Here is a 69025-nt window from a genome sequence, read left to right as displayed (position 1 = left end):
GTGCGACAAGTCCTCTTGATATAACCTACCCGAGTGTACGTGTGCGTGTGTGTGTGTGTGTGTGTGTGTGTGCGCGCGCGTGTGTGTGCGTGCCTACATAAGTGCATATGCAGTTTGCTCTCAGCTCGCGTGCATACATTGTCGTGGAAATCGATTGTAAAGCCAGCTCGGAGTGAGCGAGCGAAGCCGCTTGCACGTTTCCGTCTCGGTTCCCGTACGTCCCTCTGCCTCCATATACTTCGAAACCGGTCCATTGCAGCGACTCGGCATTTTTTGCCACGCGCGGATCTGTTAATTGCCGCGCGCATCTCGCCACAGAGATATCGATGCTGGGAATATTTATAGTCTCGCCGCGATCGGCCGACCAATAGCGCGACCGTCGGTATGTCTCATCCTGACTACACCCATGAGCGAGGCAAAAAACGTAGATAGTCGATCAAGGCGAGAGAGAACAATCGATGCAGTAGAGAACGAACGGATAGAGGCTGGTCGCGGCATCCAAGGAAATATAGAGTATCATCTTTGGCACGCAGCTCGCTCACATGCATAGCAGAGTAATCGTGGGCATGGTTGTGCAACGCGCTCTCCCTCCCTCTCTCTCGCTCTCGCGACTGGAATTATGCAGATATCGTGTGTCGCTGTGGCGCGGCGTGTTTTGCCGTTAACCGCCGCGACAATGCAGCACACGAGCTGCGACACGACGTGGAAGAGGAGCGCATCGCTCCGCGGCGACTGCACAACGTGACCGGAGCGCTCCTTGTTGCATATGCGCCTGTGCCGATTTCGGTTTCGCTCGCGCTCTCTCGACTCGTACATTGACGGAGCAGTGGGACGCCCACGCGGCCGCCGATTGATAATTGGCGCGAGCCCCGCGCTCATCGATTCTCGGCGCGCGTCACTCCGCCGCGCAACAGCGAAACTAAAAGTGGTGGAGTCGGAGAGCAACTTTTAGCCCCTTTTTCCAGGGCATACGCCAAGTAGAGTCGAGCTCGAGAGCAAGTGATAATGGATGTGAACGCTAACGCCCTGGAACAATTACCCGTACAAAGCGCATTATACGAAAAGCACATAATTCAGTTAGCCGTCGAAAACTAGATTTCCTCACGTATAAGCGCAAAACAATACGTTTACATCTCGCGTCGGATCTCTCTCGCGCGGGCTTGCTCAAGATTACAATTGAAGTCGCTCGCTCGATCTCGAGGACGAGGACCGTGGCCTACTGCTCTCCATTCCTATTCATCCTCGACGCAAAAATCTAGAGAAATATTAGTTTCAGACAATGGGACTCGCGCCTGGCCAAAACAATGCCACTGTACGCATCCAATGTTAATCCAGCTCGAATGACTGGCGCTTTCCGCGGCCGGCGCCAGTGAAAGGACTCGGTGCGCGCGAGCGATCGCACAAAAGGAGTTAATTAGAAGGAAAAAGTACGAAATCGAAGTCCGTTATCGTTCGGCATTTTTCTTTTTTTCTTTTTCTATTTTTTTTTTCTTTCAATTTTTTTTCTTTTCGTTATTTTGCTTGTTGCGCCGGCTTTTGTTAAGTATCAGCGAGAAAGCGGCTTCGGGCCAATAAACATATAGCCAATCGATCTCTCCTGAACTTGCGTGTCTCAGGCGAGTCGAGCGTATTGTGCGCTGCCAGCAAGAGCAGTCAGCGTACGTACATCCCGACGGAATAACGACCGAGGGTTATCGGGATAGACTGCGACTAGTGGCTGCGAAAGAGCACACGCGCGCGAACAGCGTGTATCGCGATAGTTGCTAACGGATGGAAATACTCTACACATGTGGCAATAGAGAGAAACGGAGTCACGTTGCAGTCGGACACGCCCCGCGCCCTGATAACACCCACACTAGCGCAGCCCATGCCAAGGATTTCACAATCCGGGGCACGAGCGTGTGTGTACGCTCGCGCGCGCCCGAGAGAGAGAGAGAGTCAAGTCTGGTCCTGAGCGACCGGTATGAGCACCTATGGGCACCTTTCTTTTCCATTCTCATTCTGCGCTAATCAATTCTACGGTCTCTCTCCCTTGCTCTACCTCGGACTGCTCGCGTATCTTTGGCTTCAATTGCTTCATTTGCACGCCGCCGCGGCGCGGCTGGAAAAATTGACTGACCGCCCGATCGAGCGCTGATAACGCGAGAGCGCTCCGTAGCTGCCTCGCCTTTCCATGTAGGTCGCGCGCGAGTTCGCGGCTCGCAACTCTTTTCTTTCCGTTCGCCACCACCGCCGCCACTGAAACAATCGCCGTCGAGCAACAAAAGCACGTTAACAAATTCGTACATCATTTTCCAAGCCTGCCTATGCACGGACGCTGTGCCGCGGTTGTCTGCGCAACGCTCGATTCAATTCGATCCATTACCGGCGATATCATTAGCGCGTAAATAATTGACCGGGAGACAGAGGGAGGGAAAAAACCTCGGTGGACATAGTGCGCAGTGCACGTAACAGTTATGCCGGCGCGAGATAAGAGACATACGCGCACGCGCACACACGGCGCGCGGAGCTTGCAGCGCCCTTATCGGTCAGAGCATGCATGCACGCGCTCGCGCGCGAGGATGTTGCGCTCGCGCTTATAACGGCACGTCCTCGTCGCTCTGACCGCTGCACTGCTCCTGCTGCTGCGCGCCGTACCGATTAAAAGGAATCGAGCGGCCGGCGCCGTATCTGCTTCGAATCGCCGGCGAAAGAAATGGAAAAATAGAGAGGACCTGGCGCTGCTGTAAGTAAGACCTATCGCTAGCTGATAATCTCAGGTCGATAAAGCTCTTAAGACCCGCAGATAAATTATGAATTATATCGTTGCGCGCTTGTGCCAATGCGAGAGGCTCGCCGCGCGGCTCGCTCTCTTGTTCACGAGCTCACAGCTCGCAACTTATTGTCCGTATTGTGCGTTATAGTGTGATCGCTGCGGCATCTCGATTCGCCAGTTGTGAAATGCGCGATCGATCGATTGCCGCGGGCTGGACAGTTTTCGTCGGAGAGCAGCCAAAATGCGTGCACTCGATGCCAGCCGATAGTACACCGAAAGAATTGGAGCTACGTATCGTCGAGCCATCGCACGCTTGGCTCGCGAGGCGCGCGAGGCAGAGCAGGTGCACCAGCGCGCGCAATTAGCGCCGAATGCACCTGAACTTGGAGGATTCCACGCGAGGTTATAAACGCACGCTCGGCGCGTCGTAACTTAGCCTCGCTCGGCGCGGAGATGGCTGGAGAGCAGAGGCAGCGACAGCGGCGCTGGATTAACCGCGGCTATGATTTATCGGGCGGTTATTTCGTGTCGGCAGCGGCGGCAGGAACCGTATATGAAGATATCACTGCGCGCGCCAGTGTCGATGCCTCTTATAAATGCGGCGCTGTCGCGCAGTTTATCTTGGCGCACGCGAGCCGCTGAATTCCTGCCGGCGCGCGGAGAGCAAGATATTGCCGCCGCCGCCACCGTCGACGCCCGGACATTCGCTAATCTGCGAATTAATATCTGCATAGAGCGCAAGTTTGTTGAGCTAACGTACCGCGCTTCGGTAATAGCCTCCTTTGCGGACGCCTCCAACGATGCTTCCACGGCTATTCGTTCGGCCTCATCCAACGCGTTCAGCAACTTTTCCCGTGATACAAATGATAGATAATGAGCCTGCGCGAACAATGTTTAGTGCTCAATTTATCAGAAAAACAACTCGCGATAATGCTCGGCGGCGCACTTTCTGAATTATCGGCTGTGAGTGCGAACTCGACAACACTCCGCGCCACTAGTAAAAATAAAGTCCAGTATTAATATGGGAATTATTAATTTTATAATTACAAGATTCAATAAACTCCGCGATGGATGATGAAAGCGGTGAGTGGTAAACGTAACTGTAAATCTGAAAAGTAAAAAAGCAGCGGGAGTGCACGCCTGCCGCCGTCTATTGGCATTCGGTGAAAAGCAGAATCATTGAGTAACAATGTCTTGGACGCATTGTGCATGCCCTAAAAAGAAACCTACTACCGATGCACGCTATCCGACCTTGCCGACACAACTGCACTGAGTCAGCATCGCGTTATTTCGAGCTTTGTCTAGACTCGCTGATTAGCCTCGTAAAGCGTCCGCAGGTAACAGCGTCACCGGGAATTTTTCTTTCTCCTTCGGACACACACGCGACTCTTTATTCGAAAGACGACGATCGTCGGAATGGATATGGACCTGTAGCGCGCTGTGTACGCGGATCCTAATTGACGCATCGATTAATCACTGCGCGCGCGCGAATCCCGTGAAATGAACATTTATAAGGCGAGAAGAGAAAAAACAGACGCACGGCAGGTATAGCGGACAGCTGACTAATTGTCCAATCAATAAACGCTCAAAGCTCGGCATCGCTGACACTCTTGTCAGTTTTCTATTTAACTATCGAATGAGCACTCGACGACAGAGAGTTTTGAAGCTAAGCAACAACGGCAAAGTACGTCATATTACGATGCCACTTCGCAGGGGAGTTTATTGTACTGGAGCGGTAATGAAGTATCTTTTACGAGATTGGCATACTTGCGGGCAACTTTCTCGCGCGAAGCACACGTTAATGAGCGATTAACGAGCGATTATCACACGTCCGCGCGCGCCGGATAATTTTTGTAGACAAGCGCGAGGCCCGGCACATCGTGCCAACGCGCTTTATTTCTGGCTTTTTTCTTCTTATTTCCTTTTTCTTTTTCCGTCGTCCGGTGCGCTATATACGTACGCTACACAAGCCCGGCAATTTGTTGTCACACTGTTCTCGCATGCGCATAACTGCGCACCTCGGCTGCTTTATGAAGCCAGCCTCGTAAAGACTAACGGTTGGTCACGCTCGTTAGCCCTCACTGTTTTTCAAGATCTTCTTGAACGGATCACCTCTCGCCGGCAACAGCAGCGGCACTTTTATTCAATGACACCCCGACATGGAAATGGTTTTATTCTTTACCACCGAGCTTTTTCTCCCTTCGACCAATTGAAACAAAGTTTGCTTAATTGCTCGAGCTCGCGCCGATTGCAAAGGGAATAATAAGATTAAAGCCAACGCTCGGATGGCAAAAACTCGTAGAGAAGTGGACACAACTGCCGAACGGCTTTTTTCAGATCCCCGTGCGCCGCCGCGGCCAGCTAACGACACTTGAAAACGCAAGTAAAATAGGCTCGTTAGGCGCGTCCTACGGGGAAAAAGGCGACACGCGGAAAACTCGCACGTTTTAACGAGGCGTCAATCGGAAAAAATAGGCTAAACACGGCTTTTCTCGATGCTAATCAAATTACTTAGCTTCCACATGTTCAACAACTTGATTGATTTCTTTATTTTTGCTATTTGCACGCTGCTTTTACTTCGCTCGATACGATTTCGTTCCGCAAATATTTTCCTTCTCTTTTTCCATTATTTTTTACAACTGAAATTTAGAAATAACCAAGTTATAAACCTGATGAATTGCAATTAGTTGAATGTTCGATACCGACGTTGAAAAAAAAATTACATCCAGATAAGTTTCTTCTGATTTACTATACGTGTTGGTATTTAAAAAATTCTGATCATAGAGCTCAATTAAAAAGTAATAAAGTTAGATGTGAACATGCTATCGTGGATGCTTATCGAAGGAAAGCTGCTCCAGGATCTATTGCGAATATATCGGCAATGGCTGTCGTAAAAATGAAATTGACGACTGGAAGACTAAGCATTGACGTGTATACGATAAAGTTTCATCAGAAAGCTCTTGGCGAGGCTATAACTTATACACGACGAACGCAAAAATATGGTCCGCTCGAGAGATGAAGCGTTTTGCATGGTTGGTACAGGATCATCCTATGGGCATGAGCAGGCGGCGCGAGGGTGCAAAGACGCCGCGCGCGCCATAATTCAAACGATCGCGGCACGTAGGAGGATAATGGGAGATCGTTGCCGCGATAGAAAATGATATGGCAAGTGTCAGCTGAAAGGGGCGTCAGGTGGTGCGTCGTCGACGTTGTGTGCGTCACAGCGCTGCCTTAAAAAGCCTTAAAAAGCGGTTGCGTCGAGCCGTTTTGCGCCTGGTCATCGCGAATCGCGCGCGCTTTGTCACTGCCACGCGCCTCTGTGAACTGCAGCCGCGACATTATAGCGCTGGTATTTCGCGGTGCGACGCGCTTCGTTAAGCGAATGAATCGTCCCCCGCGAATAAAGTTTTCACTCGCATTTATCGACTTTCTCCTCGCGAGCGAGGAGTGCTCGCGTATACTTAGTTGTCCCCTCGGCGAGTTATCGTCCTAAACTCACCGGCCGCTCTTTCACCATCTAGCAGGCGGTCTCGACGCGCGTTCCCCAAGAAAATGGCTCGATTCGCTGAAACGGCGCAGAGAAGGATTCGCCTAGTTCTCAGCAATGCAGGAAACACAAATTAAGCGCGACGCGTGGAAGGTAAAATGGAGCTGACGGGCACGCGCGAGGGCGTTACGTAACGCCGCAACGCCGCGTACAGCGGGTTCAGCGTCGACTCGCCGCCGCCGCCGCCGCCGCCGCCGCCACGATGCACGACAAATATTCTATTGCACAAGAACGCGTCTCGCCCGATCGAGTATCCCCGCTCGTGCGAGCTCACACTTGATTGACGTCCGCGATCCTCGAGATCATCTCGCCCAGCGCTCGCGCGAGCAGCGACCAACGAGGTTGCGTGGAACGATCGACGTGGCGGCCGATGTAGCTTCGGCGACGTGCACGCGCTAGACTTGCAGATTCACCAAAAAATCTCGAGGAAGAGACAGATGGGTGGCGTCGAAGCGCCGAGAATCCCACGTGTCGTCGTAAATTTGGGCCTGGAAGGAGGAGGCCACGTAATATTCTTGATTTAGTTCCGTTCTTCCAAATCCATCAAAACTGCGTGAAAAAGCCATTTGAATACAATCGACGCGTTTCATGAAGCCGCGCCGATGACTCGCGGGCATTATTCACGAGGTTTACGCGAGAGGAGCGAGGGCTTTCAGACACGGCGAGAAAATCAAAGCGCAAAGTAGACGCAATTAATTATCGCGGAGTCGTGAGCGCGCTCGATTAAAAGATACACGGACTTATCGTCTAGCACCCGCGGAATAACGAACTTGGCTGCCGAATTGGGCGTCGACTCGAGTCTGGATCGTGAGCGAATCGAACGCGCCTCGCCGATGGGAAGTGCATCGTTGAGAATTAAGCGGTCTCGCCATCAACGTCGGAGAGGACGGTCTTTCAAAAGTAGCTTTCGCCCGCGCGGGTGTGGGCAGACCTTGCGACAGAGCGGCGCAATAACCGCAGAGCCGAGCTCTGCATTTGTCATATTTAATTAGACGTCGCGATTGCGCGATACTCGTCGATAGATCGATATAGATATCCGTCAAAGTTGTCTCGCTGCGGCGCGCCGCCGACGGGGGCGCTTGCGAAATATTTCGGCGAAATCGGCATCCCATAAAAGTCAAGATTCCGCCTGGTGGAGCGCATTCCTCGGTAATAAGCGATCCATACGATAAAAAGGCGATCTCGCGCGGTTGCAGCATCCCCGTCCAGCGCCGCGTGTCCTGCACGCGGCGAAAATAAAAAGTAGTTTTCCTTAATAACGCGGCCGGCTTTGCATCGGAGGCTGTATACGGTGCGTGGCAAGAAGAGGACGTTAGTCGAGCGCGACGGCGCCGGCATAGCTCGATCGTGACTTTCTCGGATTGAGTAAAGAAAGGAAAAAGAGCTGCCGGCAAGCTGGCAAAATAAATAACGAAATCGATATTGTCAATAGCCGCGCGAAGAAAGTCCGCTAGCATTCCTGCTGGCCGCGCGCGAGATGCTCTTTCTCTCTCTCTCTCTCTCTCTCTCTCTCTCTCTCTCTCTCTCTCTCTCTCTCTCTCTCGGCGCGCAACAAGAGGCCAATTACCGACCACCTCGCTTGTGTACTCTCTTCCGTCGATGGCGATTTCATGTAAACTACGCCCTATAAAGCCGCCGGAGAATCGACCAAGAGATTTCTCGCAAAAACGCACCGTGAGCCTCGCCATCTTTATCCTCGCAATTAACTTTTATACGCTTTTCTACGGCCGATCGCCATCAATTCTCGCCCGGGTGGCCGACTTCGTCGGCGCGCCGCCCGAATTTCACGCGGGCGACGCTCGCTCTCGGGCGCTCGTCGTTTATGCCGTGGCGAGCGATGGATGGCGTGCCGCGTGCACGCGGATCCCGAGGAAGGCGAATAATCAGAAGAAAGGCGCCGAAAGAAACGAAAATACGTGCGTGCCTGGGCCGTGTGTAGAGGCGCACTTTTTTCTTTTTTCTTTTTTCTTTTTTTGTTCACTGCGCGATTTATAGCTTTTGAAAGTGTTTTATTTCTTCATGCGAGCGCGCAGTCCGCGACAATGCTCGCGATGTTACGTCTTGCCTCTGTCTCACTCTCTCTCTCTCTCTCTCCCTCTCGATTTTTCGATCGCTCGAGAGATGCTTTTTTGTCGGCTGCGCGCGGCTACATTTATATTGCGTGTGCGCCTCGTAACAAAATTTTGAGACTCGAACACCAAGCGATTTCAAAGTGACGATCGATCGAAGGTATAAATCGCTTCGGAGTGCGTGCTTTGCGGTGGATTTTCGGCAATTTTCACGCGCTGATAAATGACCATTGTCGTCTTCGATAATGGTATTGCCGAAATTTCTCCTGGAGTGATGCTAATGCCTAAAGACAAATGGAAATTTCACGTCTGATTTTCATTTTATTGCGCTTGCAGGCCTTACAAGCGGCGTGCCTCAATCATAAATCACGGTGCAGAAGACTGAGCCTTTTTCGTCAGGATTGGAGCCTCAAAAACAAACGTTTTTCCAAGTTATGGAAAACGGAGTAACTCGGAAAAAAAAAGTGAAAGGACGAAGAACAGTTACGAAAATAAAAACAAATAAGAAAAATGACGAACGCGAAGAAGAAGAGAACGAAGAAGAGGAGGAAGAAGAATCGGACGGCCGAGACATAACGGACTCGGTCGCTCGCTCGCAAGTGAGTAGAGCGAGGATAGCGGGTCTGGAGCGAGCGCGCGCGCGCGCAGGGCGGACGATATCGCTGGGTCGCTTCAGCTCGTCCGCGAGCGCGCGAGCTGCGGAGTATAGCTGACACGGGTGTGGTGGGACGCGAAGGAGCGAGCGAGCGAGCGAGAGAGAGAGAGAGAGAGAGAGAGAGAGAGAGAGAGAAGTAGCGAGCGCGTTTAGAAAGTGAAACCGAACGAGCGCGAGAGCAGCCAGCTCTCGGATGCGAGCCCCGCCCTGCAGTGAGTTCTCCGGCACTGTATATACACGCGCGCAACACAACTGGCCGAGCGAGCGTGCATTGATCTATCGCTTGCTCCGTTTTTCCCGCTCGATCCGCGAGCTTTTTCTTTTGCCTCGCGTCTGTGTACACCAAGATCTGCTCGCCGCCGCGCCGCGCTCGGCGTAGAAAGTAAAACCGAGCCGGATCAGCCGGCGTGCACATCGAAGCGCGCAAGTTTTCCATTCCGTGGGAAAAGGACGACGAATCAATCACGCCGCACTGCGCATCCATTAGTCCAATCCTATAAGGTGTACGCCGAGGCACCAACCCGCGGCTCCCCATACCTACTGCAGCATCTGCATCAGTTGCACCGGCTGCGAATACAGGTCACTCCTTTCCCAAGAGTAGTTTGTTGTTATTGTTGTTATTCCTTGACTGGTTACATTTCGACACCTCCTGCACCTGATGCCCCTGCTGTGCATCCTCACCGACCTCTGGCACTTTCCGTTTTCATCTCGTCGACATCTCCTTTTCAGCTTCGCTCTAATTTATTCTTCCTCGATACTTCAGTTCAAGCTAATATTTTTATCGTACCATCGTTGCAAGACGATATTATTTAAATTGAGAACGCGACAATAGTTCCAATATTAATTTATCACCGTGCTGTCGTCGGCTTGAAAACGATGCGTAATGAAAAAATAAGCTAACGTAGTTTACCGCCCGAGAAACATTCTGAATTAACTGTGCTTACTTTTCACTCGACGATTGTACGGATGATAATATTAAAATATTTAAAAGAAACCTAACTCGATTGCATTTAGCAGTCAGCCGCAGCAATAACATAAATTTGATTGCAAGATCTGATAATGAAGTAGTTATTCTATAGGTACCGAGATTGTCGAGGTTATTTTCAGAATTTGAAATATATTACATCATTTGAAAACATACTCAGCGTTAACCTTACAAAAATCATTTTCAGTGATATCGTTGGTGCATTAGTGCAATTTGAAAAGTACAATATGCAAAAAACGTGAAAAAGAAAATAAGAATCCAGCGATAAATCATAAAAATTGTTGAAATTGATTTCTGGAGTCGGATCGATAATGAAAGAAGCGCGGCGTAAGAGATTGGAAGTGAAGATATTGGTGAAGGTTATCGATGCGTCGGGCAAGGCGAGGACGAAAAGAAGAGCGACGGAATGCAAAGCACGCGGCGCGGATATAAGGAGGCCAGGAAGCGTCGTAGCGGCGAGTAAAATGCGAGACTGCCGTGGCACGTTCGTGGCAGAAGCGGCAGTAAGAGCAGCAGATGGGGAGGCATTATCAGAGGCAGGTATCTAGCACACGGGATGCACACACGCGTCGCCGGGAAGAAGCACCCGTGTCTCTCGGCTGCAGTAGCGAGCGCTGCTCGGTAGCTGCACGTGGGAATCGCCAGCCACGTGTGGGCCGCGAGTCTTCATCACAATTAACCGCGCGGCAAAACGGCCTCAATCGCCTCGATCTTCCGGCGATGCATCATGCATGCACGTGTGTGCGCTTACTTTCCATTTCTCGGGCGCGCGCCAGCTAAGCTCACAACTACCTAGGAAGTAGCTGTTTACTCTGATTTTTCTGCTCGCTGCCACATCCACGTGTATATTGGCGGCCGTCGCTCTTTGTCTAATTGTTCGCCGCCGCCGCCGCCGCCGCCGCCGCCGCCGCAACTTTCTCCGCACGTCGACGAGCTGCTTCTCTCTCTCTCTTTCTCACTCCGATTTACGCCTCTCAATTCGACAAGCTGGCTGCAGTGCGTTCTCGACGCGAAAAATGACGAGTTTTTGCCTAATTAGTCGAGACCAATCTTCTCAGCCGTTAGAACTGCCTAATAGGCAAATCGTGCGTAGCGCAGCCAGTGGAAGCGTTGCGAACAAAACGGACGAGCTGCCGAGAGTTTCCGCCGTTTGCCAATCCGTCGCCCGCTACAGCTGATTGCCTTGTTCCTGCACGAGTTGCCGCTGCTTGCAGCTTTTCGTCACTCCAATTTGTTAATCTATCTTGCGCCGTATCTCTCTCTCTCTCTCTCTCTCTCTCTCTCTCTCTCTCTCTCTCTCCGTCTCTCCGGATCTTATCGAGTTAATGATACGCGTTCAGCGGCTTTCGTTTCTTTTCTTTTTTCGTCTCGCTTCTTTCTTGGGAGCTGCGCACAAAAACAATGGACAGCTCGCTCGCGTTGCGTCGGACACGATAGAAAGTGAAAAATCGAGCGTTTCGATATATATTGATCATCGACGGGACAACGTTGCAAAAGCATCATCCGCACTTGTCACTTTCCCTCGGCGATCGGAACGCTAAAAGAGAAAGAGACAGAGGGGGAGAGAGATTAGAGCGAGCAGTGAGTGAGCGGCCGCGGCCCAGTTAGCCGATAATTACCGAACGATCGTCGAAGATTGGGACAAAGCGGAGCGGAGCACTGGTTGTGCGGTGGGTGGTACTGCGAGTCATCGTTGCGACACACCGGCGTACCAGCGGCAGCAAGCAGCAACGGCAGCTCTTGCCTGCCCCCGGCGGCTCCGATATTAATCGCTACCGCGCACAATTGCGACGATCGTTAAAAAGCTCCGAGAGGCCTCTGTGTGTGTGTGTGTGTGTGTGTGTGTGTGTGTGTGTGTGTGTGTGTGTGGGGGTGTGCGTGTGTGTGTGTATGGACGCTCTATGCTGCAGCCACCGCCGTCAAAGGATCTCCTTTCGCTTTCGTTAAACCCATTGTGTTGCGCGCCTTTTTTTGCTCTTTTACGAGCCTTTCGACGCCCGAGCTCTTGATTTTTTTCGTTATCAACGTTTTTCGAAGTGGCGAGCGCCTACAAGTCCATTAGAGCAATTCTGTCTGCTAGAGCAATTTTCCCGCTCCATCGTCGAATCGAAAAATCCCGAAATAGAGACATTGAAGAATGGAGCAACGGAAGGAAAACTCGTTACGCGCACTCGAGACGATTGATGACAATGAGTCGCGGGTGCCAGCCAACCGACCTGGAATCCCTGGCGTGCGAGCATGGAATTCGAGCGATGGCAGCTCGTAAACCGTATTAGCATTCTCGCCTCTCTCGACGATGCGCACTGGTAATCACTCGTGTGAATGAGCTTTGCTTTTTTTTAACTTTCGATTATCGACGGGGCTGCTTTCTTCTTAGTCAACCGCTTTTTTTATCGGCTTTTTCGTGCTTCATTTTATAAGATGATTGAGAGGAGCACGGTTAATTTCTTGAGAAGATTTCACCGGTTCTCGCTCCGTTCGATTTCTAGGCTTTCATGGCGCGTACTCCCGTTTTTAGCATGTTGGTAATCGCTTGACAGTGGCATTTTCTGCAAAGTCCGAGGATGTCTGACCAAACTCACCTACTTCTACTGGCTTCGCTGCTGACAGCGCGCGAACAGAGTGAAGCCTTCAAGTGGAATACAAGCCGGATCAGATACGAAAATAGAATAATAGAATGCCAGGGAATACATTAAAGAAACAGCGAATCAAGCAAATAGTGACAGATGAACACGCGTTTGCTCGAGGCGCGACAATCATTTATTGCGCCGCCGCCGCCGCCGCCGTCAACATTCACCTCGGCGAGCAGCGGCAATAGCGATTCTCGCTGCGCAGCTTCGCCATGCAAAACACATACCAGCAAACGAGCATCATCGCGCACCGCGACGGCCTGGGATTATTCATCTTCGGAAAATCAGTGGCTCGCGTCTTCCTTGCACGGTAGCGCGCGGAGGCGCGCCGCAGACAATGCGTGCGCGCGTACGCGCACGCCAGTGCAGCCAAGCAGAGACGCAGGGAGAATAACGAGGAGCAGTAGCACTGCTCCTCCCACTGACCAATCGACGCCGACACGTGCGCGCGTACGTATGCGTGCTGTGCCCCCGGCGAGCTGCTCTTCTCTCTAGGATCGTCCGTTCCGTCTCGTTCCGTACGACGAGCCACGCGCGTGCCGATTATTCCCGGCGTAAAATGGCGTCCGGCGCATTTCTTTCCGCGCGACTTTCGGCCGCGCAGCAGAGCTTGCGCAAGCGTTTTCACCAGCCGCAGAGACGCAAAATCCGGCGCGGTCCCCGTTAAATTTGACGCTGATTTAAGAGCCGCGCGCGGCCGCGAGAAACACGAGGTTGGCCCACCGAGAGGTGAACGATCGTCGGTGCTTGAGAGAGAGAGAGAGAGAGAGAGAGAGAGAGAGAGAGAGAGAGAGAGAGCTTGTAGTGAAAGAATCGCTAAAGTTACGACTTGACGAAATCTCGAGCGAACCAAGGGGGATCCTATTGACACATCCTCCCAATCGTTGGTTAATCGCCCGCTTTCGAGCGATTTTACACAAGTCGAGCGTGCAAAAACTACCTATCCGCTGCCACAAAATTTTACGATCCAACAACAATCCTCCGAAATATAATCTGGCGCCAGGTGGAATAAAGTGTTTAGCAACGGCGCACGGAGCCAGTGCATTCCCGGGATTTTTTGAGGTAGACAATCGACGAGCGAAAACGCGATGAAATTATACGATGGGACACATTGCGCAAGCCAGACGACAACGACGACGACTACGACGAGAACGACGACGACGACGAAGACGACGACGACGACGACGGCAACGACGGCGACAAAGTGAAAGAGAATCCGACTGAGAATAGTGTCATAATGGGTGCTCAGGGTCGATACATTGTCAACCGCCTTTTGAATCAAAGGCGGGACCCGTGCGAGCGAGTCGCGGGCGCATTCTATTCTCTACGCTCGCCTCGCTCATCGTATCATTAGCTCGTCGCCTACGCGCGCGAATAATCGTCGCGGAGGATGCGATATATGTATGTGTCGCGCGTGTGTCAACAACTCGGCTAGCTGCGCACGCGTGACAAGGACCCGTCGCCAGTGAGCGTCACGCAGCTCTGCGAGCGTACGTCGGCGTTGATCGATCGACATCGAAACGTTCCAGGATCGCCCGAGCGCCGACTAACGAACGTCGGGCTATAACGCAGAGGCGCGCCGAACGAGCGGAGCGAGAAAGCAGTCGAAGAACGACGCGCCAGGGCGAGAGCGTACGGATGTCGAGCGAGCGCCTTCGCGCTAATTTCACGCCGGCAGAGCCCTCGGGATGCCCCGATAAAGCCTTGGCTCGAGCGATCGACGAGCGTGGCCCGACTGCAGCGCCAGCGCAACCGGCCGAGGAAGAAATCCTGCGCGCGGCTCGCGTTTCAGCCGGCGCACTGCAGCCACAGCCGCTTCAGAACGGCCCCGCCAAGCGCGCCGCCGTGGCGGCTGCTCGATTTACTCGACCGTCCGCTTTGTCTCGCTCGCCGATCGGATCCGCACGCCCGCCCGACGCTTCGTGTAAGTGTCTAGGCAGCGTCCGCGGTATCGCGATCGACGCTTCTTGGTCCTCCAGCTCCTGGAACACAACGAGGTTGCATAAAAAAAATCCTCGCGAGAACGAGCAGTCGAGGCTGATTTTATTCCTATTTTATTTTTGCTCCGACTTATCTTGTCGGAAATTAAATTTGAAAACGTGCATTGTGCTAGAAAACAATATAAGATGACTGAAAAAGGGAAGAGGTTTTTCACGATGCATTCAGATGTCGATAAACCACCTTATGTACCACGCGTCGTCATCAATTATATACACGAATGCGGAGTTCGTCGGAATAACATTTCCTAATTACAATATTTTATCTGTAAAATACTTAGTTCGATTCGAGGATGACGGAGCCAATCGAGTAAAAAACGAGATGAAAGCAACAGGTGTTTATCGCACAGCTCGTGGTGGCGCGGCCGCTTCTAGCGAACTCGAAAAAAAGCCGAAATCAAGCGAATCCGCCCGCTTGCCCATCCACTTTCCGCAGCAAAAAGGCAATCGGGGCGAGCGTCGGCAGGCGAAGATTTTGCGAAAATGGCCGGAAAGCGCCGAAAAGAAGCAGCGAGGCCCTCTAATTAGAGAGCGGAGCGACAGGAAGCGGCGGAGCGCGCGAGGGACGGGGGTCCGCGGGGCAGCGGTGATGAAAGGGAGCGCGCAGGGCGAAACCGTAATAGCGGGTCCGCGGCCGGTCGGCGCGCCGGGACAACGGTGAAGCCCGGCAGGCCGCGCATAGCGGTCCGAGGTGTCGAGCGCCGTCGGTAGGGCGTGGGGCGCGCTGGTGGGGGCCGCGCCGCTGTCGGTCGCGCTCCCGTGGACCGCGCTCGGCTGCGCCCGAGCGAGGTGGGAGTGGAGAGCGCGCGCGCGCACGCTCCACGTGACTCCCTGCCGCGCGCGGACGGCGCGGCTTCCTCGGCGCCGCTGCGGCGCTCCTCGAGGCACGCGAGCCGAGCGGCCGCGGAAGCTCGCAGCTTGCGACGCGGCCGAGGATCGCGGAGCGCCAGAAAGCGGCGGCGGCGGCGGCGGCGGCGGCGGGGGAGGGGCGCAGGGAGGCGGCGGAGGAGGCGGAGGAGGCGGAGGAGGCGGAGGAGGGCTCGAGCACGCGTGTGCAGCGGCGCTGGAGGCGAGAGCGCTCGGGAGAGCCGCCGAGCGCGAGCGGGGGGCGGCTGGTCGCGTGCCGGCGTGCAGCGAGCGCTCCGTGGCGATACAAAGCGAGCGAGCGAGCGCCGGCACACACGCGGACACGCGGCAGGGATCGCCGCCGAAGTCTCGTCGAGCGCTCCCCGCCCATCGCTCTGGCTCTTTCTCGCTCGTTGGCGGTACCCCTCCGTCGCGCGCGCGCGCGCCGCCGCCGCACCAGTCTACCACTACGCTGCTTCTCGAGGAGCGCGCTGCTCTCCGACTCCGCGGATACTCGCTCGCGCCGCTGATTGCTCACTCACTCTTACTCGGGCTCCGCGCCGGCACGTTGCTGCTGCCGACGCCGCTCAGCTGCGCCATCCGCCATGCCGCCTCCGTCAGCACCGCCGCGCGCTCGTTGTGTTCAGTGATCCTCGCCGTGGTCGTCGTCGCGGCCCCGCGCCCGTCCAGCCAGCGGTTGTGCTACTCTCCGTCTCCGGCTCAGTGCTCGCGACCTTAGAGACTGTTAAGGCTGTGACAGAAGAGGATAGCGACGAATAAAGTGTGTCTCGGCGAGCGGCCGAGGGCAGGCAGGCCAGCAGGGAGGAGCCGCCGAAGGCGCGACGCGCCAGCGCTCCTTCTCGGTGCAGCTGGGCGCCGGTTCCCACGAGCGATCTTCACCTTCGCTCCGCCAGCAGTCGTGGAATGACAGAGAAGGTAAATGCAGGCAACGATCCCGCGCGGTACTTTCCCCGCGAGCGTTCCCGCGCGCCTTCGCCGCCGATTTCGTTTCGTGCCTCGTAAACAGCGCTACTTTATTATGGGCTTTTACCTCGTGGCCCGATAACACATCGGCCCGTCTTATCTGCGCTCTCGCGGCTAAATCATTGGCACGCGCGCCCACGCGAGCTGCGCCACGTAGGAGTGCGCGAGCCCCTCGTCGGCGCGAGCAAAAGAGCGCGAAGCGTCGTTCGAAGGCAGAGCTGGATGCCGCGCGTCGCCACTGCGAGTGGAGCGCGTGCACGCGCGCACCCACGCTCCCCCGTCGAGGGATCGCCGCTGCTCGTTCGGGCCTCGTTTCCTCCTTCGTAAATTTCACTTGCCTCCCGCCGGAGCAGCAGCACGCGAGAGTCGCGAGCCGTCCGCGACGACACAGGATAGCGCCTGCCACCCACGCCTATTACGGGCTCCTCGTGTCTATACACCGCTGAATTACACCGCGTATCATTTCAACAGGCTATTTTCGCACCCCGAGCTATTTTCCGCTCCGGCGGTGCGATCTGAGCCTTGCGATTTGCTTATCAATCGCAAACAGCCGGAAAAGAGAGACCACTGAGAAATCGTTGGCCGAAAGCTCTGATGAAAGATCCACCGCGAGACGAGCTCGTTTACGCTTGGGACCAAGTGGCGCGTGAAAAGCGGCAACGACCACGGCGACGACAAAGGTGTTTCGCGCCAGAGAGAGCGTCGGCAATTCGCGCAATCGTCGCAGCCTCAAAACCTGATGAAGCCCGTGTGGCTTCTCTCTCTCTCCCTCCCTCTCTCTTTCGGTTGTTGTGTTCTTTTCCTTCCTTTCGTTTATGCGCGTGCGGTTGCCCAACGACTACTGCACACTCTTGGAGGTATATTTGAATACGGCCGGACAATCGTGAGAGACTCCCGCGCTCGCAACAATGTCGCGAACTCGGCGACCCTCTCGAAAAACGACGGTGGCTGTGTTGGCTGCTCGCCGCAAAACGGTAATGAAACGCGTGTAACACCGCGAAACCAACTTTCCGGAGATGATACGTCTATGCGCCGCGCGTTTCTCAACGGCGAAACGTCATTTTGTCGGCGCTTCTCATGTGGTCGGCTTTCATGCACCTTGCCGTGGTTAGCACTTGTCGTACTTGGAACTTCTGAACTTGGGCGCCTCGGCCCGATGCTTCGTTTGCTACTGTTACGCCGCAATCAAGTGATCGCTAGCGGGGTGGCCCAAAATACGATTATCAGATGAAAAGCACGTCAGTGGCGCTCGGCTGGCCACTTATCGCGAACGGCGCTCGGAGCGTACTACACGACGCACGCGAAATCGTTCACCTTGCATATTGACCAGGAGCGCTGATTTATCGCGGCTCTCGATCCAATTACCGGCTAAAGAGCACGATTCAGGCTCGCCTACGACCGCGCTCGGCCGCGGCAGCTGCGCCGCCGCGATCGCGCCGCCAGATAAGCCAGCGCCAACTGGAAAAAGCGAGCAACAAAAGCCGTGCGCGATTTACATGCGGGCGAAACAATCGCGGCGATAACGCGCAATAAAAATCGCGATCGACGGCTCGGCCGATCGATGTAGCGGCCGAAAGAAGATTTTTCAGGTCGTAGCCCACATTCGTGATGTAAGAATCGCCGATTGACCGGTCGTGCGCGCGCGCGCGCGCCTCCAGCTGCACCGCTGTTTTTCAGCGCGGCACTCTTGTTTTTCGCCTTGCCCGCTTTCTTTCGGCGCTGCATACGCCGCCTCGGGTAACGAGATCGGCCGGCTAATTAATTGATCAACAAACTATCACTTTCATCGGTAGTTTCACTACGTTCGATCGCCGACTAGTCCAGTTTCGCAAAGAGCGTCTAATTTCAATTGAGACATTTGGAAAAGCACGCGAGGCGACAGCAGAGTCACCGGGCGCTCGCTCGCCGACTCGCGATAAATTTCCACGGGCGAGAGAGTGGGCGCAGCTGCATCCGTGTGCGCTCGCTCGCACAGCCGCAATTGCGCTGATGATCGATCGGCTATAGCCCGAGAGAGAAAGTCTCGCGCGCGTGCGGACATTCGCACTGCTTCGGTTTTTTTATCCCTGCTCCCCCTCCCTCCCTCTCGCCCTCTCGTCCTCTCCCACCGCCGAATTCTCTCTTTCTCTCTCTCTCCCTGCGCTTTTATTTAATAAAGACATCGATCGACTTACTTATAACGCGTGTTTCGGCGCCTCCCAGCGGTAGAAAAAGGAGCTGACGTAACTGTTGCCCCGAACGAACCAACTGCAAGGAGATCGGTTCGTGCTAGCCTCTTTTTTCCTCAAATAAATTGCCTTTCTCGCGGCTCGACAGGAATGTAAATTGGAGGACGTGTCGTGTGAAGGCTCTTTCACCAATTACTCTCTGCTTTGCCCACTGCAGATGTGCATCAAGGCTATCTTCTCGCGACATTCAATATGATGCGCGAAGGGCACGCGGCGCTCGCATTGGGGTTACATATAATGCCAGAAGGACACGAGGTGCTGCGTGTGTTGCATCGGACGTGAATTAATGACGAGTGCCCCATCTCTGATATATAGCAACACGGCTCAGCTGCATTTCCATAAGTACATATTTTGGAGAGTTCCACTTAATGGATAATCAGGGGTATGCCGCCAGTCAATTGGCCACGTAGGATCGTTAATAAAAAGAAATCACCCGTAAATGTTTTGCCCGACACTCTTACGCTCAAATTGAAGTTGATTGATTTCATACGAAAGAACTGTTACTCGCGGAGAAGAAAAAAAGACAATGTGATTTTTGAGGCCAAACCAGAAGATTCGAAGAAAAAAAAGTCCGTCGTCGAGTGCGTGACGGCCACGCAGCTCCAAGTCCCCGATGACAACGAGAGAAGAAGCAAAAAAAAAAAACAAAACGTTTCGTTCCCTGTACGTTTCCTTGCGTTCTCGCACCAGTGATTTCGCTGGCCGAAATATCTGCCTCGCGTCTTACCGATCAACAACGAAGACGATCTCCGGGACGACCTTATACTTTCGTAATGACTCGACGATTTTTTGCCGCCCGCGCGTCGAGTTTAAAAAAATCAAGACAATCGTAGTTTTTGCCATCCTTTGAGTGCGTAATCTTGAAATGCTTTTTTCGACAAACCAAGGAAGAAAAGCCTCGACCAATCTCCCGAATGGATGTGTATGTGTGGAGCGTAAAGTTTTTACGCTGGTCGTTCTGGTTTATCGAAGCGCCGCGCGCGTCCTTCGAAATATTCAACTGGATCAGCGCGCGCGTTAACGTCGCCTTCGCTCGAATTATAAAATTTAAATGGGTCAGAGACGCATGCGCTCGCGAAGCAGCAGGCAGAGGTGGCTGTTATGGAATGGAAGAGAATTCTTTTATATTCGCTTTAAATAATGGATTTGTGCGGGACGTTTAAAAGCTCAATTCTGCGCAGCAGACCGAGCGAGCGATGGACAATCGGCCGATTTCACGAGACTCGACTCGAGCGACAGTCATTCTTCCCAGAAAAAAGAGAATTGATCGCGAGGCGTGTACTTTCGCGGAGTGGCGAGATGAAGAAAGATCGGCCGATTGCTTCTCTCTCTCTCTCTCTCTCTCTCTCTCGAAAATGAGCGACAGCGATCCCTCGCGGCTTAGTAGCGCGTGAATATTTCATGAGTTGGCGTTGTCGGGATTCTAGTCAAATCGGGGCGGATCCTTTGGCGGTGGACAGAGAATTTCTTGAAAATCGGTGGCGGTAATGCACACGCTCGGCCGACTGGCTCAAGCGTTCCGCCTCGTGGATCGCCACACATGCATAATGCCATCTCGCGCGGGCAGCTTCGATTTCACTTGCGCGCCGGACGGACCCCCACGCGACCGACAAGTTGACTCTCCTCTCGCGCCGCAGCTGCTGCGTTCCACGAGGACGAGGCTCGATTTCCGCTCTCCGTTATTATGCCGCCTGAAAATGGAGCTGTTTCCCGGCTTCCCCTCCGGTTGCGACGCACGCTTGCCGAGCCGATCTGCACCGGCAGAGCGATTGATATGTTTCGGTGTAGAAATAACGCGTTAAACTGTATTGCCTTGTTTAATGCGATGTGTCACATTTGTCAAAAATCCGATCTGATGCGCGACGGTGGAATCGATTCGTTTCCATCGGTATTCCGACCATTCCGATCATTCCCGTCGCGGCGAGAGCGCGCGCTTGTCACCTTTGTGATCTTCTCATAGCGACAGTTATAATCCCTTGAAAGACGCTTCAACGCAAAACTGGGTTAAATCAAGAGCTAACGCTTGGTTTGGGCTCGAGAGTCGAATACCGACCGGATAGGTGTGAGAGCATCAAAGCATTGCAGCTTCGTGGCGGTGTTTTACATAACAACTGTGCTACCTACCAAAATCTTTATTTCTATCAATCATTTTTCAAAGAACGATCGTTTGAATTTCAAATGATCCGCGCTGCAACCTTCGCTTCTGCGCTGGATTCGATTCGATAAATAAGTATTTTTACAATTGTACATCCTGTGACGATGAGCGCTTGCAAAACTAACAAGTCGAGGCACGCACGACACTCAGAAATGAGTTTTTCCGCGTTGAGTCTCCGTCTGCACGCGCGATGATAACGTTCTTAATATCGTCGCAGCAGCAGCTACTGCAGATTCACCTGCTGATGGCCACGACCGCAAAACAGAGAGCTGAAATACCGTGAGCGCTTAGGTGTAGATTCACTTGGCGACCCCGCGACGACGAGTCATTTGCAGCTGCACGAATGAAATCTCGTCGACGTTTATGTCTGTTTTTCTTTTCTTTCATCCAGAATCTCGCGAGTGGGAAGCCTTAGCGACGCGTCTTTTTCCGTGATTGAAAGAGCCAGCGTCTCGTTTCCAATCGCACTCTACAGACCACATTTGTTATTCCGATCGGCTCGTTTCTTCGTTGCGTCAATTTTTAAAAAGTCAAATTTGTTCGGCTTATAAACTGTATGACGAACTTCCATAGAACGAAAACTGACGGGTCGCTAATCCTGGCTCATCGCCGAGATAATCGTCGTGAAGTGTGACCGTAACAAGAAAAATAAAAAATAAAATGAAAAATTAACATACGTCGACTCGGCAAGCAAAGCTAGAGATATGTGTCGTACGCATCTGGTTATCAGAACTATTGCTTCTGCTGTAGTGAAACTGAACTATCGTTGAATTAATCAATTGATAAACGGTAGGCATCCGGGACAAGGGAGACGGAGGAGCAGCGAGTGTGCAGCGAAGGATCGGGTCAACAGGACTGGCTTTTTAGCTTGTCAGTCTGAAGAGTCAAATGACCGGGTTGCCCAATAGCTCTGCGGGCGCGCGGGTCGGCAGCAGCTCTTTCAGTAGTCGACAGTCTCATCGGCATTACCGAGGCAATTACGCAAGCTCTCTTTGCGAGAGAGCGCGGCGCGGCGGCGCGGCGGTGCGGCGGCGCGGCAGCGTCTCGTCGCGGACCAATTCTGATCGTTTCCTCACGGGCGGGAAACTGTATCGCGAAACTTTCTCGCAGCGACGCGGCTGTTTATCGAAGATTTCACAAGTCAATTACAAATATTGCCATTAGGACTTTCGTTTCGTTCCGTTCTCCTCGGCATTGGTTCTGATACGCGCGCTGGACTAACAAAAACAGCAGCGAGGTGAGGATGGGAGCAGCAAAAGCAAACACAGCCGAAAACACATCATCATCGTCGCGAGCTTATAGTACGTTGTCTAAAACGCGCGCGGCAGTGCTCGACCGCCACTGAAAAAACACGTGAGCGGCTTAATCATCACCATCATCATCTTCGTCGCGGATGATGCTTTCCGTGAGGTAATCCATCACTTTGCCTTTCGGAGATTCCACTCCTCGCGCTCCACTCGTGTAACTTTCAAACGTTACCCTGAGTCAGATGTTCAGCTGAGGTATCCGGCCGAACAATGACGCGTCGAGGTAGTCTCGTGCGCGCAAATGCCATTACATTGTTTCCGTGCTTCTTAGGGCCAGCCAGCGTCAGCTGTACACAGAGCGCCTCTCGCTAATTAGAAATATTGGCTGCGCGACCTTTGCCCGCGACGACAAGCCGAACGGGCGTATCGTCGCGATTTCGCATGTCTTCTCTCCCGATCTCTTATTTCGGGGCGACAAGCGTGGTTAACGGTCCGTGCGACGAATGCGTTCGCGCGACCCAGTGTGCGGCCGGACAGGAGAAACGAAGTCGGCTGCAACGGCCACGAGAGCGCATTAGATAAGTCACGTGGTGAAGGATGTGTCTCGCGAGATAGCGAGCTTTTGCGCTTGGCTATCTTATCTCACCTAGCCTCGATCTTTGTATTTAAATTGCATTCTGCCGCATGTCTCGCGCCAGTTCGCGGCATTGTCTACGTGTATAAAGTGTCTATCTCGCGCGCTGCTATAGTCGTTCGCCGAGTGTCGTTGGCGTGATTCACGCGTTCGCGCGCCAGCCCAGGATCGTTTTCCTCTTTCCGATCGCGCTCTCGCCTGCAAGCTCGTCAATGCGCATCGACGCTTTCTCTCTCTCTCTCTCTCTCTCTCTCTCTCTCTCTTCCTCGATTGATTTTATTTTATCTGTCGTCGCGAAACAACGCTATTATTCCAACATGGCAACACGCCGACTAAGTCTCCTTTACCGCTCGAATCGCGCGTGACAAAGTGCCAAGAGAGATAAATGAAAATCCAAACGGGGATCGTATTTCTCGGATTAACGCCAGGGAATATCGCAAACACTTGTAATTCAGCTTGACACTAATGAACGATCGTCCCTCGACGCTTTGCGCGCTAGGAAAATTAAAGAAGCATCGTGCGCATCTATATAAAACCAATTGATACGTCTTCGGCGCGCAACGGCGAGGGAAAACGAGTCGCAAAGGAGGGATCCCGCATGAGAGAGAGTAAGAGAGAGAGAGAGAGAGAGGAGAAAACGCTCGGCGGCTCTATTATCGCTCGGCTTGCCGCAACGAAATAGATATTTAACGTCCCTGCTTGCATTAGCGAGGCGAACGGCGGCTCTCGCATTGGCGCGTGTGGGCCGAGAGAGAGAGAGAGCGGATACTGACAGGAGGACCTGTAGCCTTATACGTGTGAGAGATGGGCTAGATTGAAGGGGGAGCGCGTCATAAGTAATAATCTCGCGGAGATGCGGAATCTCGTTCGAGAATAATGCACACGCGCGCTCTCATCGTCGCTCTTGTCCGTTTTCTTTTTTTCGTTTTTTTTTTTCTTCTTTTCTGTGTCGATGCGTCACGACGCATATTCACGCGCGAGCTGCACCTGATCTACAAAAGCGGACGATAATTTTTTTCTCTTCTTCTGCGCCATTAGCAGCAGACAATGAGAAAAGTACAGCTCAACGAAAAAGGATGTGCGCGAGGATGGACTGATCGCTGAGAATGGCGCGAGCGACGGAGATCGAGTTTGATGCGTCAGAGTGCCGATATGACGATGAGTCGCGAGAGAGCCTACTCTCGGAAGGATCTCCAGCTAGTTGTCGAAGCGTCGCGACGAACAGCATTACGACTCGGCGCTCGTCAACGACCTTGTTGCATGCGAGATTTAGCTGGGGCTACGCGCGCGACCGAAACAAACCGGTCGGCTGCCGTTGAGTCAACGCGTCCGCGCAAGGAATAGCGCTCGGTGCCACAATCTCGGGCGCGCGGTTCCGGAAGAGCCGCGAGAAGAAAAGCCGGCGAAAGAAATCGAGAGCCGTTGGCTGCCGGACGATCGGACGCGCGGTGAGCGGCAAAGAGAAGGGCGAGGCTGCCGCCTCACCGCCGCTGCACAAGGACGCGCGCGCGATGCAGCGGCTTTCTAGAGCTCCGAAAACTGGATTTCTCGGCGACTCATCACGTAACCCTCAAGTGCGCACAGAGATGCTCGCTCGCTCGCGCAAATTGGCGAGTGCGCATCAAAGCCACTTTCGGATTTCTCGCAGCTTGGAACCAGTAAAGTACTGGTTTGCGACGCGTGGAAGCTTCGCGAGCAGCTCGCGCAACGACGCGCGGGGACTACAGCGGCTCCATTCGCGATCGAGCTTTCAAAATGGACAAGTGCGCTTTCGCGCCGACTGCGATCGCGAGACCTTCGAACTCTTCGAGTCCAACGCGGCCCGCGCACAGACGTATCGACGCAGTTCTCCCACGCTTGGCAGCTATCCGCGCTGCTCCAGCGACTGTTATTTGGCGTGTGAGCGAGAGATCTGCGTAAATTTGTCGGAGAGTCGCACGGGGTCGATTGCAACTCGATCCTAGCTGTCTGCATAAGCCAGCACCACCGTGGGAGATCCGACTCGCGACTGAAAATCTCCGATGCGGGTTGCCAGCGGTATGATTGCACGCCTCGCGTTCCGCCAGACAGAGGCAGTCGGGCAGGCGTAATTAAAAGCCCGCGAATCAAAAGAATCCAGTCAGAAATCGTAAATCCACGGCAAACCGCCGCGCCGTCGCACCGCGAGAACGGGCTGGCTCGCAATCGGACGCGCTGATTTGCGACCGAGTGCAGCCGATGCGCGCGCGAGCAACGCACGGTGTCGAGGGAGCAGAAGCAGAAGAAGCCTAGACCGAGAGAGAGAGAGAGAGAGAGAGAGAGAGAGAGACGCGCGTGCAGGAGTGGCCGCTGGAAGAGAGTACCGTTGCTCTGCTCCAGTTAGGCGAGGCGTCTCTCCTCTCGGACGCGACCAGTCGCAGATGAAAGAGAAATTTATGCTCGGCCGTAACAGCGCCTTCCAGCCTCGGCCACTCGACTCCGACGAATAACGATGTCGCGCACGAGCATCCTCGTGCTTACGCGAGCCGCGGTTCGCGCGAGCTTTGATGCGGAGCGCGTCGATCGACGCGCGAAGAAAACACCGGGGCTACGTCGCGGCCGATCGATCAGCGCTAGTGGGCACGTCTTGTACGCGGAGCCTGAGCAAACGAGAAGTGCTCCAACCGCGTGTCGAACGAGCCGTTGCCCGAGTCGAGCGACACCTTGACCATTGTTTCGTTGGCGAAACGCCACTGCGCGACGCGCGCGTAACGTCCGATGGTCGACGAGCCGGGGGTCTGAAAAAAATGGAACGATTCACGTCGGACGAACGATCGCGGCTCGCCGACGAGAAACGATCACCGAGGCACGTGGGCAATTAGAAAGGACGCACACGAGCGCGCCCTTCGCCGACCCACAATTTCTAGCCTGTGCGTAATGTCGTACTGCGGCTCGCGGGAAGGAGCGCTCGATTAAATTTAACCGTCGTCAAGCATCGATCGGCGATACTTCGCGGAACTCGCCTCGCAATCGCGCGTCCTTGCCCGGCCTCCGGCAAGCTCAGTCCCGAGCGGCGCTCGTCTCGCTCGCGCGCGTATGGAGACATCAATGCGCAAAGCTGCACAGGCCGCCTACTTACTGCCGCGCGCAGCGACTCGGATGCGCTTCGTAACGCGCGCTCGTGCCCGTCGCGGCCGTCTTGGCTGTGTCCAATTTTAATTTTGTTCGCGTGCGAGCGCTTCTCACGCGACACTTCCGCGAAAGATTACACTCCAAGCGGAGAAGAGCGCGCCTTACGTTTATTTATGCGCTATGTGCCTGTGTTTTTGCATTTATACGTCTGCTTTACCGTGCTCATACATTTGCATAAAATAAATATAAAGTCATATGGAAATAAATCTACCGTATGTCATAAATGCAATTAATTAAGAAGTATATTTTTTGATTGATCGTATACGTGCTTCATTATTTACAAATAAGCTGCTAATTATTAAGCATGTTTTATGAATGGCCATCTCTCGCCTCTCATCCGCTCTATTGAAACATCATTCAAGAGAGAGAGAGAGAGAGAGAGAGAGAGAGAGAGAGAGAGTGAGACAGACGGAAGAGAGGCGAGAGCCTTATTAGCGTGTGTCACTTAAATAATTGATATTCAACTCTTGCTGAACAAAAAGAAGAAAAAACGAGCTTCGACGATACGCGTGCGTAGGACGACGTTTCCGTAATAACGATTGGCCCGATTCAACAGGTGTTTACGTATATGCGTGTTCCTTCGCTCCAAATTTGTCTAGGCGAGCTCATATATACACGTCATCATCGAGAATGATGTATCGCTTGTTTCACTCACCGAACACCGAATTACGGAAGTTCGACAACTCTATATTTTTAGATGTCGCTTGTCTTTGCACAAAAAGAAAGTGTTGAAACAAATTGAACAAGCGGCTTTACGGAGATTTAACGCTTCGAACGTACTCGGTCATTGCATCCCGCCGAATTGCTGGTAACGTCAGTGACACAATTTTCAAAGAATCGTCATGGATTCAGCGACGAGCGATCGATCGCACTTGAGCTGTGCGATCGGAGACAATCGATAATTTTTAAATATAAAGTATGATAAATGCGAAAGTAGATTTGGCGATCTATAAGCGCTAACGAAAGATTTTTCTCATTGGGTTATCGTCGTTTGTTGTAGGTCACGAGGCCACCGAAGAAAAGGCAAGAAGTAGCAGCAGCAGCCAAGGAGCCTTGGAGGCTAAGCGAGCGAGCGAGCGAGCAGCCGGTACTGAAAAACCGGCGGCCAGTGTGATGAACGAGTACCTCGGCGTGAGGAGTCTGTCCCCAGCAGCGAAGTACCCGCCAGCCATGCGAGAGAAGGACTCGAGCCCGCGCAAGATGCCCGGCCACATAAGCCCTAAGCAGGCGAGCATCTACCCGGTGAGCGTGCGCTCGAGCTTGGCCGCGCAGGCTGCCAGCTCGTCGACGAGCGGCGGCCCTGGCGCCGCGGAGCCCGAGGCCGAGCTGCCCTACGACCTGACGCGCCACACGGGCAGCCCCTGCTCCAGCTCGATGAGCCCGGCCGCGCGCACCCGCGGCCCCGGCAGCCGGCCGCTCGACGACGCCAGCTGCGAGCCGCTGGACCTGCGCCTCGACCACAAGAAGGAGAGCCTGCGCGACGAGAACCAGAACGAGATCGAGGCGCTCAACCAGAACAGCGCGGCTCCGCAGCCGGGCGGCGAGCGCGGCGCCGCCGGCCTGCCCTACCACACGGTGCTCTTCCCCCAGCACCACGCGGTGCACCCGCTGGTCCTCGAGGCTATGTACCGCTCGTCCCAGCAGCAGCAGCAGCAACAACAGCAGCAGCAGCAACAGCAGCAGCAGCAGCAGCAGCAGCAGCAGCAGCAGCAGCAGCAGCAGCAGCAGCAGCAGCAGCAGCAGCTCGCGCAGCCGGCCGAGCTGCCCAAGATCCAGGTGCGCGCGCTGCCGACGATGGTGCCGCTGCCCGGCGGCCGGTTCTCCGCGACGGCCGCGTCCGCCGGCAGCGCGGCCGCGAGCTGCGCGCTGAGGCCGCCCAGCCCGGGTGGCCAGCTGGGCCAGCTGGGCCAGCAGCCGCAGGCCGGCGCGTCCGAGGCGGGCGCGCAGGCCCAGTCGGCGCCGCGGCAGCGGCCGGCGGCGGCGAGCGCGGGCCCGCAGCCGGCGACCGGCCCGGGCCTGCCGGCCTACTCGATAGCCGTGGGCGCGGGCCTGAAGCCCAAGGACCGCTACTCGTGCAAGTTCTGCGGCAAGGTGTTCCCGCGCTCGGCCAACCTGACGCGCCACCTGCGCACCCACACCGGCGAGCAGCCCTACAAGTGCAAGTACTGCGAGCGCAGCTTCAGCATCTCGAGCAACCTGCAGCGCCACGTGCGCAACATCCACAACAAGGAGAAGCCGTTCAAGTGCCCGCTGTGCGAGCGCTGCTTCGGGCAGCAGACCAACCTGGACAGGCACCTGAAGAAGCACGACGCCGACGGGCCGACGATACTGGACGAGGTGCGCTCCAGGTACCACGGCCAGCTGCCGCGCGCCGACGAGTCCTACTTCGAGGAGATCCGCAGCTTCATGGGCAAGATCACGTCGCGCGGCGGCCAGGCCTCGCTGCCCTACTTCCCCGGGCTGCTGGGCGCGGCCAGTCCCGAGGAGCGCGCCGCCTGGAGCGAGAAGCACCAGCTGAGGCTCGAGGACAAGCGCCAGAGCGCGGCCGGCCAGGCCCACGGCGACTCGTCCTACTTCAGCGACCGCGACAACCTGAGCTCGAGGTCGAGCAGCAGCGCGCCCGAGAGCCTGCACGAGGAGCAGCAGTCGCCGCCGCTGTCGCCGGCGGCCAACAATACCTGAGCCCGCTCACCTGCTCCTCCTTGCGACTGGCCTGCTCGCTGCTTCCTCTCTCCGCCCGACCGACGACCTACATCGAGGGTTGACAAGATCAATTACCGGTAATCCCAGCGAGAGACGAGAGAAAGACAAGGGCTCGCTGCTGCGGCCGAGCCGACGCCGAACCGACGCCGTCCTTTGTCCGGACGGCCGCGCCGATTCAATGCAAATCGTTCGCCGAAAAGTCTGCAGGACAAATTGCCCCGTCCGAGTCCCCGACTCGGCTGGCCTAGTAGTGCCGTCCCTTGGCGAGCGCGCGATAGAAAGCAGCGGCGGCTCTCTCGTCGCGATAAACGAGAGCAGGCTCAAAAGTCCGTTCGTCACGGGCGGCAAGCAGCCGCTGCGCCGGACTTTACGACCTAGAAAGCGAATTCGACGACATTACGCGGGCCGGTGGTCATGGTCGCGCTCCGTCCGGCGACAACGGGCATCATTAGAAATCGCGAGGAAAGCTCGGCGTCGGGCGAGGGCGACGGTCGCGCGCTTCGATGTGTCGGAATCAATCTTACTTTCTAACTGGCCTAGTGGAAAGTCCGGTCGGAGCAGCGGCGGCGACGACGGCGGCGGCGTTGGCGGCGGCGGCGGCGGCGGCAGCAACAGCAGCAGCAGCAGCAGCAGCAGCAGCAGCCAGGTGAAAATGAAGCTAATCCCAGTTCTGCGTGGCGAGTGACCTCGGCGTGGAGTTGCGTTACACTTTTGCCCGCTCGCCACGCCCCGAGCAAGCTCGATCGGGCGCATCGCGCGCGCGAAAGTGAAACGCAATAAAGAAACCGAGTGCGCCGCGCGATCGATCGCTCCTCGCGCGTGCACACGGCTCTGTGCAGCCTTCCTCCTTCAATTATCCGCCTTTCTCCCTCTCCCCCCACCCCCCGCTCTCGCGCTCCTTTTATTCTTTTATTAGAGCTGCTCTTTTTGCCGCAGCGCCCGCTCGCTCGCTCGTCCTTTCTCGTCGACACCCGCCGGTCGGCCTTTCGAAAGTGCCGAATTTCCGCCGAGCTCATTAACGGATGTACCCGCGCACAATTCGCTCGTCATCTTCCTCGCGCCCGCGCCCGCGCCCGCGCCCGTTCTCCTCCTTTCTTTCCAAGTTACACTTGCGAGCGCGCGCCGATTTGGCGATGGTTCGTCGGCAGCTGTTCATCGGAGCCGCTTGCTTAGCCCTCGCGGTGTGTTGCGTGTACGTGCAGCCCAAGCTCGCCCCTTTTTCCGAGCCCGAGATTCGGTCCGATAATTCGCCCGGCCTGTAATTTACGGGCGTGTGTCGTATATTGTTTTATAAAAGCGCGCACAGTTGAAAACGGGCGAGCACACGGAAATTTTGCAACGCCAGCCGATACACCGTTGTGTCCCATTATGCCCGTAACCGTAAATATCGACGACTTTTTCTTTTCTTTTATTCATTCGCGATCGCGGCCTCCCGGCAGTATTTCATTTCCAAAATTATGCAAGCCCGCCGGGGTAGCGAGAGCTTTCATCACGTCACATTTAAATGTTCGTTATTTGTGGGGCGCGCACGAGAAGTGACGCGGCAGTGGCGGCAAAAGCGCTGTCGCTGCACGGTTACCACTACCGTGAGAGATCGCGGTACAGAGCTCGCGTGTGTAGGTGCGTTGTACGTGAGAAGAAGCCAGTTGCTACGCCCCGATCGCACTTACACACACACACACACACACGCACACACAGAGCCGAAGTGGTTCCCTTCTCTGGGCGCCCGTTCGCGAAAGTGGAACGCCATAAAGGAGCTGCTGCTGCTGCTGCTGCTGCTGCCGCTGCTGCTGCTGCCGCCGCTGCGCCAGATGAGCCGAGAGCGAGAGAGAGAGAGAGAGAGATCTCTTGCCGATTGCTCCAACTTGAGCTCACGTGAGCCGCTCGGCTAGTCGTTTCTTTTTCTCCCACGCGTCCACGCCCGGGTGGATCGTCGCTACTGCTACCGTCCTTTCGAAAGTAACGACGGATTACGCGACGTCCGACCGAGCGATAGCATCGTCAAGCCACAGCCAAGTCACACAGGCTAATTGCGCTCTTCTCTTCTGTACACGCCGTACCGATAGACGCCAGCGACCGATTGCCGAGTCTCCCGAGCAAGCTCCTGTCTTTTTCGGCGTGAGAGACGCATTGCTTTGTTGTAGCGCGAATGACGCGACACGCGCGCACGCACACGCGCGCCGGGGCCGCGCGTGAGAGCCTCGCGTTTCGACTTAAGGACCTCGCTCGTAGCGGCTAATTGTGCGTTTTGTTTTCATTTGAGCCACATCCTTGGAGCTCAATTAGCATCCGCATCCTCAAAATCAGCTTTCCTTTTTCGTTCTTTCTCGGTAATTCAGATGGCTCCGGAGAAGTACACCTCATTAGAATGAAACGTACCAACGTTAATGGCTTCTCTGATTAAATAAACGTCTCTCCCCCTCTCTCTCTCTCTCTCTCTCCCGCCATGAAAGTCTACGTGGTCGGTGTACGCGATCAGGGCTAGCGATCGATCATAATTGACTGTTTGTGCGTCACATGTACGTCACGAGATACGGCGGCTCCGCGCAAGAGGACGAGAGAAAAAGAAAGAAGCATTTATATAGCGAACTTGCAAAATAGACGATCTCAAAAAGTCGTTGCGACATGCAGAATGATGTATAGTTTGGTGAAGCGCTCTGTGTGGACTTGAATCGCGATAGCAACAAGGGAGCCTTATCGCGATCGGAGAGGAGAAATTCACCCGGAGAAAAAGAAAGAAAGAAAAAAAATCAAGTCGGGTTTCTGAATTGTTTGTTTCTCAAATAAATGTACATAACTATCGGATAAAAATAGGCGAACAGAGAGATTATCGTCTTTATAAGACTCGGAAATCGGTTAATTGGAGGCTGGCTGCAAAATTTTTCCTCTCCGATTCGATCGCTTAATCATTGATCTGCGTATGTTGGAACAATGCACTCGAATGGAAAACAAATATGAATGAAAACTATTGTACAGGCGTCTTTTAATATACGAGTCTATGTAAATACAAAATATATGACTATGTCATGTTCATAATAATATAATATATAAAAAAACATATAAATACATACATCTACATATATACATACACAGCGAAGAGAAGTATCATGTATTCATTAATTTAATAAGCAGAGGCGATTTAGAGAGTCGTATACAAGAATTGATAAATATATATATACGCATACCCGAAGCATAAAAAAAGCGTGTGTTGACGCACAAAATGTCTAATATATAGACGTGTAAAGCGCAGCGAAAGTGTCATTTATCAAAGGGCCTTCGATCGAACGACTTTTCGTATATACCCAAAGAAGACCCCCTAGCGAGACACGCGAGGTCCATATAGGCAAATCATTCTCAAGAAAATCTCTTAGTTAGTTTCGTTCGCGTTCTACCTTCTGTTCTCTGCTCTATCCACGAGTAAAGTTTGAAAGAGCAGTACGCGACGACGTCTCGCGCACTCGACAATGTACGAAATGGCATTGTGCCCGCGTTTATCTGCACGCGCGCACGCCTCTTTCTCTCGGTATACTTTATATACACGTATATGACTGCACAGTCGCGCTCTCTTTTCTCTCTACGTGTATCGATAGACTGCACGCAATTGAATTGTAACGGGCGCCAGCAGGTGCAATCAATCACTCGAAGAGTAAGGAGAAGAAGGAAAAATGACGAAAATAGGTTCCTTACGTTTTTCAACAACACTATCACAACGTCTCCCATCCAGTCCAGCTTCCTATGCGCTGTATATCTATTCCTTTAATTTTTAGTCTTGCTCCTTTTTCCTACAAACTAACAGTCATACCGGTGCACGCAAACAGACACACGCACACGCACACACACACACACGCGCAAACATGCTTATTCAATATTTACGTCAGATCATGCACGCCCGAGAGTTATGCGCGCGAACGAATAATTGGAATAAAAAAGAGAAAATTTAGTAATGTAATAAGGAATGATTAGCAATTGCGTTATGTTCTCGCAAAGTTACCTATATACAAACTCTCAACGTTTCTTTCTCCTTCTCTTTCGCTTTATTGCCAAATTATTCGCACAAGATTCAGTTGTCGTAGTTGTTAATTTTTTTTCTCTCTTTCCACTTTCTCTGTCTCCCTTTATCTCGTTTGAATTTAAGCGTAAAATCTAGTGCGAATGTGATTTCATCGAGGTTACCGATATATACGTACCTAATTGTGTTACTCGAACGGCGCAAACGCGAGAGCTAATTGCGATGAAGCCGAGCGCTCGTTACCTATAGTTTGTATGTACAATTTTGTCGAGCTCTATCGTTTAAGCTCCAAAAGTGTTTAAAAGCTCGCATCTCGCGCTCGATCGTCGATTTCCAGCTGTTGTACAGAAAGAAAGTGTCATACGTATTATACATAGTAAAGCATAATATATGTAGAAATATATTTTGTGCGCGCGCGCGCGAACGACGGCAAACGGGCCTTTACACACTGTACACTGATTAACGAGTGGACCGCTCGCAGGACATCTACAAATTATTTTAAGACGATATTCGAGGCATCACGATCGTAGAAAACGACCAAATTCCATGTGACTTTGTGATCCGTCCGATTATTAATCAGTACCATTTGTCTTTATGTTTTATCATATAGTTTATAGTCGCGTGTTGTGTAGCAAATACGTATAGCGGTGACTGTATATATGTCGATATGTAATATTCTATGAATTCTTGAAAATACACTAAAAAACGATATGTTTGGAAAAACAAAGCAATACCAATTGTTGGACCTTCCTTTGTAGAACCCACCAGCTCCCGCCCACCTGTGTAACTACGACCACTCCGTTCGGTCGCTCCACATTTCGCAAAACCAACAGTACAAGCGTGGAATTAAGTCGGCTAATAAGTAGCCTACATTGTTTTCCAAAAGAAAAAAAGAGAACGGGGATGCGAGAATCACGGACTCGAACGAAATCGGAGAAACAAGTGCCGAAAAGGTCGCGTACAAGCAGGACGCGATCGTCCGGTTTTCTTCGCCAAGTACAGAAAGTAGGAGCGTGGCGCGCGAGCCCGTCCAGAAAGAAAAGCACGCGAGTCGAGGACCCGAGATAGAGAAAGGACCGGCGGCCGCGAGCGCGCGGCGGAGACATTTCCTCAAAATTAAGCCTCGCGCGACAATTAATGTGGGAAAGAGCGACTCGTTCAGGCGTGTAGGGTCATAGAGGCGCCTGAGAACCGGAACGCTCGCGAGAAAAGGAGGAGCCCGAGCGGAGACGTGACCGAGCGGACAAATCGCGCGCTCAACTTTTATGTAGCGAGCCGTATTTCCACGAGCTCGTCGCTCCTGCGAATTGCCGAATTATGGAGAGGAGCGCTGTCGCTCTGTCTGTTGCGTCGCGTCGCGCCGCGCCGCGCCGCCGAGAGACGTGTACGTATATGACGCGCGAATCGTCACGTAACTCGCGGCGAGCGGCCGAAATTCGCGGACGGACAGCGCCTGCACTTGGTTGCGACACGATGAGATTGCCGCGGCAAGCACGAGACAATCGGTCGTCCCTTTCTCCACCCTCTGTCATTTGGCGTGTGTCTATACGAACGTGCGCGCTGCTGCGCCTCGCACACTACAGCCGGTGCGTGCTCTCGCACCTTCGAATGGCGACGCGCATTCGGATGACGATACAGATCCATAAATAAATAGGCGCGCGCGCCTTGCTCATCTCGGTCGCGGCCCGACTCTCGCGAGAGAGGATAGGCCGTTGTTGAAGCGCGCCTTCCTTCTTGGCCTTTCGGAGGACACGACTTTGACCCAGATTTCCAAGCGCACTCGGCCAGCGAGAGATGCAGCGAGCGATCCTTTGCCTGCCACTCGATGCGCTCGCGCGCTCCGAAACTCGATCGATTTCCTCCCATTGTCGTTCCATGCGGCCGAACTCAGCGACCAACGACGATCTGTAGAGACACTTTTGCCAAGAAAACGAGACGCACGAGACGCCTGTGGCCTTCACCGCGAACGCATATTTAACCGTCGCGAATGATGCCTGGGGTGAAAAAAGAGCTGTGGACCTTGATCGAGATCAGCCTGTAATTAACTTGCCATCGCATTGTCGTGCAGTCGTGCGCGTGTCGACTCATCATCGGTTGCGCTCAATTAATTGGAAAAAAAAAAAAAAAAAAAAAAAAAAAACACTGCATTAGAGAACGTCGCTTGTCTTTGTGAAAAATAACGCGAGTTAGCTCGTTCATCCAGAGTGAGATAAAAAGAATTGTCTCTACTTTTAATTTGACACCGCATTACTAAATGTTTTTGAAGAATTCAGGATGTACAAGGCGAAGACAGGTGTTTCCAAGCGTGAAAAAACATTTTAGTTGATAGCCAATTGGTACACGCACTTGGAAGCGTCCTTGTATCTCTTCTCGTGATGATCGCAAAACCTGGTTCAATACTTCAATTACAATGTGAGCGGCTGAGGTTGGAGTTTATCGTTTAAAAAAAGAAAAGAATTTCATGTTTTCAATAAATATAATATGTATGTATATTTGCAATAATTTCCATTACATTTTTATACACTATTCGCTAAACAACAAAATGCTTTCATGAGTAACTAGTGGAGTACATCTGGAATAAATTAAACTAATGTCTGTACATTGTATCTTATACTAGTATCGCAAAGGAAATTTGTACTCGGCGTTCATATAGTGCATTTATTGATGTAACAGATGAATGAGTTAAAGTACATATCATGAATAGAATTTTTTGATCATAACGTTTTGTTTATTTTCTTTGGTATGTAATTATTCGGTATTTATCGTTACTTATTACTCCTTTGCTGAAACTACGGCTATGTAATAAAAGAACTGTCGACGGTCAAACATAACAACAGCAAGGCTGTATATATATTATATTATTTTACAGTATATTATGTGTTTTTACAACAGTTTCACAACTTGTCAGGTATAAGAGTCCCAAAATAATCTCATTTGTTATGAAAATCTCAGTTACTAATCATCTATAGCTTTGACATTTACTCACAAGGTACTCGTTTTAGACCACATACCACAACATCAAAGTGGTAAAAATGAGTCAGTAATTACTTAATTGACAAACTCTAGCAATATACTTTTAAAATTCTTATGACTAATAGTACCGATTTTCAGACATTGGTGCTTAGTTTTTTTTACAGAAATATAGATTTTACACACAATATTAAAAATATCATTAGTGTTACATTATTTGTTTTATACAATAATTACGCAAACAATAAAGACTACACTTTCAAGCATTTAGCTTTATAAATTAAATTACTCAGTTAAATTTTTTTAGATAGTAAAACACTGGATGCCAGTAGAGTACAACGTTTTAATCAATCAATTACTATCATCTTGATCGAAAGATAGTTATTTTAATGTTCAAATTTTTATTTTTTTACATTAGGCGTAATTATCACGTGCTTACATAGTGAATATTTATGAATTGGCAAAAAATACTATCACAGTTTAATTTGACTAGCTTTCATTCACTGTGTCTATGTAAATTTCCGCCACTATTTGTAACTTCGTAATTATTTATACTTTTTTGTTTAACAGTGTAATTTATCAGCATATAATCAAGAGTTGGTTTTACTCTTGTTAATGGACATTTGATCAGGAAAAAATACGCACTTACACAAAACAATTTGTAAAGAAGAGGAATAAGTAATAACTGATGACAGGTTGCCCAAATTCTATAATTTTGACCATCAAATGGATCCAGAATAGCAGGACATAACATGTGACTCAAGTTGACTTGGACAAGCTAAAATATATTATAAGTTTAATTTGTCTCAATCTTGAAAGTAAAAAAAAATACTTGTATCAATTTCATGTAATTATTTTTTTACCATTCCTACAATTTGTAGAATCCAAAAATGATAAGCTAAACTCACAGCATATCCGAAAATTGACCAACTCATGTCAGTCAATGGTTCAACATTATAAGCACCTTGAAAAGTAATTGTTTAATTAAGTATGGTTACACTTACACAGCAGATTAATTAATTGAATATTCAATTAATTAATTGAAATTGAATTTAAAAAAATTTTATATCATGTTAGAGCGAAATGCCCACCTCCAAGTCGTATTAAATAATAAGGAACTATAGCCATCAAGCCATGCTGAATATAATAGACTGCTTTATCTGCAAACATCTGGAAAATATTTTGCAATTTATGAAAAAATAATACATCATCTGCAATAACAACATTGTTACGTACTGGTCTACAATCAGTCTCAGGAAACACATAGGCTAAAACTGGCCCATTCAATCCTGAAACTACTATTCTAAAAATTGCTGTGACAGTAGGACTATTCGGTTCAACAGCTAACAGATATATCTGAAAAAATATATAAATTCAATATGTTACTAAAGTTATCAATCATTTCTAATAATATTCTAATTACCTCAATGATAGTAATTACATGGCAAGGATTCAAAATATATACAAATGTTTTCATAGAGAGTTTGAAACCAATTTCAACTCCAAATACTAAACACATTGTTGTAAGTAAAAATACTTTGCCTTTTCTTATTTGTTGTACATATGGTACTGATTTCGGTAAAGTCATTCTTTTTAAGCTCCATATTAATAAAAAAATTATGTATATTGAAACCAAAAAAGTTTCTATTATTCTTCTTTTTTTAGAAAGATAAGCAGCACATTCTGGTCCTACGTTTCTTGGAATTGAAGCATTTACTCCACTGTAGGCCCACTCAAACATTATTATAAGAGATGTAACTTTTTTTATTAACTGTAAAATACAAATATCAATTGTTTTTTCAACTTATTTCTGGTCTAATCTTCAAATTTTAGTTAAACGTTTACATTTTGATAAGAAAAGAATATTTTTACATAATGAAAAGGTTTTACAAATTAAATAAAAATAAATATTTATTCCGTTCAACAGTATGACATTCAACATTCAATCGATTACACTAATTAATTTATACAATTATTTACCAGTTAAAGGTTATGTTAAGGTTCTTCACTATCTAGTAATATCTAACAATTTGAAGAAGTACTACTACATTCATAAAGCGATTAAAAAATTGCACGATACGCTGTATTAATTATAATGACATGTTACCTTAATTTTTTTTAAAACTTAAATTTTTTCAAAAACAACGAGTTTTGTATTCTGCTACGCCATATTGATACAAGAGCTGATTGATGTCAGATGTACGCTGTGGTTATACATAGTATGTATACTTGTATAATTGCATGTAGGGTATAGTACAGATTATCGAACCAAAACAGTTTGATGTTTTCAGAAATGGTCTAACCTGGCAATTGAGAGGACAGTTTCTCAATAGAGTTTAAATGTAATATAAATATTCCATTATTGCCCAAACCTTTAGTTATAAATACTTAATGAACAAATTATTATATTGACAAGATAAGTCGATTTCAAATTAATTAATTTTATGAATTAAAATTGAAAGACAAAAAAAAACTAAATTTAATAATAACAAATTAATTAACCAGGAATATTTTTTAACTAATAAAACATTTACTTATTTATTCTTATTTTTTATTGAAAATCATCGAGGACAAAACTTTATATCCATAACATTTTTCTTAGTAATTTACAATTTCACTATTGTTTTAAGTTATTTAATTCCAGATACTTTCATAAGTTTAAAAATTATACATTTTATAAAAATCATGAAACTGACAAAAAATATTTCATTGGCATTAGATAACAAAGATAACTAATGAAAACACAAATACATAAGAATTATTTTCATGTAATTAACGTTTTTTAATTTGTTTTTAACAAATTGGAGCACCAAAATACAAAGATAGAACAAGAAAACAGTAATTGTGTTGATTTTTTTCAAGTAAATAATTTTCTTTTCATTTTTAAAAGAATTTTACATTATTATGTTTTCGTCGACATCAGTTTCAGTCTTAAGACAATAATTCGTGAAGCAGCACGAAGCATATCACAATTTTATTCATAAGGATGATGAATGTCTTCACTTAATTAAAACAAAATATATTTCAATAACAGAATATAATTATAAATCTATGGTGTTGATACAAAAAAAGAAAGTGCAAAAACATTTAAATATAATATTTTAAAGGTTTTAGAATAGTTTTTGCAGAAAAATTGATTGAATCAAGAAAAAAAGCCTTAATTTTTTGGAATGCCACATATTGACATTCGTGCTCCTTCACTATAGAAATATTAAAGCAGGTCTCTTAAACCACACTAGAGATGATTTTTGAAATGCATCCTTACAAATAGGAAAAAATTTTACCAGTATTGAATTTGATTGAAGATATAATTTTTGGTGGATATAATACATTTCTTTACTTTTTAGTATCCCTAGGGAAATACAAAACTTACAGTTTTAACTTTGTCTGGGTATAATTAATCATTTATAAATTGTGTGACTATTGTTTTAATGAATGGTTAATTATACAAGACAAGATGACTCCGCAGTAGGAAATTAAGTTTTAATGAAACATAAATATGAGTTTAGTGGAGTATAAAATAAACGATTTTTGGATACAGAATTCATATGAATTTCATTAAAAAAATCTAAGAATGTTCCTGTTTACATACTGAGGTAACCCCTGGCTTGGCTACGTCGCCGAGTAATGAGATATCCAACCAAAATTGTAACAACCAAACCTGCTAAAATACAACCTACAGCTATTGGCACAATATCAGGGGTGTCAAATGCACAGACTTCAGCTGCATTGAATTAAATATAATAATTATCATTAGTATCTCCATAAAATATTCATAAAATAGAATTTTAAATACCATGTATTAACTTACCATGATCAAATGATGTGTCATGACCTGTTTTGAAAGCTTGAAATTTGATGTCTGTAATATTAACATAACCGATAATTTGAGTATCATTTTCTTTCATTAAACTGAAGGGTTGCAGTTTGTTGCATTGATAAGAGTTTCCAAGGCTAGTATTGAAATGCTCTTGATTATGGAAAACTTTCAATGTTACACCTAAAACAACAAATTATTATTTAATAACCATAAGGCAAAAAACATAGTAACAACTCCATCTCCATAAAAATAAGTAGCATTATGATGAATATATAAGCTTACTTGGATCAACACCAGGTAGATCTTCAGCTTGAACTTGAACTTCTAATTGGCTAAGCCAATAAGTTTTAGATACATTACTTTTTTTGAAAGTAAGGCTGAAACTATTATTTCCAGCACCAGAAGACTTCCATGAAAGTATAATTGTTTGAAGATTTGAAGAGAAATTGCCACTAGCTATTGTTTGGTTATTTGATGGAATATCTATCAATACAGTTTTGTTCTGAAATCAATTTACACATTAAGCTAAAAATATTTTTATATTGGTGTAGGTCTAATTATTTGTAGAATGGTGTCTCATATAAACCTTTACTTTCTCATCATTTTTAACATTGTAGGTGATACTCAGTTGTACAGCCATGTTAACAATGATGACATTGTCTTTGTCACTTATACTCCATTTCGCTGCTTGAGGATCTGGTACTGGAGTTGTTGCGGGAGCACTAGTACTTGTACTTACAGAAGCAGTAGTTGGGTTAGAAGTAGTCTTTGGATTTTCTGTAGTGCTAATGGTTGTTTTAATAGATGTAGTGCTTATGATAGTAGTTGTTTTGTCATGAATAGAAGTAGTGGTTGTTTTGACTTCAATAGGGCTTGCAGTAGGGTCAGGCTTAGAAGTAACTTGAGCATTGAATCCTGTAAGAATAATTTTCATGTTTTTATCAAATGATCAAATGATTTATTTTATTGGAAACATTATATTAATTCAACTTTGTTATTGTTATGTTTACAGTTACATGTATTTTTTATGAAAGAGATTACTTGTAAAATCAGAATTGAAAATAAAGTTTATTCCATTGTGCTGTATAATCATTGGTCGAGTCTATCATTCTTTTGTTGGTTATTAATATGAGTCAGTGCAACAGGATAAGACATGCAAAATTTATCTTTAGTTTTTCAACTGCTTTATCAAACAACCACTATTGAGCAATTTCTGTTATATTTATTGTGAATTGATGTGATTATTTTAAAACATTAATTTTTTATTAAAAATAAATAATTTTGGAACTAAGTGATTATCTAACTAATAACGTGTGCTACTTATGTAAAATGTTACTCAATCTCTACAGATTCAAAAAAAGCAGTCTCAACTTTCATAGCATACAAATTCTTTCTTATAGAAATAGTCATAACATAAATATATGCAATGGCAAAATTATAATACGAATTATAATAAAGAGTTTTTATCCTATTATTTGAAAAAATAATAGAATAATCATTTAATGTCTATATTAGGAGTTTATCAAAAAAGTTGGAAATAGTAAGCTACACCAAAGAAATCTTATCTTCAATACAGAGCAGTGTTATCAATATATACTTAACATTTGTGGATGAAAAAAATTCAAAGCAAAGCAAACAGTAGACACAGCAATGATAATTCGATTCTTTTTTATTTTGTATAAAATTTATCAGTTCGCATTATTGCGACTGAATATGACAATTCAGTGCCACCAAAATCGAATAGCGAACAAAAGAAGAATAATAATGAGCTAAAGAATAACATATTTTATCAAATTTTAGCAGCGGAAAGAATCTATCAAATCGTCAAAAAACATACGAGGAAATGTTAGGGATATAATATAGATTCGGTATAAGCAATGAATCTGACGAATATTGCAACGTCATGAATGTTCCAAAAGATTTGTCAACCATATTTTTCAAGCAGAGTGCAGGGAAAACCTGTAAATGCGCGACTAACGGCTTTCGTACGCCACTTCGAAGTGAGAATAAAAAAATACAGCCACGCAAGATGGAGGCTGAAAAAATGCACTTACCTGATATCAAAACTAGGGAACAAATAAAAAACAGCGCAGTAGATTTCTTCATTTTAAAGTTCGGCCACACGTCTATGGTCTTTCAATAATCTCAACGAACTGCGACGTACAACAGAAAGCTAAACAAGAATATCGTTACTAATTGAGACGTACGGAACGAAAGAATTCCGTGCAGATAATGACTTTCCAGTGTACAGAGACACCACGGACCACGGCAGCGCAGGGCTACTAAATTGTTGAATTGTCCAACAAAGATTGATACTAAAATAGCTGAACGATACTATTGTGTTGGGAAAATGACACAACTCCTCTCTCTCCAAATGATATTTCCAAGTAAATCGATGGGCAAGTTTTTATAAAAAAAGATAGTCGACGCAACGACGGAACTCCGAATCCGATTCCCCTTCGCTTATTGGCTTACGCCAAAAATAGTCCAAAAATTTTGAATCTTACTTTGAAAAATTCATACATTTTTTATGACAAAATTTTGTGAGAGAAAATAATACTCTATAAAATAATAATATTCCATGGAAAAATATAACTTTTTAATCATTCTTTCATATCACTCAAATTTTACACTATAACTTCAAACAATAATTCTTATAACTTATATACCAATCTTATCAAACCAAACAAGTATAAACGTCGCGTAGAAAATAATTAAGTCTACATTTTTATAAATTATCGGAACAAAACCGATATACATATTTTTAAAACTTTTTTGCTTCAAACAATATTATCCAAATCAATGTCATCAAAGGCAGCATCATCCAGATCTAGTAAATCTTTCAAACTATCCGAACTTGTTTGCAAGCTAGAATTTTGTGCTGCATCAGTACTCATTGCATTTGGTGGTGATGACATAATAAAGTTATCCATTTTTTGCTGATTATGAACTAATTGATTACTGATTTCGGCTTTCTTAAGATCAAAATTTTGATCTAAACCGACTTCATTTAACGTTTCAATTTTCTTTTGAATTTTAGGCCATAAGTAATCATCAGCTGTTCCTTGAGCCAGTAAATATCGTATAACAACATTATCAATTTGGCCAATTCTGTGTACTCTATCTTCTGCTTGACATAAAATCTGAAAACGTAAAAGACATATTTTATTAATTTCATGCTAAAGTACGTTTTTAATAATAAAAATAAACTATAATACTGACACCAGGATTCCAGTATAATTCTGCAAATAAAACTAATCGAGCTGCTGTCATAGTTATGCCTGCATTTGCAGCTGTTATAGATAACACTGCTACTAATACATCCTCATTTTGTTGAAACGTATCAACAAAATATTTTCTTTGCTCTGCATTTGTTTTTCCATCTATTCTTATAAATCTAAAATAAATAAAATAAGATATTTTACTAAATGGCCTGAAATATAACTTTTAAAAAAAAGTCATTAGCTTACAAAATTTTTTTTGCAGTTAGCACTTGACTTATAGCATCCATCATAGATTGATGGTGAGCAAACACTAGAAATTTTTCTTCATTTTCCAACAATTCAGTGATATAGTTACTGCAATTTCATGAATAAACGTTTTTACTTTTATGTAATTTCAGATTAACCTTAATTACCGCTTTTATTATTAAAATGACACTAATATTTACCAAACTGCTTTTTCCTTGGCTTTACTTGTCTCTCTATAATATTCCAAAAGTGCAATGTGGGAATTTAATCCTTTTTCTTTTTCATACGTTTTAGAAGCAGCCTGCATTTCTTTAGTGGTAGATTTTATTAGATCTTTATCCAGAATAATCTTTTGCCTGTAATAATATACAACTACTTATGCTAAGTTCAAATAAATTAGTTTTCTTAACTAATATAATAACTCACTATTGTACCTTATTTTTGATGGTAATTGATTCATGACTTCACTTTTTAACCTCCTTATCATACAACAGGTTTTTAGCAGATTTTCTAACTCTTTCAAATTTGATGAACCACTGAAGTCCCAACCAAACTTTGTCTGTACACCAGCACAGTATCTAGCTCCATACTCATAATAACTAAAATAAATTATTTAATAATAAATTTTATCCTATTTACATTTTCATAAATTATCATTATATAAATATTTACTTTATAAAGGATGGCATCAATAATTTCATTTGAGAATGTAATTCTATTGGCCTAGAAAGTGCTGGTGTACCCGTTAGTAAAATGATTCTTTGAGCATAATTTGCCAACTTTTGAACTGATTTTGTTCTTTGAGTCTTGGGACTTTTCAAATAGTGAGATTCATCCTAAAAGAATAATTAAAAATAAAATTTAAATAATATAAATAATAATATTGCAATAATTTATAAAAACATACACAGATTATAACACCAAATTTTCGCGCAGCGATTTCATCTATTCTTTTTCCTAATAAATCATAGGATATAATTGTAATTTGACTTTTTTCTATGTAGTCTTTAGTTGACACAATATGTTGAATGGATTGTGCAGGTACTGATGATAAATTTTCAATTATAGCTTCAGACCACTGGTATCTAAAAAAACATAGTTATTTCATTTTTTAAATTTGTTAGAAAAATGTTAGTTAGATAAAGAAATATTATAAAAATACTTGTTTTTACCTTACTGAGGATGGAGTAACTATTATGAGAGGCCAATCATTTTTATAATAATGTGCAAGACCTAAAGCTTGCCTTGTTTTGCCAAGCCCCATATCATCTGCTATAAGGCATCTTCCATTTTGCAATACTCCATACCTAAGTCAATGATATTAATAAAAACTATAAAAATGATTATATGAAATACGTACTCTATTCCTTCTCTTTGAAATTGATAAAGTGAATTAAGAAGTGTAGCATCAATTCTTGATAAATCTACAATTGGTTTTTCTTTATTTTCATTTTGAAATGAATTTTTGAAAACCTCAAAACAGGAAATGTTAAAATTAAGTGATACTTTCCAGTTAAAGTACGAAAAAAGAGAATAACGATTTTATACTTTTAATACAAAACTTGGTAGTCCATTGAACACAACATCTGGTTTCATGTTAACTAATTTTTCATGCAATAAATCATAATCATTAATATGGAAATTCCATACTTTACTCTTAGCGTCTGAAAATTAATTTACTAAATCATATGCATATTCCTTGAAATTGGTAATGACACATAATAAATATACTATTTCTTATTTTATTACCATATAATCGTGTAGGAATGGTTTTCAAAATTTCTATCACTGGTTGATGAAATATAGATGTATCAGCAGCAAATCTATTACTACTTATAATTGAACAATTAACTTCGCATGCAGGTTGATTTCCATAGAATTTATTATTATTTATTGGACTGAATCGGTTTAATATTGATTGCTGTTTATATGAGCTTGGCATTTTTTTTTGAGGATTTCCATAAGAAAATGATTTCATGCTTGAATTAAAAGTTACTTTATTGCTTCCATCATTACTAATGCAATTCTTGAAATTATTATTTTTTAATGAAGGTTTTGCATTTTGATTTGGATAACTTTTATCAATGTTTTTTTGAAAAACAGATGTTGGATTTGCACTATTGCTAGGCAATCTTTTTTGTCGTTGACGTTCCAAAGCCTCTTGACGTTTTCTTTCAATGTCTTCTTTTGAATACATATCTAAAAATAATCACAGATAGGTAACACATTTTCCAGTTATATCAATGATATTAAAATATACCGGAGTTTTATTGGGTGAAATTTAATGTCTTGAACAGAAAATCTTTGTAGGTTACAATTTATACAACAAAAGTATACAGCCTAGGTTTGATTCACTCATATGTAAAGCCATAATTTTAATACTTCCATAGTCAAAATAACGAAAAAAGTATTCTTTTAAATGATTTTATCTACATATTTATGTTACAAAGTAAATAAATAACAACAAAAATGTTATAGATTTTATTCTGCAACTATGTACAACGTAGTGTTATTTTCAATTGTTTAGACGTTTGATAACCTTAACCTTCGGGTTGGTTATATTTTGTCGTCTGCAGTCTGCAATTATGCATTTTCGTACATTGACATACTTATAAACAATATGAATACTGTAAATTCGCAAAAAATATTCATTTTTTTTTGTTACGTATTAATCAAAAAAATATTTATGAATTGTTAATTCACTATTGCAGTAATTTTTCAATAAACAAATCTCACGAAATTGGCGGTTGAAAATTGAACGTAGATCACCAATTTGGCAACATTGCGTCGGCGCGTAGGTCGTATTCGCGTTAGTTAGACAGTCACATAAAAAATATCGTTCTAAGTTAAAAATATTTAAGCCGGGGTTCCGACTAAAGATTATTTGTGTTTGTTTATTACATTTACCTTATTTATTTTATTAGATAAGTATAATAACAAGTCCAAGCTATGCTAATAACTCGACCTACTTTTTATTGAATTCTGAGCACATGATTTTTAATTTACCTTTCTTGTAAAATTTCATAAAATTACTTCTTAAATATTGAGGTTGAGGTTTATTCTAAAATTTATCAATCATGTCAAGTACTACTGCACCAGAATTTAAATTACCACGTAAGTTCTTATTTATGAAAATTTTTACCTTTTTTTTTACATATTTAAATAAAATTTTTCCCTGAAAGTACCTCCAAAGGAAAAATTTAACATCATATTTCCAGCTGATCATGAATTTATTGAACCAAGAAAAGCAATAAAAAGTCCAACTGACATGGCAACATGGGAAAAATCAGAAGCATACTTTGTAAGTACAGCTGTATAAAAAATTTTGAGTTTATTAAGATTATGCCTTTGTTACATGTTGTTATTATTACTGCATATAAAAATAGGAATACTTTGGATTTTTGATGGCAATTAACGATGCTGTGAAAGGCAAGGCAATCGATTCAAATTATCCATGTTCATCAACTGTAGATAAAATTATTCAAATGCTTAACAAATTTGACAAATGGATAGATGAAATTCCTCCAACCGAGCAACCACAACGTTTTGGCAACCAATCTTTCAGACTTTGGTATGAAAGATTACATGAGGTACCTAGAAGAAAATAATTATGATTAAAATTGAAAATCAAAAAACTATGATATGTTTGAATACTAAATGATCATTTTTAGAATGCTGTAGAAGAACTAAAACAAATTTTACCTGAAAATCTTTACCCAGCAATACCAGAAATTGTCCAATACTTACTGGAAAGCTTTGGAAATGCTACTCGTATAGATTATGGGACTGGTCATGAAATGGCTTTTGTAATGTTTTTATGTTGCATGTTTAAAATAGGTGCTTTTGAGATGAATGATAAAACAGCAGTTGGGTTAAAATTATTCAACAGGTATGAATTTCATTTGATTATATTGATGTCGATTTTAATTGTATTATTTATATTATTCTTAATAATTTTAAGGTACCTTGAAGTAGTTCGCAAGCTTCAACTAACTTATCGCATGGAACCTGCTGGTAGCCATGGCGTTTGGAGCTTGGATGATTATCAGTTTGTTCCTTTCATATGGGGTAGTTCACAATTGATTGGTGAATATAAGAATAATTATTTCCTAAAAGACTAAAGCAATGAGGTATTAAAATAAGAATTTATTAAATATTTAGGCCATCATCGTATTGAACCTGTGCACTTTGTTGATCATGGAATTGCACAAGCAAACAGCAAACAATATATCTTCCTTGGATGTATAGAGTTTATTTCAAAGGTAAAAACAGGTCCTTTTGCTGAGCACTCCAACCAACTCTGGAATGTTAGTGCAGTTGGATCATGGTCAAAAGTTAACAGCGGTCTAATAAGAATGTACAAAGCAGAAGTAAGTCTTACTATTTTGAAAATGCATTACTCATTATTTTATCTAATTACATAATGAAAACAATTTTTGATTTCAGGTATTAGCCAAGTTCCCTGTAATACAACATGTATTGTTTGGGTCTTTATTTTCCATGAAACCAGTGCCCGATAGTATCGCTTTCAAGACACCAAGGGCTCCTATTTCTACTTTAGATCCCCGTTGAAAAAATTCGTTAATTCCTGAAGTTAACAACTTTAGTTTCTTCATTAATTAACAGAATAAATTCTTTATCTATAAGCAAATGATGATTGAAATGACTTATCTTTTATTGTAATTATGAGCATATTACATGTATGTATGGATTTGTAAATATTTTTCAGACCTCGAATGGATTTGCATTATTGAGTAAAAGTATTTTCCGAACCATATTAATCGCTAGTTATTTTATAAATTTGTAACCACAGAGGATATTGCAGATAATTTGCTAGAAATTGCAATTCCTGCGAAGCCTTTCTTATCAACCGGCAACAGTAAAGTGGTAAGCGAAAATTTGCGAGATGTGCCGGGTGCGCGTTCAGGTTGCGCTGTGTAGTATGACCAAGAGATGGCAGTTGATTTATGCTTTCAATCGTATAATTATATTATCTTTTCATCATTATCAAATTAATATTGCTACTTGTCTATATTAACCAAAATTAAGCATTCATTACGAAGAGTGCGGGAAGAAGAAATTTTTTACACGCCACATGTTATTTGGGCATGATTATGCATTTGTTTAAATGATTCTCTGAAAGCGGAATATTCATGAATAATAATATTTCAATGAGAATGAAAGCTCTGAAAAATCAGTCTAATTTGAAGAGGTTAAACTACTTACGAACGAAGCGACGCGACGGCTGTTCTTTTAGCGAAACAAGAGCTAACTGGCACTATTCCAGAAAAGAGTTTAAACTCGCATGCAGCAGTCGGGCCGCTGACAGGAAAGAATCTTTAGCTGGCTACTCGATTTTTTGCTCCCTTTCGTATCAATGCGTCTGAGGCATTCACTCGAGAGAGAAGAAGTGTCCCCCTGCCGCTCTTCTACAATAGGAAATTGACTTATGATCTCTTTTCGCCTCGCACCAGTCTATTCAAATGGCCCTCTCTCGCCCTCGGCCCTCGCGCCTAGTGCCTTATAATTCCTTGATCGACGACTTTCGTCTGGGCGGGTAAACAAAAGTTGTTCGGATCGGCTACACATAGCAGATAATTTTTCTCTTTCGTTAGATGTTGGTCGGATATACGTTGTTGGACGCGCGAAGGAGTCCAGTGAAGCGCGGCTAGGTTTTCTCCTTTTTGACGCTAGATACATTCTTTCAGCGCAGGATAAAGGAACTTTTCTTATTTATCAAACTCTTGCCTCCGTTCGTAGCTCCTCTCTCAGTCTGGCTCGTTTTTTCGCTTTTTTGTCTCTCTCTCTCTCTCTCTCTCTCTCTCTCTCTCTCGGCAGCATCTTGAGCTAGCAGCAGCGGCAGGCACAGACTTTGCTTTTCCTTTATTTCCCTCCTCCATCATCTGCGCTGCTTGGCGGGCGCGAGCGAGCGGAGGGCACACGTTTTCACGTTTGTCGGTCGGTGTCACTGCCACTGCACACACATACCTGATGCCGCTCTCCGTACGCGTGTACATTATAGACGCTGTAGCCGGTATGTAAGCAACTGCGAGAGAGCTACTCGTGGAAAAATTCGATTTTTACGATACGCTCTCACGCCGCTCCCTCCTTTGCTTTATGAGCGCGCGCGAGCGCGAGGCAACTATACCAAGCCGCAGCGGCGCTTTCGTTTCTTTACTTTTGCTTTTTTGCGCCTGTTTCGCCGCGTGCGGAAAGCCAGTCGGAGAGAAATATGTGTGTGCTCAAGTTGTTGGCCCGGCGAGCGCCGTCACTGGATTCATCCCAATCGCACTCGCTCGAGCTTTCACAATGGTGCTTAGAGGTCGACTTTCGCGGGCGAGCGCCAGCGAGTCTTTGCACATCCGCTGGAAGCCAGCGAATCTGCATAAAATCTACATCGAGCGCAGGATCAAAGCGGAGAGCTGCGCGCGAGCAGCAGTCGCGGCGGCGGCGGCGGCGGCGTCGGCTGCCGCGCCGGATACGCTCGGGCGGGCTCGCGCGCATGCAAATGCGACAGACACGCAACTCGGACTCGCGCTCCCTTCGGCCCGCGTCCGAAGAGACGCGCGCCGCGCTCTTTCGGCTCAATTGCCCGTCGACTCCCATCGGCGCTTTATGACGAACAATTACTCGGCGCCGCGGGCACGTAGCGGCCGAGCGATCATCGATCGCTTGAACGCGCGCGCATAGCGAGCGAGCGAGCGTCGACGGCGGCGAGCGGAGCGCGTCGGCCGATGATGGAGTGCTCGAAAACTTTTTGAAAAACGTCGATGGCCCGGCAATTTATATCCGCGGCAGCAGCGACGACAGCAGCCGTGATCGCTCGAATTTTTGTTTGCCACCGGCGCTCTTGGCGCGGCGGCGGCGGCGGCGACGGCGGCGAAGGCGGCAGCGCGGCAAGCTCGCTCGTTCGAGTAATAAGCAATGCAAATTCGGAAACTCCGCAGCGCTGGCAGCGCGCGCGGCAGCAGCAGCAGCAGCTCGTCGGCGGGCATTAGAATAGCGGGCTTTCAAACTGGCGGCAAGTTGGCGAAAAGATGAAAATCTCGCGAGCGAGCTGGCGGGCGGTCGGGCCGCGCCACATAGGTATAGCCGAGGCATAACGAGGCGGCGCGAGAGGGTGGGCGGCCGGGAGCGAGGAGGCAAGCCCGAGCTATATATTAGGAGCTAAAGGAGCGTGGAGCGGCTGGCGCTGAGTTGCGAAGAGGCCGCCGCAGCCGCGGCGCTCTCGTGCTTGCGAGGTCAGGCCAAGTTGGAGGGCTTTCCGGGGAGGGCGCTGCACGCGAGCGCGGAGAGCCGCCGTCGGCGGCGCGCGGAGGCGGCGGCGGCGGCGGCGGCGGCGCCAGCGGGAGGGATCGGTTTAAAGCTGCGCGAGCTTTGGGCGCTAGCCACAAGTGTCTGCCCGGGCGCCCTCTCTCATTAATTCTCCACCCTCGCCGCGGCGCTTGTTAGCCGCCCCAGCCCGTCCCCCGAGCAGCCCCGATCCCAACCCCCCGCTAATCTTTTCTCTCTCGCCCGCTAGCTCGCTCCACGTCTTATTTGTCACTTTCCCCCTCGCCAACAGGCGCTGGCTGCTGGCAGTCTAATTCCCCGCGGCCCCGTTTGACCTCGCTGCCAGCCTCTCGGCTGCCTGTGCCGGCGCCGCCGCCGCCGCCGCCGCCGCCACCGCCGCGCCGCTGTTCTCTTTCTCGCTCGCTCGCTCGCTCGCTCGCTCGCTGAAAATTATCGTCGAAAAATTAAGTTCAGACCGGCCTGCCTGCCCGCCCGCCTAGCTATTAGCTCGCAATTATGCGCAAGCCCCAGCGGGAGACAGAGAGCCGGAGCTTGCGGACCAGAACTTGATGCTTTTTTTAATCATTCCGCCCAAGCCACCAACTTGCTCCTTAACGAAGCGCCCTTCGGCCATTAGCTGCTGCAAATTGCGCATCATCGGGCGCGCGAGGAAGCCGCCCGTTTGTAACTATCAATCGCACAATGGAGAAGCTGCTGCCGGCGGCGGAGCGCCAGAAAAGACATTCGCGCGCCCAGGTTGAATTTATTAGTGGCTCGGCTGCTGGGCTGCTGAGTGTGGAGATCCCCGGCCTTTTTGGTCCGTTCGGTCCGCGGCTCCGACCACCCATCATCATGCAAGCCGCGTATCTTCGCTCCGGATCCCTTTTCGCTCGCTTAAACACCGCTCGGCGCGGCTCGGCGCGGCTCGGCTCCCTCGATGCAAACGAACCATTCTCCTCTCGTCCACTTCTCTTTGCTCGCTCTCTCGCTCTCCGTTTCCGAGAGGGAATTAAGGAATCCAGCCTCGTTCGCTCTCTTGTCCCCCCGCCGTCGCCTCGCCGGCTCACCGCCTCGCCGCCTCTCGCTCGCGCCTTTTTCGCCATAAGGACCACCTCCGGTCGTCTTGGTCGCGTCGTCGGATACAAGTCGTCCGACCAGTGAGAGACAGAAAGATCCTCGCCTCGCCTCGCCTCGCCTCGCCGTTACTTACAAGAGTTATGTGTGAGAGAGAGAGAGAGAGAGAGAGAGAGAGAGAGAGAGAGCCGAGACTGCCGGTTATCGAGCCGCTATCTGGCCACACGACTTACTCGGCTCGCTCGCTCGCTCGCTCGCTCACTCGCTCGGCCGCTCTCAGGAGGAGCGGAGAGCAAGCGGGAGAAAGGATTAAGCCTTCGAGGATTACTCGCAGTTCCGCGAACGGGACTCTCGCCTTTGATCGTGCGCGCGCTCGCATCCCAAAAATCCCCGCTTGTTTCCGACGTCCGCGCGCTCGCGCGCGCGCGCTAATTGAGCAGCGACCGCAGCAGCCGCGCCGGCAGAAGCAGCGGAAAGGAAGAGAGGAATCCTTCTGGCGCACTCGCCGTGCAGATAAGATGCCACGGAGCGCACGGGGAAGAGAGACAGAGAGATAAGAGCTCGGTGTCGTAGACGCTTGTAGAGGAGGAAAACTGCCCCGCCCGGGGCATCCACACGCACGCACACACTGACGCGCGCGCGCGCGCTCGCACACACACGCGCGCGCAGAGCGGCGGCGAGGGGATGAGCCTCTATTATTAGCAGATGGGAGATTATATCGATTTTTTTTTTGAGGCGCGCTCGACCCTTCGCTCGTCCGCCCGCTTCACTCGAATCTCTCGTCGCCGCCGCCGCTGCCGCCGCTATCCTCTCCCCCGCGCGGCGCTCGCGCGTACGTTGCACACCGATAAACGCATTCCCGCAGCAATTACTCCTCGCTCGACAGAACCGCACTGCCCCCGCGCGCAGCCGCCGCCAGCTCTCCTCCTCGTCCGGCATATTAATTGATTTTCGGCCGGCGATCGCCACTCTGTGCCCAACTCGTCGCTCGGCCTCGCCGCGGCGCTCTAATGATACGCTCGAAATTAGCCGCGCCGTCTGCTTCGATCAGTCATCCGGCGGCCGAGAGCGCCGGGACCGCCCGCTTTATGACTTTCGAATCGCTCGAGGCGCTTTTTGCACCCCTTTGTATGGGCGCCGGCCTAATCTCTCGCTCGGTGCGCCAGCCGGGCTCACGTCGCGATCGCTCGCGCCCGCGCCAGCGCGCCAGCCGCGCGACCTCGGCTCCCGGCCTTTTTATGAACTTTCATGCTCTCTGAACTCCGGCGTCGCTCTTTTAATGGAGCGTTAACGCCCTATTTATTAAGCATGAGACGCGCGCCCTACGCGAGCCGCGCGGCCTCATTCCAGTAACATGTGCGCGCATTTTAGATCACAATGCCGAGCATTTTCATCAGATTAAGCCGCAGATGCCAGGGATCAGTTTTTTCGAGTGCATTCAGTCCGAATTCGCTCACTGATTTCAAAATCATTGCTGCGCATTGCTGCTTAGCACAACTGCATGAGCGCCTATATAATTCTGACGCTCGTTTGCATGCGCGCGCACCGAAACCAGTCCTCTCGCAACGCAAAGATTCCTCTTGCGCGAGTGAAACTTTAGTCACGATTTGCTCTAGCCAATCGATCCTCGTCGTCCAAGAACGAATGTTCTTGTAAGATCGTTTCCTGAAAAAAGTGAAAAAAGCGTGGTCGAAGGAAGAATGTTTGCTTATAAAATAAATGTACAGCAAAGTTATGCTGAATTATCAACGATTTATCGGGACTTGAAGAACTACGTGGATTTTCAGCGGCGCAGCGACACATCGAAATCGACCCTGGCAATGCCAATTAAGTGCGAAGCAAACGAAAAATAGAAAAGTTGTCGAGTTGGCGACATACGCGAAATAAGAACTGTTTTGCGCTGCGCGTTGTCTTGTTGCAATCAGAAGGCGATTTCCATCAGTGTCCAGGGCTACGATACAAATTCCAAATAGCAAATTGGTCGTTAAACCAGAATAATTAGTCGAATAATCAAAAGGTGCTAATACGAGCATTCGCCGATTTTTCGAGGATTGAAAGTTATTGGGCAGTACTAACCCAGAGATATAACTCACGGCATTTAAAAGATTGTCTGCTCGCTTAATAATTGTAGTCAATTAATCGGTCGAGAATTAACTGGAGATTGAGGGATCTTAAGCGGCGAAGAGAGTCGTTAAAAGGCTGGCGGCGGCGCAGCAGCAGCGCCTGGCAGTCGCCTCATCAGTCCGATTGCAAAACCCAGCCACTGGGCAGCCGAGAGAGCGGAGGAGAGGAAAAAAGACGGCGCGGGGCGGACTGGCGGACGGCCGAGAGCGAGAGCGCGAGCGGACGCGGGCGCGCGAATTAAATATCACTCAGGGAAATTGAAAATACAAGCGCGGCGCGCGGAGCCGGCGAGCGAGCAAGGAGAAAGAGGTTGGGCAGTAAACAGTTAATGCGGCTAATCCGACGAAAGCTCCGTGCGGGGCAGACAAGTCTGCGCTGGCAGGCAGTGGCCGATCGAGGCCAAATTAATCGTCAAGCGCTGTCGGCGCGGGACTGCTCCCCCCTTCCCCCCCGCCGCTGTCTCCGCTTCCACCCAATTCTCAGGCCTTATCGGCCGGCTCTCATCGCCATCTCTTTTGCCGCCGCCAAAGCGCGCGCGCCGCTGCTGCAATTAGTTGATTGAACGATAATTGACTAGTGCGAGCGCTCGGCCGGGCTAGCGCGCGGAGTGCGAGTTAAAAGCTCGAGAGCTATATACGCGGCTGCACAAAAGAGCTATCGGATGCGCCCCGCCCGCCCGCGCGTCGGCCGCAGCACGCGCCCGAAGAGTTCGGTTGTCCGAGCGCGCCGCCGGCCCCGGCAAGGAGCCGAATGCGAATGCCCGCTTCGACTGTGCTTTCCGAGATGTAGCGAGCTACGAGAGCGAGAGAGAGCCGATCGCGGCAGTTTGCTAGCGGGGCCGGGCTGGATAGGAGCATCGCGCGAGAGAGAGAGAGCGCGCGCGCGCCGGTCAAATTGAGCGCGTCGAGGGAGAAACGACGCGGGATATACAGCGCTCGCTGCGAGAATACGCTCCGCGCGCCTGTGTGCTAGCTAGCTGGCCGGCTAGCTGGCTAGCTATCCGCAGCTAGCCAGTAGTCAACGCGCGCGCACACACGTACACACACACGTACCGCGCACGAGGGAAAGCCGGAGATCGTGATTTCTGGCTCTCGCTCTCCCGCTCGCTTTCGCCCCGGGCCGAGCTGGACCGAACGAGCAAGCGAGCCAGCATCCCCCAGCTCATGCATACATGCAGCGTATGTGCCGCCGCTCTGCCTCTTGTGTTTCACGGCTGGCTGCTATTTTTTCCTGCTTTTATGGAGATTTTCTACGATTGTCCCCCTGCCCTCTCCCTCGTCGTTCGCCCGTCCCTCCTCTACTTTTTTCACGAGTTTTGCTTTCTTCGACAAAATAAAAAAAAAAAAAAAAAAAAGACGTCCGTTCTGTTATACATTTAGGACTGCACTCGCCGGTAGTGTTCGCACGATCGCGACTCACTTGTCTTTTTTTTTCTATCGTTTGACTTTTACCTTCCGCCACTTTGAAAGCTATCGCGCGCTAGCAGCTTTTTTCCAAAGGCGGAATAAAAAAAATGATACGGCCGCTCTCTCGTATTGCTAAACTTGATGCCGCTGCAGAGGAATTTGACTAGAGTTATGTCGTACGTTCCGCCGGAGAAAGAGAAAAAGGTTGTGGTGCAAAAAAAAAGAAAAAATCGTACGAATCGTTGTCAAACTAGTTGAACGGAGCGTTTAGTCGGCGGCAATCCGTACGTTTTGTCACTCGACGCACAGCTGAACTTTCTACAGCTTGTTCCACGCGAGGCAAGCAGTAGCAGCAGCTCTGGAGGATCGAGCCGCGCGCGTATGCGTTGCATTTAAATGCTAACGGCTTTCGCGAGGTAAAACTTTTGAAAAGCAATGGGCAATGGCACAGTGAAACCGCCGCAAACGGTCTAATCGCGGGAAAGCGCAAGTAGTGCGCGTGGGGCACGGCGAGACGCTCGTTCGTTGCAAAATAGGTGCGGCGATAGAGCATGTGAGAAAGAGAGAGAGTGAGAGGGGGGAGGGAGACAGAGAGGCGGTTGACGGGCAAGTGCTAATCGACTCTTTCACGAGCAGCAAGTAAAACAAGTAGAGCGAATCGCAAGTGCGAATAGCTGGCGCGTGCATCATTGTTTGGGCTGTAGCTATATGGGCTGCAGCCGCAGTCAGCAGCCGTGGCCGACGAGCGAGCTGGCTAGTAGCCTCGGCTATAGCGTCGGCAGCTGCGCGTAGCGGGAGAGAGAGAGAGATAGAGAGTTAACACTCGGTGCGGGCGGCGGCGGCGGCGACGGCGGTGGCGGTGGCGGTGGCGGCGCGGCAGCGGCAAAAGCCCCCCGTAATCTCGTTAGGGGCCGGCTCGAATCACGCGCCAGCCGCTCATGCAAATAGCCATGCACGCAGCTGCATAGCGAGCGTGGCCCTTAACCGTTCTAATTAATATAAGGCCGGGCGCCGCGCCGCGCCGCTAGCAGCGGCAGCCGGCGGCGGCGGCGGCGGCGGCGGAACGCTCAGCGCGGAAAACCCGTACCTCAGCATTAGCGCCCGCCCGATCGAGTTTACTGCTTTATGTCGGTCCTTCGAGCCGGATGAATGAGTACGAGCGCCGCGCCGGGCTTTTCAGCGCCCATATTTCTCCTCCTACTATGTTTCTCCTTTCCTTTTTCCAGCGACGTTTTTCAGCGCGGCGGTCGTTTAGCGGCAAGCTGCGCCGCGATGCGCAACCTACCAATAATGCAGCCAATAAGCGTGCCTCGGCTCACCCCTAACGCGCGCGTCGCTCTCTCGCATTCACGCACACAAGCCGTAATTACATCTTCATTAGCGCGGGGCTCGGCCCGCCCCTCCTCGCGCTGCCGCCTGCCACCGCCGACGCCACCGCCGTCGCTGCTGCTGCTGCTGCTGCTGCTGCTGCTGCTGCTGCTGCTATACGTACAGCCGCATGGCACATGACACACGGCGTGTCGACGGGCGGCCACGTACGCGTATATAGCGTAGGTGGATATATAGGCGTGGGTGGCTGGCGCTGGCTGCGAGCGCGAGAGAATGCGAGAAAAGCCAGGAGACAGCGAAATTAAAAAGAAGGGCTGCCGCTGCCGCTGGCGGCGGCGGCGGCGGCAGCGGCAGCGGCCGGGCTGGAGCGAGAGAGGTGCACGCGAGAGGACGCGCCGGGAATATAAGCAACGGCAGCAGTGGCAGTCAGGCGGCGGCGGCGGCGGCGGCAGGAAGGAGCGAACGCGAGAGTGTGGGCGGGCTGGCAGGATGAAAAGAGGGATCGATGCGTCGCGCCAACTACACGCCGCCGCCGCTCTGACACCGCAGAGCCTTTTCACGCAAGAGAGAGGGATGTTAAACTCGACTACTACTCGAGCCTTCTCGCTCTCGCGCTCGCTCTCTCGACAGTCGACTCGTATTTCAGCACGCCGCTGCACAGCACAGCACAGCACCGCTGCCGCCGCCGCCGCCGCCGCCGCCGCCGCGTAGCTATATGGCCGGGGATCGATGAATTCTGCCGCCACTACCGCCGCCGCACCGCTCCGCTACTGCTTTCCGGATTAATAGCTCCTCGATAAACGAGCCAGCCCGGCCCTTTCTGCGCTCCAGCTCTGTATGCCCGCCAGATGGAGAGAGACAGGGACGCGGGAAAAACGAGACTGAGCCCAGCCAATTTTTTCCCTCCGCTCTCGCCAATCCTCGCGCGCTCTCCGCCCGCTTCTCCCGCTCGTCGCGCCGTCCCGCCCGTCCCGCGCTTCCATATTCCGAGCAAATCTACCAGGAGACAATCGCATTAATTAAAGTAAATACTCGAGGCGGCAGCGGGAACGGCCGTGGCGCTGCGACGGCGCCGACGACGATCGGCAAGTGGCTCGTAGTCAATTTCGCGGTTTGACGCCGAGAGTGCCCCCCTCGAAAGCGCTCTCCCCTTTTAAGCTGCCGCGATCGGACAAACGAGCGCGTACGCGCGGCCCAGGCACAATGTGCCGAGGCGGCACACGCGTATTCATTGATTGATTTTTATTCAATTGGCCGAGGGCTGTCGCCGGGTTTGGCCCGCTAGTCACACGCGTTAGTCGACGATCCGCCGGAGCGACGCACGACTGGCGATGTCGCGCGGCGATCTCGGGCTACGAAGAGGCGCGCGTCGTAGCCGCTAAAGCACAACGGAACGCGGGACGAAGGGAGGGAGAGCTCCAAAATAATTCGAAATAATCCGCGGATAGACTGAGAGAAACGCACGAGTGCAAGACGAAAAGATGGACGCGTCGAGAGCGCCACTTGTTGTTCTCTCGCTCTCTTGCTCTCCGTCGGTGGGATGTGTGCTCGCGTTCGCCTACTCACTCATCGGTGTCGGCGCATATGCATGAGAGAGACACAGCGCGAGAGAGAGAGGCGGAGAGGAGAGAGCCCCGTCGCTCGAGGCGCTCCAAACTTAAATCATATTCCGCGCCGGAAAATCTCTCTCGCCCGCGGGACAAAGTCGCGTGCTGCCGCCGCTGCCTGCTGCTTCGGCAGCTTTTTTATCCGCCGACGGATGCTCCCGGCGAGAGAGCCTCGCAGGCTTCGGATAAGGAAAAAAAGGAGTCTGACTATATACGTAGGCAATAGTCGGTGACTCGAGGGGAACTTGTTTCGTGGCTGGCAGCTCGTCACGCGTAGAATGCGCATTCGTTCGGGCGCGTTTTTGCGCCACCTCGAGCGGTCGCGCCGCCTATCGCAGTATTCATAACGAGACAAACACTCTGGGAGCCGGCAATTAAGCACCGTCCGGCCGCGGCGGCATTATCTCTCTCGAATCACGGCTAATTTTTCCGGGCTCGCGAACAAAAGCCAGCGGCCCACTCGGTCGGGCATTAAAATTTATTCTCTCTCGGCGGCGGCGGCGACGACGAAAGCAAGAGAGAAAGAGAGAGAGAGAGAGCGAGCGAGATCGAGCAGATTTTTAAATATTCGTGGAGGGCGCCCTAGACAGAAAAGGGAGCCGCCGGGGACGGGGGGAAAAAAAGTTGGAATATCGAAAGAGCGCGTGTCTGAGCTGCGAGCAAGGTTGTTGACCAAGTTGCGCGTTGATGATCGCGCGCGGCTGCGGGATGCGATGAAATGAAAAGCGAAGAAAGGAAGAAGAAGGAGAAGAAGAAGAAGCGGCAGAAGAAGAAGCCCTCGCGGGCGCCCGTTCGTGTGTGCGCGCGCGCTATAAGGGTCGCTCGAGCGTGGCGAGGAATCCGAGATTGGGGTGTAACCCCTTCCTATATACGCGCTCGGCGGCGCTGGCGGCCTGCTGGCGGCCTGCTGGCAGCTCGGCGGATTTGGTGCTTCAATTGATTTTTCCCCTCGGCGAACTCCATTTCCTGGGCTGCTCTCGGGCTCTCGGATCGAGAGCGTTTTCGGAAACGTCTTGATCTTGGCCGCCGCTGGCGCTGGGTACGGCAGCCGAGGACAGGGCAGAGAGAGAGAGAGAGAGAGAGAGACAGGGCGAGCCGCGCGGCCTTTGTCCCCGTTGTAATTGGGCATGGCAGCAGCGGATCAGCAGGCAGCTCCCTCCGCCCGTGCCCGCAGCTCGGCTTGGATTATTTACATTATCCTCGCGGGAGAGCGAGAAAGCCCAGTCTCGGCTCGAGGCTTGGCTTGTAATTCTCGAAACATTGATTGCAGGACAGCTGGCGTTGCCGCTCGTCCGATTCCCCAGAGTCGTATTTCTCGGCGTGAAATAAGCTGGCGCGCACGCCCGCGGAATAAATAATTTTCGTATTTTACGTCGAGCTGTCGAGAGCGAGCGAGAAGCAGAGAGAGAGAGAGAGAAGGAGCCAGTAGTGGCGGCGTTGAGAGCGAAGCGCGCTAGCTGGAAAGGCAAGTGGCCTCGGCGACGTTCATGAGCTGCCGGCGGCGGCGGCAGCGGCGGCGGCGGCAGCGGCAGCGGCAGCGGCAGGTATATAGTCATGATTAAGGAAAGAGCGCTGCTCGGGCAAACTGCCGCCGCCGCCGCCGCGAGAGAGAGTTTCGCAGAGTCATGCTGCGCTGCGCTTAGCTCTGCTCCGCTTTGCGGCTTTGCCGAACAAAGCTCGAGCAGCTCGCTCGCTCCGTCTTTCCGGCTGTGAATTCGGGCGTGCATAAGCTCGACACCAGCAGCGGCGGCGGCGGCGGCGGCGGCGGCGGCGGTGGCAGCGGCGACGGGCTCCGCGCGCGCACAAGTGGCCGATGCTCAATTTGTGCTCTTTCGCTATTAGCCGACATGGCCGATCGCGAAAAGTGTCTAATTACGAGAGGCAGCGAGAGCGGACGGGTAAATAAGCGGGATATCTATCTGCGGGCAGTAGCGATCAAACGCAGGCGTACTCGAGGGGCAAGTTTTAGTGAGGCTACAGAGACCGTTGGCGCTCATCCAGCGCTCTCTCTCTCTCTCTCTCTCTCTCTCTCTCGCGCGCGCGCACTTTTACCGCATAGAGCGAGCGCGAGAGAGACAGCCGGGCTGCAGACGGCGAGCTCGCACACATGCAGCCGAGCACTCCCACTCTACACTACTATTCCGGTAAATGCCCCTCGCTCTTTCTTTTGCTCTCGCTCTTTTACTCTCGGCCGCGCGCGTTGCAGCCGCTACCGCCGCCGTCAGCTCGTGTCCCTGTCTCTTCTTTTTTCATCCTCTCTCTCTCTCTCTCTCTCTCTCTCTCTCTGCTTCTCTCTCGGCTCGGCTTGGCTTGGCCGTGTCTTCGCCGCCGCCGCCGCCGTGCTTGTTTACTGCCCCGGGACTGCGGCTGCTCGTCGCTGCCCGTCGCCGCAAGGCTTTTATATAGCCAGAGAGAGTGAGAGAGAGAGAGAGAGAAAGGGAGAGGGGGGAGAGCGACCGTAATGATAGGCCGGCGAACAAGTGCAGTAATGAATTTGCGCACACACCTTCCCTCGTGCAGATATCTGCCGATAATTTGGGCTTTTATTCGGGCCGAAGAGCTGCTATATCCGTCCCACATACCGGCGGCGGCGACGGCAGCGGCGGCGGCACTAGCGGCGCAGAAAAGGGGCGAGAAAGTGAGATTGCGCGGCAGGCACAGGCTGCCCGGCCAAAGAGGAAAGACGAGACGATATAGGATTCCACTGCGGAATATCGTGCTCGAGGGGCTGCCGCCTGGGCCTGGCCGCCGGCTGGCTGGCTGACTGCCTGCCTTGCAGCTTTTCCGGACCGAGGAAATCCTGTTTAGTTATTAATAAGTGGCCCAGCGCCGCGCTAGCAGCGCTGTCGTTTCGGCTGTTTTACGCTCCGGGCTGCGTGGCTCCGGCGCGGCTCCGGCGCGGCTCCGGCGAGTGTAATTGGCAGACACGGGCAGAGTGGCTGGCACAGGAGGAGCGCGCTCGGCTATCGATCGATATCGAGGCGCGAAAGCCAGCTCTTATCGCGCGCCCGCTCTGCCGCTTGTTTTCGATCGACGCCGCGCCGAGGCAGACCGAGCCGGAGAGAAGCGTTGAATTTGTATTTCCGGCCGAAGATTGAAAGTCGCGCGAGCGATGCCGACACTGGCAGAGGGGTATAAATTGAACGCCCGACGAGCGCGACTCTTTGCTGCCGCCGTCGCCGCCGCCGCCGCCGCTGCTCTTTCCCTCGCTCCGCGCGTATATATACGCGCGCGCAGCTGCCGAGGCTTATCGCTTCAACTTTCTCGCCAATTATTATGCCTCGAGCCGCGGCTGGCTCTTTCTATCTGCGTGCCTCGCTCGCGCGCGCAAGCTTGCCGTTGCAACTGTTACGCAACGTCGTTATTTCGCCGATGTATCCCCAAGTGCCTAATTTCTGGCTTGTTAAACAAACGCCGGCCGGGCGCGCGCACGCACCCAACAAAGGAACGAGCGAGAGGGAAAAAGCGAGCCTGCGCCGCCGCCGCCGCCGTCGTTGGCGCGGAGTGTGCTGCAGCTAGCAGCACGCCTCATTAAAACGGAGCAATCAAATGTCGTCGTCGCCGTGACGGCGCGGCGCGCTGCGAAGTAAAAAATCGGAGGCTTTATTGACGCGCTTGGCGCTCGGCGCTCGGAGCTCGGCGCTCGGCAACACGACAAATTCGACCGCGAAATGTAGGCGCGCTGCCGGCGCAGCCGCTCAACTGATTGGGCGAGCGGAGCGGAGAGAGCGAGCAGGTGTGCGGCATATACAAGGGATCGCTGCCGTCGCTGCCGCCGCTGCCGTCGCCGCCGTGCTGCTGCTCTGCGCACCGGTAATAATTATTACACTCGCGAGCTCGTTAATGCAGCCCGACTACGAGCCATTTGTTCGTAAATCCGCTGGTGCTCGGCGCCAGTTGAAATTTTCCTCTCTCTCTCTCTCTCTCTCTCAGCTCTTGGCTCTGCTGTGCTCTGCTACTGCTGGCGCTACCGTACGCTAGTACGTGTGAAACGCAAGCTTGTGTACTGCTGCTGCTGCTGCTGCTGCTGCTGCTGCCGCCGCCGCTGTTGGCAACGACGACTTTCGTCGTCCATACCGCATATGCTCGTCTGCTCGTTCGCTCGCTCGCGCTTTCATGTTGTCCTGATACTTGCAGAATGCTCAGTTTTATATACCTATAGAACGAGATGCTGCTCGCACTTACCTTATGTACGGGCGCGCGTCTAACGTCGGTGCTACGCTTATAGAATGCGACTGTCGCGCCGGCGTTTGCAAAGATATCAAAGAGCCGTGAATAAGCGGCATAATCACGAGCGCATCTAAATAATCGAATTTTGCAGATCCGCGGCCGCGCAATGCGTAACGCCATTACCTTAATTGGCCGGAAAGGGCATTAATTGCCGATAAGTGCTATTAATACGCGCAGTCAGCGCCGACGAGTAATCGTAAAAGCACGCGCGATCGCGATTAAAGAGTGGAAAGCGCGCGGGACGTGGGCGCGCGATAGCATCGGCCAAGATAGAGCCCACGTCGGCGCCCGCAGCTCGCGCACGCACGCGCTCATTAGCCCCGCCTGGCGTGTGCCAGCGCGCGCGCTCGCTCGCTCGCTCGCTCGCTCGCTCGGCGCGCTGATTAATGGACGAAAAATTCGGGGGAGCGCCTCGGGGGTAAACAGAGAGCGGACGGCTGCTCGGCTACCGCGGGGCCGTGAGCGCGCGAGAGCGCGCCGGCGGAGAAGAGAGCAGCTCGTTCACCGCGGCGCGGCTTTTCCCAGCTCTTTGTCCGAGCGTGCGAAGGGCCACGCGTGACCGACCGATCGAATTGACTGCTTGCCTGCCGGGCTGCAGTTCGCAGCCGCGCGCCGCCGGCACGGCGGCCGGCGCCGGCTCGTCCCGATGCGGAGCGTTCCCATTTGCGATGCTGTTTTACTGTTTTTGTTTGATTAGCAGCGCCGCGCCCTGACGTACTTTGAATAGTTGGCGCCGCGGCCGGTAATTACGCCAATAACAATTATCCGCAGGCTATTAGCGGCCCGCGCCATCCAATATTCAACTAGGGAAAAAAAGAGGCGACAGCTCGCCGACACTATGTGCGCTGGCCGGTCGCGCGCAGTCAATAATTCCGCAGGCGTCAATCATCGTCATTAGGCGTATGCGTGTCACGTGCTATTCCGCGCGCCGGCAAAAGGCAAAAAGAGACGCGCGCTCGGAGTCGCGCGTCGCAGTGGATCGCCGGCCGTGGCGGCCGTGGCGGCAGGCAGCAGCGCGGGCTAATCGACCGGTTCATTGCATCCTCAGGCCGGCTGGCTGGCGGGCTGGCTGGCGGGCTGGCTGGCGGGCTGGCTGGCGGGCTGGCTGGCTGGCTGGCTGGCTGGCTGGCTGGCTGGCTGGCTGGCTGGCTGGTGGGGATGGGGCCGGCAGCAAGCAAGCGAGCGAGCTTGGGCGTTGGCGTCGTCCTCGGAATAAAAAACGAAGAGCCGGAGAAGCCTGAAACTAGGCGTCCCTAATGACGTGGCCGGCCGGCAGTCAGGCGGGCGGGCGGCGAGCGGGCGGGCAGGCAGGCGGGCAGGCAGGCAGCGAGGCAGGCACCCCGCGATCATCGCAATCGATAATCCACCTTTCCCTCGAGTCGGCCAGTTTACCGGACTAATTTCCAAGCCCGAGCGAGCCCGGCCTGCGGATAGTTTGGCGAAATCCGGCGTTCGCGGCGCAATTAAAGAGCGCGAGCGGGCGCCCGGCCTTTTCATCGCTCACGCCTCGAGGGGAGATGGGCGAGCCGAGAGCCGGAGCATAAAAAGCCGAGGGAGCGAAATTAAGTAGGCGAAGAACTGCGAGCGAGCGAGAGCGGAGAGCGACAGAAGGTTACGGTTATCGTCTCTTTACAAGCTCTTAAGCAGCCAGCCGCAAGCTCGCTTTCCCGCTCGTCCCCCCGAGGAAAACCATTTTGCGGACTCGCTCCTTGGCTCTTCGCCTCTCGGCGGCGGCGGCGGCGGTGGCGGCGGTGGCGGCGGCGGCAGCGGCAGCGGGCTTCCGGCTGCGTGCGTAAAGGCTCTCTGTTGGTCGCGCGCGCGCGTCTAGCATTGATCGTTGGCGCTGCGACGGCCAAAGCCGTGCGCTTCAAGGATATGCAGCCAGCCCGTTTCCTATATAGCGCGCGCGTATAGCTGGAGCGATATCAGCTTCCGATATGCGGGGGACACATTATCGGCTGGCTTTATGAGTGGCCGCATCGATCGCCCGTCCTGGCTGGCGTTTTATTGCTCCTCGCTTCCTCCGGCCGCTTCAATTATTCACTTTTCGCCGGGCGCGCTGCACGCGCGGATCGCACTGATTTCGCACGCGCGCCCGCCAAAAATTGTTGGCAACGTGGGGACGGACGGCGCGCGCAGACGGCGCCGAAACGCGCGCGCGCGCGCGACGGCCGGGCCGGGAGAGCGCCGCCGAACAAATTAAATTTAATGGGGTGAATTAGTGGCGGGCGCGCGGGCAGCTGAGCGCGGAAATGGGAAACAAGCGTGTTTGGCATGCTTGCCCATAAAACGAGCCGCCTCTCGCTGCCCGGCCGACGCGCGCCCGCGCGAGTCAAGAGTAATAATTATATAACGGCTTCATCCCCTCGCCCCGACCCGCCCGCTCGCTCTCCCTCTCTCTCTCTCTCTCTCTCTCTCTCTCTCTCGATCTCTCGCGCTCTCTCGCCACGTGTAAATACAGAATAATCGTAAATATTTCCAAGGCGATGAGGCGTGATCAAACAAGCCTCTCTCTGTCGTGCTGTCGCTCCCCCCGTCGTGCCCCTTCCGATTTGGCCTTTGACGGCGTTATCGAGGTTGACTCGCATCATTAGAGGACTCGAGAGCCGAGCGCAAAGCGGGACAAAGCATATATTAACCCGGCCGACATGCTGATATAATGGGCAGTCAGCCGGCGGATATCGGCGCAGCGCTGCGCATCAAAGCCTCGGAGCGAGTGCCGAATCCGGATCGCGTGTGTGCGTATTGCCGTCGGCTCTGGGGGATATAAAGGATGAGAGCGCTGCGGCGGCGGCGGCGGCGGCGGCAGCGGCAGCGGCGTCGGCTGCCGCTGCGTCTCTCTCGCTCTCTCGCGAGCACTGGATTCGTATCCCCAGGGCTTTACAGCTGTCGCGTATACCCAACACCTCTGCGCTGCTCCGCTCCGCTATGCTCCGGCGCGAGATCCTTTTCACGGCTGTATACGTCGACGAGCGGCGTAAATTAAATATACATCGCCGTGTCGGCGCTACACTGCCACTCTCCGGCAGGCAGCGATAAAAATCGAGGGCGTGGCCGCTTAGGATTGCCAATCTCTGTTTGGCTTCGATTCCTGCTAGCGGAGAATTGAAATTTCAGATAACGGCGGCGGCGGCGCGCGCGAGGCCCAATCGATGAGGCGGCGGCGGCGGCGGCGGCGGCGGCGGCGGCGGTAACTGCATCGCGGATCTCGCAAGCAGCGACGCGCGCTGAAAGAGGCCGGGAGGCGGATGGCATTGGCGGCTGCGGCGATCCACTTACTCGCTTATTGATATTCCAGAGCTATCCGTCATTCGACATGAGTGAGCGGCTCACACCCGTGAACACGCACACAAGTGGGCTCCGGTTAGCTACGAGCGCCAACAGGACTACTCTCTATCAATCCACTTGGGCGGCGAGCGACAGATCGAGGGGATCGCGCGCGCGCGCCTCCGTCCATGTGTGTGCGGTGCGTGACCGAGCGACGCCGGCGGGGGGATAGACGCCGAGCCGAGCCGGAGAGCCCGCAGCCGGAGCCATGCGGAGAGCTCAGTGCTAGCGCGCGCCTACTAACGCTCCCCCCGGGGCTGCCTCCGCCGCTCGGCAATACCCTACAGACGCACGTACGAGGAGCGAGAGAGCGGGAGAGAGCGAGAGAGAGAGAGAGAGAGAGAGAGAGAGAGAGAGAGAGAGCACCGGCCACGGCCGGCACGACCGCATACACGGTATACGTGATGTGTGTCGCTGCTGTGGCCTGGCGTGGGCGCCAAAGCCCACCGGCCCTGCTGCCTGTAACGGGGCTACTGGCACTGCCAATGCCGCTCGTACGTGTATGCGTGGCATTATCCAGCGCGGGCTTCAAAAGTCCCGGGACTCCTTCCCGTCTCTGTGACGGCGTGAAAATACGGCCGACGTCGACAGATGCGCGGCTGCTTAGAACGAATTAGCCGTGCCGGAAAGCCCAAAGAAGCTATGGAGCCGTGCGGGGACACCTAATCCTCCCTGCCTCTCTCTCTCTCTCTCGGCAGCCCCCTGCTCGCTAAATGCAACGTTTGTACGCTTAGCTGACTTTCTCCGATTGCGTGACTAGCCGCGCAGGCGTACGCACACACGCAGGCGCTGCGAATATCAAGGGCCATGCGGTCTGGCATTAATTGAGCGGCCTCGGAATATCAATGCACCTCGTATTATGTATCACGCTCCATTCCGACGCTGCGCGAAGCGGCGTTATTTACGCGCCCGAGTTTGCTCATTAGTTGATGGGAGTGCTTTAAAGGGGGCTCGCTGCCTGCCGCCGCCGCCGCGGATCTGCTGCTCCTTTTTCAGCGATTAATAAGCCCTCTAGTTTCAGACACCCCCGGGCCACCACTCTTTCCTCAGCCATATATCATCGAACATCAGACTTTGCCGCCTGCGCGCATTACCGATCTCGGCCCCCGCCGCTGTTGCCGCGGCGCGCACCGACCGCCCGGATATCCATCTCCAACGATCGCCGATGAAAATTCGATCAGCGGGCGCGTTCGTCAATGCGACAAGTATTAATTGGCGTCGCCTCGCGGCCCAATCTTTCCCAGTATCGTCAATCAAAGCCCGAACGCCGCGTCCGCGTAGCGGGCGCTCGCTCGCTCGCTCGACGCCAATGCCACGGGCCGCTCGCAGGGCCGTTTCGGAGGCGCAGTGTGTGGCCCGCCGCGTGGCAGCGCCGCGAAGAATAGAAAGGCGCAGAAAAGGCGCTCCCACTGGAATGACTATAGCTCGGATGCTGAGGCAAGCCGAGCGAGCAAAAAGTCAGCGCCTCGAGAATTTCTCCCTACTTAGCGAGCGATGCGCATTCGCTGCGGCGCAAGCCCGTCGGACATTTGATACACAATGAGAGTGGGCAGAAGGCGCAGGAGAGATTTAGCGCACGGCCCGTCAATGTGTGCTCGGCGTTGAAGGTCTTCTGGTCGTTTGGCGTCGTCGGATGGCGGCGACGGCGGCGACGGCGGCGGCGGCGGCGGCGGCGTCGGCGCAGACACTTCTCCTGCATAATTGCTGGCTCGTCTCCGCGACTCGTTGTCGGCGACGCGCTCGTCGAAAAGCCAGCACGCGAGTCTTTCTTGAGGCTCGACCGCAGGCATTGTTCGCGATGCTTACCGGGCCCTCGACTACAATTGCGAAAACGCGGGCGGCTCTGCTGGCTGCGGGGAGTAACGACGAGCAGCGAGCAGCGACCCTCGCGAGAATTGAATATGCATGTTCATATGCATGCGTATAACGCATTTGCTCTCTCTCTCTTTCTCTCTCTCTCTCTCTCTCTCTCTCTCTCTCTCTCTCTCTCTCTCTCGTCCCTGGCGCTCTGTCATCAAGCCGCTCGTAGCGGCAGTCGTCGTGCCCGGCCAAGTGGAAAATGCGCTCAGCACGGACGTCACGCACCGAAAATACGCGCAATTGAACTTTTCGCGAGCCCTCCAGTGCACGCACACAGCAACACGTACGATGGGTCGCACCGAAGTGAGAGAGAGAGAGAGAGAGACTCGAGGAGCAGCAGCAGCAGCAGCAGCAAGCACTTTCTTTCTCTCTCTATCTACGTGTCCTTTGTCAGGGCTTCACCCTCGCCTACTCGCCGCCTACCCGCCTCGCCTCGTTCCGTGGCTATCCCTTGGCGCGGCGCGGCGTGGCTCGGCTTGCCGCCTACCCCATCGCCCGTTTCCGCCTCGCCCTCAAAGCCCCTGTGTGCGTGACGACTTGCAAGCGCAACCGCTGAGGTGATAAAAACGGACGGACGCACCGACAAATGCGATAAACAGCTGCTAGATTCCATTCGATCGCGCCAACGGCTCCACACTCTACTCGGCTTGCTCCCGCGATACAAAATACAATACAGTTTTTCCCTTTCCCTCGCCTTTTCCCTGACTCTCTCTCTCTCTCTCTCTCTCTCTCTCTCTCTCTCTCTCTCTCTCTCTCTTTTGGCCAAACAAAGTGCACGAAACCTATAGGTTTTCACGCTTGTTTTGGCGTTGCGGGATGCTGCGCGCTCGAGAAAAAGTGGGCCAAGCAGGGGCGCAGCCAAACACCGGATACAATAAAACGCCTCGGTGTAACTCGTTTTTTAAGTGGCGCAAGCTTTTGTTCGCTTTGCCGGAACTGAATCTCTTCCGGTTACATTGTTCGAGGCTTACTGCGCTAATCTTATTTTTCTGAGAATGGCGCGCACTGTGTGCCAGTAAACACGCCATTGACAATGCACAATGCGCCTCCGCAGGTACCTGCAGCGATAAGTCACTTTTTCCTCGTTTGATCCTTGCGACCGGCGCGTCCAAGATAACGGCCGGCCGCGCCTAATCGGCAGGCGCGATCGCGGCTCGATTCCGCTCGTCGGCCGGGACGTCCGCGCGAGCGGATGAGTCCGGTCCAGAGCGCGCGCGCGCGAGACGGCGGCGCAGAATCCCGCTTCCGCCGCGTTGGCTTTTTCTCACGCGCGAGAGCCCGAGAGAGCCCTCATCCCCCTGCGGATGAAACCAGAATCTCGGGCGCGCGGTGTACTCGCGCGCAACCCCTTTTGCGATCTCTCGCTCGCTCCGCGTCACATCTCTCGCTCGCGCGCTTGACCGTTGTCCAGTTTCTCAGCAGCATCCCCCCGCCCGTGAGAGAATCGACGCTGAGGAAAAAACTGGTCCAGTACAAGCTGACGCGATCGCGAATCTTGGCCAGATTTTTCGGGCCGAGGTGGGGGCAAATCTCCGCTGCTCTCCACGGCTCGTTCCGAGCTTCGCCACTTCCTACTACCCATTTCAGTTTCGACTTTACTTTTAATCGTTTCGTCGCGAGCTAGACGAACTCGGCAAAGTTCGCCCAAGTGATTTCAGTCCTCTGTCGTCGCCGACGCCGTGCCGACGCCGTCCGACGCCGTCCGACGCCGTCCGACGCCGTCCGCCGCCGCGCCGATCGGTCGTTTGTGTTTCCAGTTCAATTAGTTATTCGTTATACGCCGCCTCGCCTGTTTGTCGAATCGCATCTGCATATTTGTTGTTTAATGGACGTGACGAAATTCACTTTTGTTCCCGGATCGGAGCAATCGTTTTTTATTCATATTGCTTTTATGAAAGAGCCATTTTTCTTCAGCGAAATCAGTGAACGATCGTATTTTATT

At 50.8% G+C, this 69025-nt stretch overlaps 5 protein-coding genes across 8 annotated transcripts; 2 read left to right on the top strand and 3 right to left on the bottom strand.

The window, feature by feature from the left end:
• Nucleotides 1-16275: 16275 nt before the first annotated feature.
• On the top strand, nt 16276-28612 carry LOC131671948 (transcription factor hamlet-like). Its single transcript, XM_058948783.1, has 4 exons — nt 16276-16420; nt 26883-27516; nt 27616-27834; nt 27868-28612. The coding sequence occupies exons 2-4, from the start codon at nt 26996-26998 to the stop codon at nt 28562-28564; spliced, it is 1437 nt and encodes a 478-aa protein (XP_058804766.1). The 5' UTR covers nt 16276-16420; nt 26883-26995; the 3' UTR covers nt 28565-28612.
• A 6451-nt stretch (nt 28613-35063) lies between these two features.
• On the bottom strand, nt 35064-38561 carry LOC131671928 (transmembrane protein 164). 3 transcript variants are annotated; one of them, XM_058948738.1, is made up of 7 exons: nt 37672-38561; nt 37545-37608; nt 36988-37335; nt 36801-36920; nt 36656-36734; nt 36428-36528; nt 35064-36342 (listed from the first exon to the last, which is right to left on the bottom strand). In XM_058948738.1, the coding sequence occupies exons 3-7, from the start codon at nt 37303-37305 to the stop codon at nt 36061-36063; spliced, it is 900 nt and encodes a 299-aa protein (XP_058804721.1). In that variant the 5' UTR covers nt 37306-37335; nt 37545-37608; nt 37672-38561; the 3' UTR covers nt 35064-36060. The 3 variants fall into 3 exon arrangements, with proteins under 3 accessions (XP_058804721.1, XP_058804720.1, XP_058804722.1); XM_058948737.1 differs by having other exon boundaries at nt 37545-38561; XM_058948739.1 differs by lacking the exon at nt 37545-37608.
• A 140-nt stretch (nt 38562-38701) lies between these two features.
• LOC131671926 (lysosome-associated membrane glycoprotein 1) lies at nt 38702-41768 on the bottom strand. 2 transcript variants are annotated; one of them, XM_058948736.1, is made up of 5 exons: nt 41439-41768; nt 39977-40299; nt 39667-39886; nt 39376-39564; nt 38702-39288 (listed from the first exon to the last, which is right to left on the bottom strand). In XM_058948736.1, the coding sequence occupies exons 1-5, from the start codon at nt 41488-41490 to the stop codon at nt 39149-39151; spliced, it is 924 nt and encodes a 307-aa protein (XP_058804719.1). In that variant the 5' UTR covers nt 41491-41768; the 3' UTR covers nt 38702-39148. The 2 variants fall into 2 exon arrangements, with proteins under 2 accessions (XP_058804719.1, XP_058804718.1); XM_058948735.1 differs by having other exon boundaries at nt 39971-40299; nt 41439-41767.
• Nucleotides 41769-41969: 201 nt separating this feature from the next.
• LOC131671924 (SWI/SNF-related matrix-associated actin-dependent regulator of chromatin subfamily A-like protein 1) lies at nt 41970-45538 on the bottom strand. The gene is made up of 12 exons (XM_058948733.1): nt 45115-45538; nt 44604-45053; nt 44403-44518; nt 44215-44327; nt 44027-44161; nt 43762-43939; nt 43527-43690; nt 43289-43453; nt 43055-43210; nt 42855-42962; nt 42607-42781; nt 41970-42527 (listed from the first exon to the last, which is right to left on the bottom strand). The coding sequence occupies exons 2-12, from the start codon at nt 45049-45051 to the stop codon at nt 42165-42167; spliced, it is 2121 nt and encodes a 706-aa protein (XP_058804716.1). The 5' UTR covers nt 45052-45053; nt 45115-45538; the 3' UTR covers nt 41970-42164.
• A 136-nt stretch (nt 45539-45674) lies between these two features.
• On the top strand, nt 45675-47619 carry LOC131671925 (serine/threonine-protein phosphatase 2A activator-like). Its single transcript, XM_058948734.1, has 7 exons — nt 45675-45968; nt 46037-46155; nt 46241-46444; nt 46526-46743; nt 46816-46940; nt 47016-47224; nt 47301-47619. The coding sequence occupies exons 1-7, from the start codon at nt 45932-45934 to the stop codon at nt 47424-47426; spliced, it is 1038 nt and encodes a 345-aa protein (XP_058804717.1). The 5' UTR covers nt 45675-45931; the 3' UTR covers nt 47427-47619.
• The last annotated feature ends 21406 nt before the right edge of the window (nt 47620-69025 follow it).

The sequence above is a fragment of the Phymastichus coffea genome, unplaced genomic scaffold (assembly GCF_024137745.1).
Source record: "Phymastichus coffea isolate CEN01 unplaced genomic scaffold, Cenicafe_Pcof_1.1 PCOF00139, whole genome shotgun sequence".
Lineage (NCBI taxonomy): Eukaryota > Metazoa > Arthropoda > Insecta > Hymenoptera > Eulophidae > Phymastichus > Phymastichus coffea.
The sequence above is the reverse complement of the archived record's forward strand: the minus strand, read 5'-3'. Positions and strand labels throughout refer to the sequence as shown.

Coding starts and splice junctions, on each gene's coding strand:
- LOC131671928 (XM_058948737.1), bottom strand. CDS start 37,305: ATGTTTGAGTGGGCCTACAGTGGAGTAAATGCTTCAATTCCAAGAAAC. Junction 36,921..36,987: donor ATGTAATTACTATCATTGAG/GTAATTAGAATA, acceptor ATATTTTTTCAG/ATATATCTGTTAGCTGTTGA. Junction 36,343..36,427: donor TTCTACAAATTGTAGGAATG/GTAAAAAAATAA, acceptor AATATATTTTAG/CTTGTCCAAGTCAACTTGAG.
- LOC131671925 (XM_058948734.1), top strand. CDS start 45,932: ATGTCAAGTACTACTGCACCAGAATTTAAATTACCAC. Junction 46,156..46,240: donor AAAAATCAGAAGCATACTTT/GTAAGTACAGCT, acceptor ATATAAAAATAG/GAATACTTTGGATTTTTGAT. Junction 46,744..46,815: donor GGGTTAAAATTATTCAACAG/GTATGAATTTCA, acceptor AATAATTTTAAG/GTACCTTGAAGTAGTTCGCA.
- LOC131671924 (XM_058948733.1), bottom strand. CDS start 45,051: ATGTATTCAAAAGAAGACATTGAAAGAAAACGTCAAGAGGCTTTGGAA. Junction 44,162..44,214: donor TTTCAAAGAGAAGGAATAGA/GTACGTATTTCA, acceptor TCATTGACTTAG/GTATGGAGTATTGCAAAATG. Junction 42,528..42,606: donor AATTATACTGGAATCCTGGT/GTCAGTATTATA, acceptor TTACGTTTTCAG/ATTTTATGTCAAGCAGAAGA.
- LOC131671948 (XM_058948783.1), top strand. CDS start 26,996: ATGAACGAGTACCTCGGCGTGAGGAGTCTGTCCCCAGCAGCGAAGTAC. Junction 27,517..27,615: donor CTCGAGGCTATGTACCGCTC/GTCCCAGCAGCA, acceptor GCAGCAGCAGCA/GCAGCAGCAGCTCGCGCAGC. Junction 27,835..27,867: donor GAGGCGGGCGCGCAGGCCCA/GTCGGCGCCGCG, acceptor GGCGGCGGCGAG/CGCGGGCCCGCAGCCGGCGA.
- LOC131671926 (XM_058948735.1), bottom strand. CDS start 41,490: ATGAAGAAATCTACTGCGCTGTTTTTTATTTGTTCCCTAGTTTTGATA. Junction 39,565..39,666: donor TCTACCTGGTGTTGATCCAA/GTAAGCTTATAT, acceptor TTGTTGTTTTAG/GTGTAACATTGAAAGTTTTC. Junction 39,289..39,375: donor TGACACATCATTTGATCATG/GTAAGTTAATAC, acceptor AATTCAATGCAG/CTGAAGTCTGTGCATTTGAC.